This window comes from Coregonus lavaretus, assembly GCF_964263955.1.
Source record: "Coregonus lavaretus genome assembly, contig: HAP1_SCAFFOLD_129, whole genome shotgun sequence".
Taxonomy (NCBI): domain Eukaryota; kingdom Metazoa; phylum Chordata; class Actinopteri; order Salmoniformes; family Salmonidae; genus Coregonus; species Coregonus lavaretus.
Window position 1 is genome coordinate 179,564 of NW_028156273.1, and position 72,089 is coordinate 251,652.

General features: G+C 42.9%; 2 protein-coding genes across 2 annotated transcripts in view; both read left to right on the forward strand.

Moving 5' to 3' along the window:
- Positions 1-6,412: 6,412 nt before the first annotated feature.
- Positions 6,413-34,392, forward strand: LOC311126516 (uncharacterized protein; the record flags this gene model as incomplete). The annotated part of the gene is made up of 6 exons (XM_084200512.1): positions 6,413-6,508; positions 6,611-6,827; positions 7,940-8,037; positions 8,168-8,345; positions 31,724-32,131; positions 34,373-34,392. 6 exons carry the CDS (start codon positions 6,413-6,415, stop codon positions 34,390-34,392), a joined length of 1,017 nt encoding a protein of 338 aa, XP_084056638.1.
- A 37,251-nt stretch (positions 34,393-71,643) lies between these two features.
- LOC311126517 (uncharacterized protein) overlaps positions 71,644-72,089 on the forward strand; it is a gene marked incomplete at its 5' end in the record, with an annotated part of 5,396 nt that continues 4,950 nt past the window's right edge. Inside the window, one exon of the mRNA XM_084200513.1 lies at positions 71,644-72,089. This exon is cut by the window's right edge and continues 212 nt beyond it. Coding sequence (XP_084056639.1) covers positions 71,644-72,089 — 446 coding nt within the window.

A 72,089-nucleotide genomic window follows, 5' to 3' on the forward strand; every position in this document is an offset into this window, starting at 1 on the left:
GTAGAAAGAGTTTTACCAAGTTAGGGAGCCTAAAAATACATGAGAGGACACACACAGGAGAGAAGCCTCATCACTGCTCCCAGTGTAGAAAGAGTTTTAACCGGAAAGAATACCTGAAAGAGCATGAGAGAATACACACAGGGGAGAAGCGAGATAAACCTTTCCAATGCTCCCAGTGTGGAAAGAGTTTTTCACAGTTAGGGAACATGAAACAACACAAGAGGACACACACAGGAGAGAAGCCTCATCACTGCTCCCAGTGTGGAAAGAGTTTTACCCAGTTAGGACACCTGAAAGTGCATGAGAGAATACACACAGGGGAGAAATGCTACCACTGCTCCCAATGTGAAAAGAGTTTTGCCTGGTTAGGGTACCTGAAAATACATGAGAGAATACACACAGGAGAGAAGCCTCATCACTGCTCCCGGTGTGGAAAGAGTTTTACCCAGTTAGGTCACCTGAAACAGCATGAGAGAATACACACAGGGGAGAAGCCGTACCACTGCTCCCAATGTGAAAAGAGTTTTGCCTGGTTAGGTCACATGAGAAGACATGAGAGGACGCACACAGGAGATAAGGATGTAGGCTGCTGAACAGTGGAACATAGGACAGATGTAGGCTGAACAGTAGGACATAGGACAGATGTAGGCTGAACAGTAGGACATAGGACAGATGTAGGCTGAACAGTAGGACATAGGACAGATGTAGGTCCAATACATGGTGGATCAGTAGGCCGTAGAGACTCTGAATGTGTCTTGTGTATTGACTTTCCAGTGTTTTCCGTACTGAAGTAGAGTGATGAAGTAGAGTGATGGAGTGCTGCATCAGATGACCTGGCCTCCACAATCACCCGACCTGAACCTCAATTGAGATGGTTTGGGATGAGTTGGACCGCAGAGTGAAGGAAACAAAGCCAACAAGTGCTCAGCATATGTGGGAACTCCTTCAAGACTGTTGGAAAATAATTCCTCATGAAGCTGGTTGAGAGAATGCCAAGCTGTCATCAAGGCAAAGGGTGGCCATTTTGAAGAATGTAAATATAAAATATATATTGATTTGTTTAACACTTTTTGGTTACTACATGATTCCATATGTGTTTTTTCATAGTTTTGATGTCTTCACCATTATTCAACAATGTATAAAATAGTAAAAATAAAGAAAAACCCTTGAATGAGTAGGTGTGTCCAAACATTTGACTGGTACTGTACATCTACATGATGTATCGTTACACAATGTAGGCGCAGTATAGACCCAACTGCATATCGTGATATTGTTGTAACCTTATGTTTAAAATACTCACTCAATAAAAAATCTGTTCTGATCAACACATGATTCTCTTTGTATTTTTACATATCATTTTATTCTTTAATAAAATACATGAAAAACAAACGTTTTGTTTGAAAATAAAATAAAGATTTTACCTAAAATGTTTACTTTTGGGCAATATACAATATTGATTGAGGAACTATTTGCTGAGGAATGTGACTGTTTTTCTGGATTGTCTGAACTGTATTTTACTTTGTTTTGTACTTTCCGATTTTTATTAGATTTGGTCTATAAATGTTATGTGCAGGAAAGAGACCCTGGTCTCAATGGTGGTTTCCTGTTTAAATAAAGGTAAAAATATTGATTTGTAGAGCTCATGTAAACCATGATTGACCACACACTCCAGCACATTAGGTGGCGGCAAACACCCTGAAGGTTTGTTTGCGGACCACCATTATACCATAGAAGAAGATGCTTCTTCAACAACAACAACAAAGCTACTGCTTGCTAGCTAATATAAAACCGAAACATTGAGGTTCTTTTAGAACATTTTGGATATATTAATCTGAGTGTTTTGAACACAATTCTGTTTACGTATCTACTAGTTAATTTCAACTTAATTTCATTGTTCTATTTGTTGAGATTGATACTCAGCCTAGCACTAATGCTAATCGCTGATGCTAGTCACTAATTAGCTAACATCCCCCAACCATGAACTTAGCTACTCCCCTGCTAAAGAAGAGGAGGATATTACAGTGAAAGAAGAGGAAGAACATTTTAGAGAGGAAGAGGATGCTATCTCAATAAAAGGTGAAGGAGGAAGAGGAAGGAGAGGAGGAGGAGACTGAACACGACACCAGTGAGTATAGCTGCTCTTGTCAAAATAAAAGCATGGCATGTGTGCACAAAAAAAAGGAAGAACTTGTGGGGGACTTTTATTTTGACATGAGGTAAGCAGAGAAAGTGGGTATGGAACAGACTGTTTAATAGATAGATATTCTGTCTCATTCCTCCCGTTTTAAGTACCAACAGTCCAGCCCACCGGTACAGTAGAGTATAGTACAGCACAGCAATGTTTCTGAAACTTACAGAAGGAAAATAACTCATCAGAAACGAAGTGTTGATATTAGTTGTAAAATAACTCATCAGAAACTAAGTGTTGATATCAGTTGTAAAATAACTCATCAGAAACTAAGTGTTGATATCAGTTGTAAAATAACTCATCAGAAACTAAGTGTTGATATTAGTTGTAAAATAACTCATCAGAAACTAAGTGTTGATATCCGTTGTAAAATAACTCATCAGAAACTAAGTGTTGATATTAGTTGTAAAATAACTCATCAGAAACTAAGTGTTGATATCAGTTGTAAAATAACTCATCAGAAACTAAGTGTTGATATCAGTTGTAAAATAACTCATCAGAAACTAAGTGTTGATATTAGTTGTAAAATAACTCATCAGAAACTAAGTGTTGATATCCGTTGTAAAATAACTCATCAGAAACTAAGTGTTGATATTAGTTCTAAAATAACTCATCAGAAACTAAGTGTTGATATCAGTTGTAAAATAAATCATCAGAAACTAAGTGTTGATATTAGTTGTAAAATAACTCATCAGAAACTAAGTGTTGATATCCGTTGTAAAATAACTCATCAGAAACTAAGTGTTGATATCAGTTGTAAAATAACTCATCAGAAATTAAATTGAAGTGTTGATATCAGTTGTCAGGGGTATTTACTTCAACATTATTGTGCTGATGTAGGCCATTTCTAATTCACACAATTTCTGGTAGATGTTTTCTAAGGCCCCTTTTACATCTGTTTGACCAGAAATCAAAGCCTTCACTTATGCCAATTTTTTAGCATATCAACAGTGAAGTTCAATAGTGTTTTAATTAGTGTTTTATTCAGGTCTCTCTGTTTAAATAAACACTCTGTCTTCGGCAGGAGAGAGACCAGACTCAGAGGAACCAGAGCCAGAGACGTCCAAACCAGCGAGACCACACCACTGCTCACCACTGCGGAAAGAGTTTTTTACCCAGTTAGGGAGCCTGAAAGAACATGAGAAAACGTACACAGTGGAGAAGCCATATCACTGCTCTCAATGTGGTTTTGGAGGGAAAGAGGAGGAGGAGATGACCGTCACAGTGAAAGAAGAGGAGGACGGTTTTGGAGTTAAGGAGGATGGAGAGAAAACTGTTACATTAGAAGAAGAAGAAGAAGAAGAAGAAGAAGAAGAAGAAGAAGAAGAAGAAGAAGAAGAAGAAGAAGAGACTGGAGGTCTGATGAACACCAGTGAGTTCTATCTTAAACAGTGGTACAAATTCTGCAGTTGCTGAACCGATGTCTCTGAATATCTCTTTCTGTAGTGCTTTGATCAATCTCAATATTCGACATCACATGAGGGCAAAATTATTATTTCTTAAGACATGATTTGAAGCTCTACATCATTTGTTTTTAAAATCTCAATGGTTTTATTAGGTCCTTAATATTTAGCTATAAGGTATAGGGAGGCGGGGCACGTAGCCCTTTCCTGCAGTCAAATGTCCAAATCGCTCTCTGGTGGCCTCAAGGGTGGAATGTTATTCATATTTTTCAGAATTTCATAATTCATAAAATCTTACGAATGTAACTCTGAAAATCTGGTATTTCTATGTTAAACCGTTTTGTTACACAGTATTTCAGTGTTCTGTGATGTATATGAAGTGTAATATCGGGACGTAAACTCTAAATGTAATACATTTCAACTCTATATCTGACATGGTACAGGTGTCTTTTTTTTTTCTTTTTTTTAAGCCCATAACAATGTGTGTGAGGTGTGTTTCAAAGCAGATTTGTTTAAGACTACCAAGAATGTGTGACCCTGATTTAGCCCACTGCAGTAAAAGGTTAACCCTAATGCAGTGTAGTGTTGCTAGGGCAACAACCAACACGTGCTTTGGGGTCCCGAGGACCGAATCTGGGAAACTCTGCCCTAATGGCTCCTGTAAGTCGCCCTGGATAAGAGCGTCTGCTGATTGACTCAAAGGTACATGTAAAGAGTTACACAGACTAATCTGAAAATCTCTATGATGCCACGTCATACAGTATATGCTATATTATTACAACCCCACTCCTGTCTGATTTCATGACATTTGGGTGAAATCTTGGCTTTCATTTTCTTTTCAAAATGATGAAGGGGACAGAATCAAAGACAGCGAAGGATCATTTGGATCTGGATTAAACAATCTAAAACACTGACCTCAGGTTATTGAGGGATCTAGTTTGGATTAAACCTCAGAGGAAGACAGTTTTACCATGTGGAGGGTTCATTCGGGGTCGTGTTTATTAAGTGCACAACATAGCAAAATGTTTCACAGCTCAAAATGAAAAAATATGTAAACATTTATATGATCCTGGTCTCTGTTTAACTAGATACGCTGTTTGTCTTTGGCAGACTCTCACTCTCACATCGGTAAGAGTCCTTCAGGGGAACCAGAGATGCCCAAACCAGTGAGACCACACCAGTGTTCCCACTGTGGAAAGAGTTTTAAGTGGGTATGTTACCTGAAAGAGCATGAAAGAATACCCACAGGAGAAAAGCCATTCCAATGCTCACAGTGTGGAAAGGGTTTTACCTTGGAAGGGAGCCTGAAAACGCATGAGAGAACACAAACAGGAAAGAAGCCTTTCCAATGCTCTCAGTGTAAAAATAGTTTTAGCAAGTTAGGGAACCTGCAAACGCATTTGAGAACGCACACAGGGGAGAAGCCCTACCACTGCTCAGATTGTGGAAAGAGATTTACCCAGCTAGGGAACCTGAAATCACATGAGAGAACACATTCTTTAGAGAGACCTTTTCAGTGCTCACAGGGTGGAAAGAGATTTATCAAGTCATCAAATCTGAAAGACCATAAGGGAATACACACTGGAGAACGACCATTCCAATGTTCTCACTGTGGAAAGGGTTTTACCTGGGTAGGGAGCCTGAAAACGCATGAGAGGACACACACAGGAAAGAAGCCTTTCCAATGCTCCCAGTGTGTAAAGTGTTTTACCCGGTTAGGGACTCTGAAAATACATCAGAGAATACACTTTGGAGTGAAGCTTTACCACTGCTCCCACTGTGGATTTAAATTGACCTGGTCAAGGCAACTAAAAGAGCATGAAAGAATCCACACCTAAGAGAAACGTTATCAATGCTCCCAGTGTGGAAAGATATTTACCCAGTTAGGGAAAGACCATGTGGTAACACACACATGGAAGATGCCTTACCACTGCTCCCAGTGTGGAAAGAGGTATATCAATAATAATAATATAAGGCAATTAGCAGACGCTTTTATCCAAAGCGACTTACAGTCATGCATGCATACATTGTACATATGGATGGTCCCGGGAATCAAACCCACTACCCTGGCGTTACAAGCGCCAGTATGAAAAATGTATGGACTCACCGAATCTGGGAAACCCTGCCCTAATGGCTCCTGTAAGTTGCCCTGGATAAGAGCGTCTGCTAAATGACTAAAATTTAAATAAATCTGAATAGAAGAAAATTGTAAAAGGAAGCTAACTTGAAGATACTGTGTATCCATGAAAACCGGATGTTTCCGGTTTCTTCCGATAAGAAGTGAGGAAAATCCTTACTTTGAAATGATTTGTTATGACGTTGTTTGACAGAATCTTTTTTTGTTAAACTGCGTTACCCAATTCAGTCAGCAGATGGCGATGTGAGTCATTCAGGTGCTTCTTGCGTGACGTATAATCTAGTGAACGGGATGCTAAGAACAGCAACACGGCTACTTATCCACCTCGATAGCTTGCTAGTCAACATGAAAATGAAACATTGAAGCTCATTCTTGTGTATATTAGTCTCAGCGTTTTAAACACAATTATGTTTACGTATCAACTTCTTAACTTTAACGTCATTTGCTAGATGTTAAATGTGTTAGCTTGTTAAGATTGATATTGAGCCCGGCACTAGGCTAGTCGTTAATGCTAACCAGCTAATGCTAACTAGCTAGCTAACATCCCCGACCATGAGCTCACTAAGCTACTCTCCTCCTGCTAAAGAAGAGGAGGTCTGCTGGACGGAGAAAGAAGCTCTGGGGATGAACATTGTCGTAAAAGAGGAGGATATTACAGTGAAAGGAGAGGAAGAAGCTATCGGAATGAAAAAGGAGGAAGAGGAGGCTATCACATTGAAAGAAGAAGAGGAGCATTTTGGAGTGGAAGAGGGAATAACGGCTGTAACACTGGAAGAGGAGGTAGAAGCTTTCAGAATGAAAGAAGAGGAGGAGGATATCACATTGAAAGAAGAGGAGGATGTTATAGTGAAAGAAGAGAAAGATCCGTTTGGAGTGAAAGAGGAAGAGGGGATAGAGGCTGTCACAGTGGAAGAAGAGGAGGTAGATGCTTTCAAAATAAAAAAGGAGGAAGAGGAGGCTGTTATAGTGAAAGAAGAAGAGGATGTTACAGTGAAAGACGAACCTTTTTGGGAGGAAGAGGAGGCTATCTCAATAAAAGAGAAGGTTGAAGACGTTCTGGGAGTGAAAGAGGAGGAGACAGAATATCTGATTAACACCAGTGAGTAACTGTCTAAAAAAAGTTCTGCACTCGAATAGGTTGTTCAGTACTGTATGAATTGTTAAAGGGGCAATCTGTGATTGGTGCATGCATTTTTTCACTTTTAAATGATTGATACTTTATACTCCATTTACATCGAAAATCATTTTGTGAAGTCAGCGGGTAAATATCTTTCCACACTGGGAGCTGTCTCCCAAGCTGGTCTCACTTGCTCAGAGGAAGAGAGAATTTTTCTGGATAGCCAGAAAATGTGACACGTGACTACCTATGCAAAATGTTGGGTCTGAAACCTGACAGTTCAAGTCAGGTCCGCTGAGAGAATGGAAACAGACAGCAGACAGATGGGGCTTTCTGGCGCTATGAGGCACGGGACCCTATGAAATTCACAAAGTAGTAGTACACAAAATGTAACTGGGATCCAGAACTTCACATCTAAGAGTTTAAAAGCAGAGGAGAAGTCCACATACGAGAGAGTTGTAGCCAGTGATTATTGATGAATATAACTTCTAAATGCCCAACAACTTTAGTTCAACGGTCATCAACCCCATTCAACCCCATCAGAACATGTTTAACTCTATGGAGTGGGATAGAGGAGTTAGTGAGCTGATTTTGGTCAATTCTGAATTCAACTCAGGATAACCGTTGAAGGTTGCTTACCTGTTAGCCTTGTACGTTTCTATGGCAACAAATCCTTCAGCTCCAAACCTGCTGACTCCACTTTATCCTGAATCAAGTGTCTGAGCTGCGAGTTGAGGACCAATCAAATCGTGGGCCTCTGTAGCTCAATTGGTAGAGCACGACGCTTGTAACGCCCAGGGTAGTGGGTTCGATCCCCGGGACCACCCATACGTAAAAATTAATGCACACATGACTGTAAGTCGCTTTGGATAAAAGCGTCTGCTAAATGGCATATTATTATAATATTATTATTAGGCGATTCCTCGACAGCCCAAAAACAACATAGAAACTTCATTTGGAGGAAGGATGTTTGACATGCTTTTTACATTTTACAATATCTATATTTTTTATCAGGATGAAACTAGACATTTTAGGCCCTTTTTAGACCCTGAGGTCACATGTTTACCATCTGTTTGATGTTCTCGTTCACACAGGAGAGAGACATGACTATCATGGATCCTCTGGGGAGCCTCAACAACATCCTGATGCTGGCGAGGCAGAGAAGAGTCTCTCCAGATCAGAACACCAGATGGTACAGCTTGGTCTGGTCTAGCATACAGCTTGCTCTATCGGGGTCTGGGTTTCTGTAAAGCACTTTATGACAACAGTGACATCAGCATCCATAATGATATGTGTCTGTGTCCCCTCTATATGGTTACCAGGACAACGCTAGCCCTTCCGCCCTCCCAGAATCCCCGTGTCGTACCTCTCCCAGTAGCACCTTACTGCTGGGTCTGAAGAGGTTGTCTGTGCGGCTGGTGGACTGCAGGAAAACAACGGGGCTGAGTGGAACTGTGAGAGGAGGAGAAGAGAAGAAAGGAGCAGATTTGACTCATCAAAGTAAGTGCTGTAGTTTAGTTTGAACAAATAAAATAGATCTGCCCACTGGTATCTGTTACCAGGACAACCAGCAGAGTTCTGTTAGTTGACATGAATATATACTGGTATCTGTTACCATGACAACCAGCAGAGTTCTGTTAGTTGACATGAATATATACTGGTATCTGTTACCATGACAACCAGCAGAGTTCTGTTAGTTGACATGAATATATACTGGTATCTGTTACCAGGACAACCAGCAGAGTTCTGTTAGTTGACATGAATGTATACTGGTATCTGTTACCAGGACAACCAGCAGAGTTCTGTTAGTTGACATGAATGTATACTGGTATCTGTTACCAGGACAACCAGCAGAGTTCTGTTAGTTGACATGAATATATACTGGTATCTGTTACCAGGACAACCAGCAGAGTTCTGTTAGTTGACATGAAGATACACTGGTATCTGTTACCAGGACAACCAGCAGAGTTCTGTTAGTTGACATGAATATATACTGGTATCTGTTACCAGGACAACCAGCAGAGTTCTGTTAGTTGACATGAAGATAGACTGGTATCTGTTACCAGGACAACCAGCAGAGTTCTGTTAGTTGACATGAATATATACTGGTATCTGTTACCAGGACAACCAGCAGAGTTCTGTTAGTTGACATGAATATATACTGGTATCTGTTACCAGGACAACCAGCAGAGTTCTGTTAGTTGACATGAAGATAGACTGGTATCTGTTACCAGGACAACCAGCAGAGTTCTGTTAGTTGACATGAATATATACTGGTATCTGTTACCAGGACAACCAGCAGAGTTCTGTTAGTTGACATGAAGATAGACTGGTATCTGTTACCAGGACAACCAGCAGAGTTCTGTTAGTTGACATGAATATATACTGGTATCTGTTACCAGGACAACCAGCAGAGTTCTGTTAGTTGACATGAAGATACACTGGTATCTGTTACCAGGACAACCAGCAGAGTTCTGTTAGTTGACATGAATATATACTGGTATCTGTTACCAGGACAACCAGCAGAGTTCTGTTAGTTGTCAAGAAGATACACTGGTATCTGTTACCAGGACAACCAGCAGAGTTCTGTTAGTTGACATGAAGATAGACTGGTATCTGTTACCAGGACAACCAGCAGAGTTCTGTTAGTTGACATGAATATATACTGGTATCTGTTACCAGGACAACCGGCAGAGTTCTGTTAGTTGACATGAATATATACTGGTATCTGTTAGCAGGACAACCAGCAGAGTAAATCCAGAGAGTGTGGTGAAGGATGGTTATGGTATTACATTGATAACCAACTATTCCGAGACACCAAGACCACTCCATGGCTGTTCTAAATAATTGAAAGTTCCCCTGGAAGGGACGAATAATGAAGCACCCTATACTATTCAGGTCTGGGATTGGCCTTTAAAACGGACCAATAACATCACACTACCGTGCTATACTATTCATAATGTGACGAGATCCTGAGGCCCATTGTCGTGCCATTCATCCACCGCCATCACCTCATGTTTCAGCAGGATAATGCACGGCCCCATGTCGCAAGGATCTGTACTCAATTCCTGGAAGCTGAAACTGTCCCAGTTTTTTTCCATGGCCACCATTTTCACCAGACATGTCACCCCATTGAGCATGTTTGGGATGCTCTGTAATGACGTGTACGACAGCGTGTTCCAGTTCCCCACCAATATGCAGCAGCTCGAGTGGGAGAACATTCCACAGGCCACAATCAACAGCCTGATCAACTCTATGTTAAGGCGTAACGATGCATGAGGCAAATGGTCACAGCAGGTACTGACTGGTTTCCTTATATGAACTGGAACTCAGTCAAATCTTTGAAATTGTTGCATGTTGCGTTTATATTTTTTTGTTCAGTGGTGAAGGATGTATTGCCCGAAGGAAATAGTAAAATTGCATTATACTGGGGAAAGATGGGTTAGTCTGTGGACGTCTAAGGGTTGGAATTAAGATTAGAGTGATTGGTTGATTTGAGGATGCACTTGGAGTCCAGTACAAATAGGAGGAGGCTATAGGAGAACACTACCATAGTGCCAACTGTAAAGTTTGGTGGATGAGGAATAATGGTCTGGGGCTGTTTGTCATGGTTCGGGCTAGGCCCCTTAGTTCCAGTGAAGGGAAATCTTAACGCTACAGCATACAATGACATTCTAAACGATTCTGTGCTCCTAACTTTGTGGCAACAGTTTGGGGAAGGCCCTTTCCTGTTTCAGCATGACAATGCCCCTGTGCACAAAGCGAGGTTCATGAAGAAATTATTTGTTGAGATTGGTGTGGAAGAACTTGACTGGCCTGGACAGAGCCCTGATCTCAACCCCATCGAACACCTTTGGGATGAATTGGAATGCCGACTGCGAGCCAGGCCTAATCGCCCAACATCAGTGCCCGACCTCACTAATGCTCTTGTGGCTGAATGGATGCAAGTCCCCACAGCAATGTTCCAACATCCAGTGGAAAGCCTTCCCAGAAGAGTGGAGGCTGTTATAGCAGCAAAGGGGGGACCAACTCCATATTAATGCCCATGATTTTGGAATGAGATTTTCGATGAGCAGGTGTCCACATAATTTTGATCATGTAGTGTATTTAATGTTCGACCCCATCCCTCAGCTACAGTGGGGAGAACAAATAATTTGATACACTGCCGATTTTGCAGGTTTTCCTACTTATAAAGCATGTAGAGGTCTGTCATTTATTATCATAGGTACACTTCAACTGTGAGAGACGGAATCTAAAACAAAAATCCAGAAAATCACATTGTATGATTTTTAAGTAATTAATTTGCATTTTATTGCATGACATAAGTATTTGATCACCTACCAACCAGTAAGAATTCCGGCTCTCACAGACCTGTTAGTTTTTCTTTAAGAAGCCCTCCTGTTCTCCACTCATTACCTGTATTAACTGCACCTGTTTGAACTCGTTACCTGTATAAAAGACACCTGTCCACACACTCAATCAAACAGAGTCCAACTTCTCCACAATGGCCAAGACCAGACAGCTGTGTAAGGACATCTGGGATAAAATTGTAGACCTGCACAAGGCTGGGATGGGCTACAGGACAATAGGCAAGCAGCTTGGTGAGAAGGCAACAACTGTTGGCGCAATTATTCGAAAATGGAAGAAGTTCAAGATGACGGTCAATCACCCTCGGTCTGGGGCTCCATGCAAGATCTCACCTCGTGGGGCATCAATGATCATGAGGAAGGTGAGGGATCAGCCCAGAACTACACGGCAGGACCTGGTCAATGACCTGAAGAGAGCTGGGACCACAGTCTCAAAGAAAACCATTAGTAACACACTACGCCGTCATGGATTAAAATCCTGCAGCGCACGCAAGGTCCCCCTGCTCAAGCCAGCGCATGTCCAGGCCTGTCTAAAGTTTGCCAATGACCATCTGGATAATCCAGAGGAGGAATGGGAGAAGGTAATGTGGTCTGATGAGACAAAAATATAGCTTTTTGGTCTAAACTCCACTCGCCGTGTTTGGAGGAAGAAGAAGGATGAGTACAACCCCAACAACACCATCCCAACCCGTGAAGCATGGAGGTGGAAACATCATTCTTTGGGGATGCTTTTCTGCAAAGGGGACAGGACGACTGCACCGTATTGAGGGGAGGATGGATGGGGCCATGTATCGCGAGATCTTGGCCAACAACCTCCTTCCCTCAGTAAGAGCATTGAAGATGGGTCGTGGCTTGGTCTTCCAGCATGACAACGACCCGAAACACACAGCCAGGGCAACTAAGGAGTGGCTCCGTAAGAAGCATCTCAAGGTCCTGGAGTGGCCTAGCCAGTCTCCAGACCTGAACCCAATAGAAAATCTTTGGAGGGAGCTGAAAGTCCGTATTGCCCAGCGACAGCCCCGAAACCTGAAGGATCTGGAGAAGGTCTATATGGAGGAGTGGGCCAAAATCCCTGCTGCAGTGTGTGCAAACCTGGTCAAGACCTACAGGAAACATATGATCTCTGTAATTGCAAACAAAGGTTAAGTATTAAGTTCTGCTTTTCTGATGTATCAAATACTTATGTCATGCAATAAAATGCAAATGAATTACTTAAAAATCACAGACCTCTACATGCTTTGTAAGTAGGAAAACCTGCAAAATCGGCAGTGTATCAAATACTTGTTCTCCCCAGTGTATATCTCACTGGTCATCCCCAAAGCCAACACCTCCTTTGGCCGCCATTCCTTCCAGTTCTCTGCTGCAAATGACTGGAACGAACTGCAAAAATCTCTGAAGCTGGAGACACTTATCTCCCTCACTAACTTTAAGCATCAGTTGTCAGAGCACCTTACCGATCACTGCACCTGTACACAGCCCATCTGTAATTAGCCCACCCAACTACCTCATCCCCATATTGTTATTTACATTGTTATTTATTTTGCTCATTTGCACCCCAGTATCTCTATTTGCACATCATCTTCTGCACATCTATCACTCCAGTGTTAATACTAAATTGTAATTATTTTGCACAACGGCCAATTTATTGCCTTACCTCCATAACTTACTACATTTGCACACACTGTATATATATTTTCTGTTGTATTTTTGACTTTCTGTTTTGTTTTACCCCATATGTAACTCTGTGTTGTTGTTGTTTTTATTGCACTGCTTTGCTTTATCTTGGCCAGGTCGCAGTTGTAAATGAGAACTTGTTCTCAACTGGCTTACCTGGTTAAATAAAGGTGAAACAAAATAAAATAAACTAACAGAACTCTGCTGGTTGTCCTGGTAACAGATGCCAGTCTATCTTCATGTCAACTAACAGACCTCTGCTGGTTGTCCTGGTAACAGATACCAGTCTATCTTCATGTCAACTAACAGACCTCTGCTGGTTGTCCTGGTAACAGATATGTATCTACCTGGTTAAATAAAATAATAAAATAAAAATGGCTATTGTAGATGGAAACGGCTGATTTTTAATGGAATATCTACACAGGCGTACAGAGGCCCATTATCAGCAACCACAAGTCCTGTGTTCCAATGGCACGTTGTGTTTGCTAATCCAAGTTTATCATTTTAAAAGGCTAATTGATCATTAGAAAACCCTTTTGCAATTATGTTAGCACAGCTGAAAACTGTTGTGCTGATTAAAGAAGCAATAAAACTGGCCTTCTTGAGACTAGTTGAGTATCTGGAGCATCAGCAATTGTGTGTTCGATTACAGGCTCAAAATGGCCAGAAACAAATAATTGTATTCTGAAACTCGTCAGTCTATTCTTGTTCTGAGAAATGAAGGCTATTCCATGCGAGAAATTGCCAAGAAACTGAAGATCTCGTACAATGCTGTGTACTACTCCCTTCACAGAACAGCGCAAACTGTCTCTAACCAGAATAGAAAGTGGAGTGGGAGGCCCCCGGTGCACAACTGAGCAAGAGGACAAATACATTAGAGTGTCTAGTTTGAGAAACAGACGCCTCACAGGTCCTCAACTGGCAGCTTCATTAAATAGTGCCCGCAAAACACCAGTCTCAATGTCAACAGTGAAGAGGTGACTCCGGGATGCTGACCTTCTAGGCAGAGTTGCAAAGAAAAAGCCATATCTCAGACTGCCCATCTTAATCTTTTCTTTTTATTGGCCAGTCTGAGATATGGCTTTTTCTTTGCAACTCTGCCTAGAAGGTCAGCATCCCGGAGTCGCCTCTTCACTGTTGACATGACATTGAGACTGACTAGTCTATTTATCCATTAGGGCTAATAAATGTATCCTATACTGACTAGTCTATTTATCCATTAGGTCTAATAAATGGATCCTATACTGACTAGTCTATTTATCCATTAGGTCTAATAAATGTATCCTATACTGACTAGTCTATTTATCCATTAGGTCTAATAAATGTATCCTATACTGACTAGTCTATTTATTACATTTACATTTACATTTTATTTATCTATTAGGGCTACTAAAACCATAACAACAGTCAAGTTCAATGGGGTTATTATTAGCCTACCGTTCTCTACAGCCACTCTGCTCTGAGGGATCTAGATTAAACCTCATACACAGACTTCATAGGAAGTTTCATCTTGTGGATTTCATACATGTCTGTCTAACTAAACACTGTCTTTGGCAGGAGAGAGACCAGACTCTCACTCTGACAGCAGGAAGAGCCCTTCAGGGGAACCAGACCCAGAGACGTCCAAACCAGCAAGACAACACCACTGCTCCCAGTGTGGAAAGAGTTTTAACCATTTGGGGAACCTGAAAACGCACGGGAGGACACACACTGGAGAGAAGCCGTACCATTGCTCCCTGTGTGGAAAGAGTTTTACCTATTCAGGGAGCCTGAAAGCACATACGAAAATACACACAGGGGAGAAGCCTTATCACTGCTCTCAGTGCGGAAAGAGATTTATCCAGTTTGGGAACCTGGAATCACATGAGAGAACTCACACAGGAGAAAATAGGCTTTTCCACTGTTCTCATTGTGAAAAGACTTTTAAGAATTTAGGGAACCTGAAAGTGCATGAGAAAAGCCATACAGGGGGGAAGCTTTTCCGCTGCTCCCAGTGTGGAATGATATTTACCGAGTTTAGGCACCTGACAGACCATGAGGTAACGCACACAGGGGAGATGCCATACCACTGCTCCCAGTGTGGAAAGACATATTTCACATCACATGCACTTAAACTCCATGAGAGAACACACATAGTGCTCCCGCCCTTGTCTCATATTTTTGACTGAAAATGTTTTTTTTTTGTTTATGCCACATGAAATCAAATTGTAGAAAGGATACTCAAAAAAATAAATTTAGTATTATTATTTTTAAACACTCTTTTCTTGAAAAAAACATGTTAAAACAATGATCTAACCTTAAATTCCTATTACTACCAACTCAAATAAGAACTTCCAATAATATTTTTCCAGTCAAGTTACAGAGCTCTGCCAGGCCCCTCTACAAGGGCGGTTGAGAAGTCACGAGGGTCTTACCTGCAATGTCGCATTTAGAACGGCATTTCGCATTGCATTTTTACTGATCTAAAAAAAAATATGACATACATTACTTAACATTTACATTTTAGTCATTTAGCAGACGCTCTTATCCAGAGCGACTTACAGTTAGTGAATACATTTTATTTTTTATACTGGCCCCCCGTGGGAATCGAACCCACAACCCTGGCGTTGCAAACGCCATGCTCTATCAACTGAGCTACATCCCTGCCGGCCATTCCCTCCCCTACCCTGGACGACGCTGGGCCAATTGTGCGCCGCCCATGAGTCTCCCGGTCGCGGCCGGCTGCGACAGAGCCTGGATTCGAACCAGGATCTCTAGTGGCACAGTTAGCACTGCGATGCAGTGCCTTAGAACACTGCGCCACTCAGGTCTACTTCAATGGCTTTTATAGGTAGGTAAGCATTGTCAAACGAGGACTGATCTCAATCTTGAACAACGTATGGTAATATTCAATTATATTGAAATTAATGTATTTTTTCAGGTGGTGTATATAGTGTCATGTCCCTCAAAATGTATTTCTTGAATTCCAAATGATCTAGGTTCTTCCACCATGGTTCCCAGATGTTCAGACTACATTTTACGATAATATAATGACAAAGTGCTGTTTTTTATTACTATTATAGGCTTTATTTTATAGTCTGAATATTGATTAATTGACGCCATGGGGCATGAAATGTGGATAAAACCACTTATGTTGTGTAGTAGTGGTATAATGGTAGGTTGTAATGGTTTCTCGCGGTCATCGTACACCAATTTACAATTATAACATCAATTATATATAATTATCAAATAGTAACATCCTAAACTAGCAAAAACACTTTTAATACAAAACAATGACAAGGTTTGGGGTTGGCAGCTTTAGAAAATACTTCTTTAGAGTCCTTAGGAAGGCATTTCTAAGGCCCCTGTGCTATATGGTGTGTGCATTGATCAGTTAAGTATGTGATGGGAGAGTTCTGATAGCGGCCTGTTCGTGTCTTGGGAGTGTTCAGTTTGTGGTTGTTGCGGGTTGTTGCGGGTTGTTGCGGGTTGCCCGTCAAATAATCTGCTCTCTGGTTGGGGGGGGGGGGGAGCCAATCTGCAAACAGAGTTCTGCAGGGATTTAGCAAATGTCAGGCGGATCTGCTCCCGTCTGCTCTCTCTCGAGAGAGAGACATGAGTCCTCGAGTTTTTAGGGTTTTCCGGCAGCGGGTGTAAGACCCGCCCAGAATAATGATACAGGCTGTCTTCTGGACACGCTCCAGCTGAACTGTCAAAGAGTTTGAGTGAGGCCAAGATGTGACCGTAGCATGCTTGGGGTATGAGGCCAAGATGTGACCGTAGCATGCTTGGGTACCAGGCAGGGACAGAAGGCCAAGATGTGACCGTAGCATGCTTGGGTACCAGGCAGGGACAGAAGGCCAAGATGTGACCGTAGCATGCTTGGGTACCAGGCAGGGACAGAAGGCCAAGATGTGACCATAGCATGCTTGGGTACCAGGCAGGGACAGAAGGCCAAGATGTGACCGTAGCATGCTTGGGTACCAGGCAGGGACAGAAGGCCAAGATGTGACCATAGCATGCTTGGGTACCAGGCAGGGACAGAAGGCCAAGATGTGACCGTAGCATGCTTGGGTACCAGGCAGGGACAGAAGGCCAAGATGTGACCGTAGCATGCTTGGGCACCAGGCAGGGACAGAAGGCCAAGATGTGACCGTAGCATGCTTGGGCACCAGGCAGGGACAGAAGGCCAAGATGTGACCGTAGCATGCTTGGGCACCAGGCAGGGACAGAAGGCCAAGATGTGACCGTAGCATGCTCGGGTACCAGGCAGGGACAGAAGGCCAAGATGTGACCGTAGCATGCTTGGGCACCAGGCAGGGACAGAAGGCCAAGATGTGACCGTAGCATGCTTGGGCACCAGGCAGGGACAGAAGGCCAAGATGTGACCGTAGCATGCTTGGGTACCAGGCAGGGACAGAATACTCCAGAACTGGTCTTACGTAGCCCATGTAGATGCCCAGTAGGTCTGGTGTGGTTACAGATAAGCGCTTCCTGCTGACGAGGAACAGCTTCCTGCTGGCATTTGTGGTAATGATGTCAACCTGGCTTATCCAGCGCAGGTCCTGATAATATATGGAGTGGCTGCGGTTCTGACTTTTTAGGGATCTTTAGTCCAAGGATTTATGTGTATTGTTAGATATCACTGTTGGAGCTAGGAACATAAGCATTTTAGTCATTTAGCAGACGCTCTTATCCAGAGCGACTTACATGAGCAATTAGGGTTAAGTGCCTTGCTCAAGGGCACATCGACAGATTTTTCACCTAGTCGGCTCGGGGATTAGAACCAGCAACCTTTCGGTTACTGGCACAACGCTCTTAACCACTAAGCTACCTGCCGCCCATCTGCTAAATATGTGTACGGACCGATTTTGATTTGAAAAGATCCGTAGCTTTCCAAAGCTTCTGCTGTGAAAACTGACGCACTGGCATTTTCCATATTTGAAGCGTGTCCTTAAGAACATGATCCAAAGTGCTAATTTCAGGCAGCGCTGATAGGGATATTTAAGACCAACCAAACGCTGGTTTTAGCGGTAACGCAGTTGGTTATGGCATGAATATTGACAGCGGAAACGCAGCCTATCCAGCCGTGACGCACCCTGCTCATAAACGCACGGAACAAGAGCAGCCTAATATGCTTTTGGTGCCTGTATACTACGTATTTAGAAACATAAACTAATGTTTTTTTCCCCCATTTCGTTGTATTTGATTAAAAACCAAGCCCTCTTCTCAATTAAGGCTTTTATTTTTTGGGGGGACTGCCCAATGCAATCGCGAAGTAGTCAAGACTGCCGATAAAGGGATTGGCTCCTGAGACTTCTTGGAAGTAAATCTTAAACACCAAAGCTTTATTAAAAATATCAAGTTTGAGAGGATTTAAACAGTGAGCTGACATTCACTTTTTATTTTTCACTTTCCCACATTAGCCATGCAGGTCCCGTTTTGGACGTGTGTAAAAAAAAAAACTCCATGATGTAGGCTACGTGTCCATGCCCATCATGACACGAGAGATGAGAACCTCGGTGAATACCGGTGAACCTCGTATTCAGAAGTAACCTGTAAAAATGGGCTTGTTTTCCGTTTCATATGTTCTGAACCCAAGCCCTCCCTAAGGCGTTCTATAACGAAGTCCGGTTCAACTCCTCCAGGAGTCTTTTTTTTTATCCTGGAGGTTTTATGATGTCATTACATTTCACATGTATTTATTGTTGTTTCAAAAAATAAAAAGTGCTTGTTTTTTATTAGATTTTATTACAAGCAAACTTATTAGAATGATTCACCTTCCTAGTTTTATGTTTACGACATGCGTGGCGCGCATTCAATGCAACTTCTGGAGATGTGTAAATGTGATCTGGTTCTGGTTCTGATTATGTTGATAAAACACAGGCCTATTCAGGAGCAGTATAACGGCGAGCGGACGTTCTCCCTTTCTGTTTATATTGGGATCTTTGTCCAGCTGCTGTGAAAAGTTTGGATGAGCGTAAAACCCTCCGTAGTCTGCGTTGTTTTACAACAACCACCCAGCTACCGCCCAGCGCTGACCATTGCGTTAGGTTTGTTAAAATAGAGCCCTACGGGTAAAACATGAATAATTATCATTAAAGATTGAATGCTGTGGTGTTTCTGTCTTACACTTACTTTATGCTATTATATTCGGTTCTGTTATGTAGAATATGGTGTTCATTATGTGAGATCTAGCAGACATTGATTCAGCTTGATCTAACTTTATTAGTTGCCTTACCTCCATAACTTGCTACATTTGCACACACTGTATATATATTTTCTGTTGTATTTTTTGACTTTATGTTTTGTTTTACCCCATATGTAACTCTGTGTTGTTTTTATCGCACTGCTTTGCTTTATCTTGGCCAGGTCGCAGTTGTAAATGAGAACTTGTTCTCAACTGGCTTACCTGGTTAAATAAATGTGAAATAAAATATAAAAAATTAAAGGAGCACCATTCAGCTTTGATCTAACGTTATTAAAGGAGCACCATTCTCCTGAGAAGCCTGTTCTCTACAAGTAAAGTAGAGACTATACACATGCGCTGAATCATCAGGAAGCTCTGGATCTTTTAGTCTTTAATCTGCTGACTAAAGATCCCCAAAAAGTTGGATCTGCAGCCCCGGCCAATAATATAATTTGTTGTAAACAGTTCAATCCGATTTTTCACAAAAACAAAGTATAATGTGGTCCTCTGTAGCTCAGCTGGTAGAGCACTGCGCTTGTAACGCCAAGGTAGTTGGTTCGATCCCCGGGACCACCCATACACAAAAAAAATGTATGCACGCATGACTGTAAGTCGCTTCGCGTCTGCTAAATGGCATATTATATATATATATATATATATATATATATATATATATATATATACAGTTGAAGTCAGAGGTTTACATACACTTAGGTTGGAGTAATTAAAACTGGTTTTTCAACCACTCCACAAATTTCTTGTTAACAAACTATCATTTTGGCAAGTCGGTTAGGACATCTACTTTGACATGCATGACACAAGTAATTTTTCCAACAATTGTTTGCAGACAGATTATTTCACTTATAATTCACTGTATCACAATTCCAAGTTGACTGTGCCTTTAAACAGCTTGGACAATTCCAGAAAATTATGTCATGGCTTTAGAAGCTTCTGATAGGCTAATTGACATCATTTGAGTCAACTGGAGGTGTACCTGTGGATGTATTTCAAGGCCTACCTTTCAACTCAGTGCCTCTTTGCTTGAAATCATGGGAAAATCAAAAGAAATCAGCCAAGACCTCAGGAAAAAAATGTGTAGACCTCCACATGGTTCATACTTGGGAGCAATTTCCAAACGCCTGAAGGTACCACATTCATCTGTACAAATAATAGTACGCAAGTATAAACACCATGGGACCACGCAGCCGTCATACCGCTCAGGAAAGGAGACGTGTTCTGTCTCCTAGAGATGAACGTACTTTGGTCCGAAAAGTGCAAATCAATCAAAGAACAACAGCAAAGGACCTTGTGAAGATGCTGGAGGAAACAGGTACAAAAGTATCTATATCCACAGTAAAATGAGTCCTATATCGACATAACCTGAAAGGCCGCTTAGCAAGGAAGAAGCCACTGCTCCAAAACCGCCATAAAAAAGCCAGACTACGGTTTGCAACTGCACATGGGGACAAAGATCGTACTTTTTGGAGAAATGTCCTCTGGTCTGATGAAACAAAAATATAACTGTTTGGCCATAATGACCATCGTTATGTTTGGAGGAAAAAGGGGGTGGCTTGCAAACCGAAGAACACCATCTCAACTGTGAAGCACGGGGGTGGCAGCATCATGCTGTGGGGGTGCTTTGCTGCAGGAGGGACTGGTGCACCTCACAAAATTGATGGCACCATGAGAAAGGAAAATTTTGTGGATATATAGAAGCAACATCTCAAGACATCAGTCAGGAAGTTAAAGCTTGGTTGCAAATGGGTCTTCCAAATGGACAATGACCCCAAGCATACTTCCAAAGTTGTGGGGAAATGGCTTAAGGACAACAAAGTCAAGGTATTGGAGTGGCCATCACAAAGCCCTGACCTCAATCCTATAGAACATTTGTGGGCAGAACTGAAAAAGTGTGTGCGAGTCAGGAGGAATGAGCCAAAATTCACCCAACTTATTGTGGGAAGCTTGTGGAAGGCTACCCGAAACGTTTGACCCAAGTTAAGCAATTTAAAGGCAATACTACCAAATACTAATTGAGTGTATGTAAACTTCTGACCCACTGGGAATGTGATGAAAGAAATAAAAGCTGAAATAAATCATTCTCTCTACTATTATTCTGACATTTCACATTCTTAAAATAAAGTGGTGATCCTAACTGACATAAGACAGGGAATTTTTACTAGGATTAAATGTCAGGGATTGTGAAAAACTGAGTTTAAATGTATTTGGCTAAGGTGTATGTAAACTTCCGACTTCAACTGTATATACCCCACTTGTAGTCCACTGGTTGAGCCCATTAAAAAATAATATATACAGTGGGGAGAACAAGTATTTGATACACTGCCGATTTTGCAGGTTTTCCTACTTACAAAGCATGTATACTTATGTCATGCAATAAAATGCAAATTAATTACTAAAAAATCATACAATGTGATTTTCTGGATGTTTGTTTTAGATTCCGTCTCTCACAGTTGAAGTGTACCTATGATAAAAATTACAGACCTCTACATGCTTTGTAAGTAGGAAAACCTGCAAAATCGGCAGTGTATCAAATACTTGTTCTCCCCACTGTATGTATATCTTGCATTTTAGCCATTTTATATTTGAACAATTATTGATATATTCCTTCTCTTCAAGGTCTACTAACAGGATACAAATGATGTCCGTTTCATTGTTGTCACGGTTTCGGCCGAGGCTGCCTCTCTTCCTTGCTCGGGCAGGCTTCGGCGTTCGTTGTCTCCGGAATACTAGCTGCCACCGTTGCATGTTTCTATGTTCGTTTGCTTTTGTCTAATTGTTGTCACACCTGTTTTCGTTTAGTGAATTAGTGTCCTATAAGTTCTCCTTGGGTTTGTGTTAGTGTTGTGTGTGATTGTTTTCACTGTCGTGCTTTGTTGCTGGATGTTTTGAAATTTTGCTCGGTAGAGCTGTCCTCCATAGTTTGGAGAGTTTTGTCGCACCTGTCTGTGCGCCCGTTTTGTTTCGCCTGCGCGCGGAGTTTCGCCTTCGGGCTATTTAGTGCTTGCACGGTTTAGAGATTTCACTAAAGTCTTTGGAACTATACTTCTGCGTCCTGCGCCTGATTCCACCACCACACCCACTTACAACATCCTTGACAATTGTGGAGTATGTTCGTTTCAATGTACACGCTATGTGATTAAAATTATCATTTTCAAAACTCTGACATGGTGCAATTTTTGTGTGTGAATTATCTGTGTGTGATTACTACTGATTGTCAAGTGCAATTTGCATGTGATGCATTTGCTCCATTGTTGACATGACGATTGGTATCTTACAGAGTGTGGCTTTAAGGGTCAGAGACTGGTTTAAATCCCATCAATAAACCAAGCAGCCCAGACCCAGCTGCTATCGCGTTGATTAAGAAAAAAAAGCCACCCCTTAAGACTAACGTTTTAAAACGTCTAGGCATGTTTTGTATTACTGGTTAATACAGGAGTTCCCAAACTTTTTTGGCCCACGACCCGCAAAACACCATTTTCAACGTCAACAGTTTAGAGGCGACTCCGGGATGCTGACCTTCTAGGCAGAGTTGCAAAAAAAAAGCCATATCTCAGACTGCCCATCTTAATCTTTTCTTTTTATTGGCCAGTCTGATATATAACTTTTTCTTTGCAACTCTGCCTAGAAGGTCAGCATCCCGGAGTCGCCTCTTCACTGTTGACGTTGAGACTGGTGTTTTGCGGGTACTATTTAATGAAGCTGCCAGTTGAGGACCTGTGAGTTGTCTGTTTCTCAAACTAGACACTAATGTATTTATCCTCTTGCTCAGTTGTGCACCGGGGCCTCCCACTCCTCTTTCTATTCTGGTTAGAGCCAGCAATTTCTCGCATTGGAATAGCCTTCATTTCTCAGAACAAGAATAGACACGAGTTTCAGAAGAAAGTTATTTGTTTCTGGCCATATTGAGCCTGTAATCGAACCCACAATTGCTGATGCTCCAGATACTCAACTAGTCTCGAGAGGGACAGTTTTATTGCTTCTTTAATCAGCACAACAGTTTTCAGCTGTGCTAACATAATTGCTAAAGGGTTTTCTAATGATCAATATGCCTTTTAAAATGATAAACTTGGATTAGCAAACACAACGTGCCATTGGAACACAGGACTGATGGTTGCTGATAATGGGCCTCTGTACGCCTGTGTAGATATTCCATTAAAAATCAGCCGTTTCCAGCTACACTAGCCATTTACAAAAATGTCTACACTGTATTTCTTATCAATTTGATGTTATTTTAATGGGCAAAAAAATTGCTTTTCTTTCAAAAACCAGGACATTTCTAAGTGACCATCAAAAAACATTTAATTGATGGTTAAAGTAATTGACCCATTGTCAAATGCTCTGTTAAATGATTTAACAATTTAAAGTATTTTAAGATGTGAACCTTTTGTGAACCAGTTTTTGCCATTGGGTTTGGGCATCAGACTCCAGAGCCCCTTTATTGCAGAGTTGTCAATGAGGTGTCTGGTTTTCAATTGGCTAACACATGCTTTGTACAGGCCGAAAGATGGTGTGTTGGGATGCTATCGGAAACATTTAATTACAGACATTAATTACCACCAGTTAGATGTTGTTATTACAGTGTAACTATGAATTATTGCAATGACTTACAATATTTGTTGCAGTGTAATTACATATGTAATTACACTACAAAAAACACCTTCAAATTAAGTGTTACCGAATATTACAGTGACAGGAGAGGAAGCTTTCATAATGAAAAAGGAGGAAGAGGGGGCTGTCACATTGAAAGAAGAAGAGGAGGATGTTATAGTGAAAGAGGAGGAAGAGGAGGCTATCACATTGAAAGAAGAAGAGGATGTTATAGTGAAAAAGGAGAGGAAGCTTTCATAATGAAAAAGGAGGAAGAGGAGGATATTACACTGAAAGAAGAGAATGTAGTGAAAGAAGAGGAAGACCATTTTAGAGTGAAAGAGGAAGAGCGTGCTATCTCAATAAAATAGAAGGAGGAAGACGTTTTGGGAGTGAAAGAGGAGGAGGTAGAAGAGGAAGAATAACACCAGTGAGTACTGTCATAAAAACAGGGGCACAAACTATGCACTTGTTGAACTAATGTGTGGTTCAGTACTGTAGGAATTGTTAAAGGGGCAATCTGTGATTGGTACATGCATTTTTTAAATGCACAAAACATACAAATAAATGACAGTTTACATAACAGTTATAGACAAGAACAACATAAGATAATATTACATAAAATTACAAATAAAATACAATAATAATTTCATTGCATAGAGAAAAGTACTGGTAAGAAGTAAAAGAAAACATGAGATCTGTTTGTTTTGCAATGATTTCTGACAGAATAAACATAGTAGTGAATATTTTACTAAACTGCGTTACCCACTCCAGTCAGCAGATGGAGATGTGAGTCTTTCAGGTGATTCTTCTTGCGTGACGTATAATCTAGTGGACGGGACGCTTCTTCATCAACAACACTGTTACTGATTCAACCACCTCGCTAGCCAACATAAAACCGAAATATTGACGTTTCTTTGGCAACTTTTGTGTATATTAATCTCGGTGTTTTAAACACTATTCTGTTTAAGTATCTACTGGTTAAATTAACATAATTTGCTTGTTACATTTGCAAACGTGTTAAGGTTTTTGCTGAGCTTAGCACTAGGCTAGTCGCTAGCTAACATCCCCTGACCATGAGCTCACTAAACTACTCCTCCCCTGCTAAAGAAGAGGAGGTCTGGTGTATGGAGAAAGAAGCTCTGGGGCTGAACATTGTCGTGAAACAAGAAGAGGAGGATATTACAGTGAAAGGAGAGGAAGAAGCTTTCAGAATTAAACAGGAGGAAGAGGATACTATAACATTGAAAGAGGAGGAGGATGTTACACTGAAAGCAGATAAAGAACCTTTTGGAGTGAAAGAGAAAGAGGAGTATATTACAATGAAAGGAGAGGAAGAAGCTTTCAGAATTAAACAGGAGGAAGAGGAGGCTATAACACTGAAAGAAGAAGAGGATGTTACAGTGAAAGAAGAGAAAGATCCGTATGGAGTGAAAGAGGAAGAGGGGGTAGAGGCTGTCACAGTGGAAGAGGAGGAGGTAGAAGCTTTCAGAATCAAAAAGGAGGAAGAGGAGGCTATCACATTGAAAGAAGAAGATGAGGATGTTACAGTAAAAGAAGAGGAAGAACCTTTTAGAGAGGAAGAGGGCATCTCAATAAAAGAGGAGGAGGAGACAGAAGATGTGATTAACACCAGTGAGTACTGTATTAAAAACGGGCACAAACTATGCAGTGCTTTAACTAATGTGTGGTTTTTAAGGGGCATTCTACTGAAGTTATATACTTCAATATGTTGTTCAGTACTGTATAAATTGCACATGCATTTTTACTTTTAAATTCATTGTATATAGGCCTACCCCAAACTTAGACCTAATGGCAATTCCATAGCGGGGGGGGGACGACAATTTTTTTTACATTTTAAATTTTTTGTCATTTAGCAGACGCTCTTATCCAGAGCGACTTACAGTTAGTGAGTGCATACATTATTAATGTTTTTTAAATATTTTATTTACTGGCCCCCCGTGGGAATCGAACCCACAACCCTGGCGCTGCAAACGCCATGCTCTACCAACTGAGCTACATCCCTGCCGGCCATTGCCTCCCCTACCCTGGACGACGCTGGGCCAATTGCGCGCCACCCCATGGGTCTCCCGGTCGCGGCCGGCTACGACAGAGCCTGGATTCGAACCAGGATCTCTAGTGGCACAGCTAGCACTGCATGCCTTAGACCACTGCGCCACATCCTTGAGATAACGCAGATGGAATCCAGACATTATATTTAAAACCAGGGTAGTAGTGGAAGGTAAAGAAATGTAAACGCCATTTACTCACCTTTTTAATTTGTGAAATATCGCTTACTAAAACTGTTCATTTTGTTAATTAAGCGTTTACCCACTTATTATTGCGTTCCCAGCATTGATCAAAGATCAGAACGTTTTATATTCTTGATCCGAGCTCTAATTGCACCTCTTTTGCGAATGAGTGGAATCATGAACAGTTGTTTGTTCGTTATGTTTGCCTGCGCCCCCGCGGATTTGCCTTGTTAGCAGCACATTGCGTTTTCTTTTACACCCGCTACGTTAGTTTAGATTTTGATAGCGAAAACCTGAAAAAAAAGAGAAGTCAGAAACCGTTATTATTGTTATTATTACTACTATTATTCCAGAGGACGATGCGGACGAGATTAGTTTTATCCAAACTGCCCCCTGTAATTCTTTCTTTTTTTTTCCAATAAATTGACAGTTATGACAGAAGCCTGGAGGTTTTTTTTTCTAGGCGTGAAGATATTTCAACAAGTCCAGGCGATATCAGGGCCACACTGATAACTCCAGCTTGGTTCCACACGTTTCTAAACCAAACCAAACCATCTTTTGGTATAGTGTCGCCATAATATTTGGAATTGAGGAAGTGTGATCATAATCATCAGGATATTTTTAACGATCCGCAGCACGTCCTAAATGCCCGCCCAGCCTTCAGATGTAAACAGCTTAAACAGGGCACTTGCACTTGAGATGCGTTTTAAGGCCATGGATGAGAAAGTGAACTTATCATTTCCAAACGTTTAGGTCAGTTGTATGCTGCTTTGCGATCTATTAACATAATTAAAGGGTTAACATTAAATAGGCGCTATTTTTTTTTACTGATGCATTTGGCAATATTCAAGTCATACGCACAAAATATATTAACAAAATCATCCACTGTGAAAGTTGATACATGTAGGCCCTTCATATGTAGGCTATGAGCAGCACTTCATATAGAGGCAATGAGCAGCCCTTCATATAGAGGCTATGGGCAGCCCTTCATATAAAGAGTATATGGGCAGCCCTTCATATAGAGGCTATGAGCAGCACTTCATATAGAGGCTATGGGCAGCCCTTCATATAGAGGCTATGAGCAGCACTTCATATATAGGCTATGAGCAGCACTTCATATAGAGGCTATGGGCAGCCCTTCATATAGAGGCTATGGGCAGCCCTTCATATAGAGGCTATGAGCAGCACTTCATATAGAGGCTATGGGCAGCCCTTCATATAGAGGCTATGGGCAGCACTTCATATAGAGGCTATGAGCAGCACTTCATATAGAGGCTATGGGCAGCCCTTCATATAGAGGCTATGGGCAGCCCTTCATATAGAGGCTATGAGCAGCCCTTCATATAGAGGCTATGAGCAGCCCTTCATATGTAGGCTATGGGCAGCACTTCATATAGAGGCTATGAGCAGCCCTTCATATAGAGGCTATGAGCAGCCCTTCATATAGAGGCTATGAGCAGCCCTTCATATAGAGGCTATGAGCAGCCCTTCATATAGAGGCTATGAGCAGCCCTTCATATAGAGGCTATGAGCAGCCCTTCATATGTAGGCTATGGGCAGCACTTCATATAGAGGCTATGAGCAGCCCTTCATATAGAGGCTATGAGCAGCCCTTCATATGTAGGCTATGGGCAGCCCTTCATATAGAGGCTATGGGCAGCACTTCATATAGAGGCTATGGGCAGCCCTTCATATAGAGGCTATGGGCAGCCCTTCATATATAGGCTATGAGCAGCACTTCATATAGAGGCTATGAGCAGCACTTCATATAGAGGCTATGGGCAGCCCTTCATATAGAGGCTATGGGCAGCCCTTCATATAGAGGTTATGGGCAGCACTTCATATAGAGGCTATGGGCAGCCCTTCATATAGAGGCTATGAGCAGCACTTCATATAGAGGCTATGGGCAGCCCTTCATATAGAGGCTATGGGCAGCCCTTCATATAGAGGCTATGAGCAGCACTTCGTTACAATTGATCAAATCAGTTATTGTTTTCTTGATCAAACCGTGAGCAACACCTGTCAAACTCATTTCTCTCAAAACACAGGGATGTCGATTCCCACGGGACTAGTATTACCAGAGGACCTTGGAGTTATTCTGGCTTGAATTGTTACTCTCCTGCCATGTAAAAATGACTGACATTGGCAGATTCAGACGGGACTGAAATGACAGATGTGATGCACATAATTAGAGTACCCAGTAAAACTAATCCCGTCCAAATAGGGCTGTTTTCCTCGTCTCTGTCTGCAGCTGCCTCCGCCACATTGTTCTCAATCCCAATATGCTGGTTCATTTTGCTATTATGCACATAGCAACATAGGGAAAAGCGCCAATCATACGGGGCACTGAAGATTGTTTCAGAACCGCGGACAGCGACCATATCCAACGCGGTAGAAAGTGCATTTGTTATAGAATAATATTAGATTTTTTGAGTGTTGGACCATTTATGTTTTACATAATATAACCATAGAGGCCTCCTGTAGCTCAGTTGGTAGAGCATGGCGCTTGCGACGCCAGGGTTGTGGGTTCGATTGCCACGGGAGGACCAGTATGAAAAATGTATGCACTCACTAACTGTAAGTCGCTCTGGATAAGAGCGTCTGCTAAATGAATAAAATGTTAAAATGTAAATAGACAATTTCAGAAGCACATGTCTTAGACTGATGGACTGAGCCATCCCTCTGGCCTCCAATGGATTAGTCCACTGAGACAGGAGCCAATCAGAAGTGTCTTGTGCACCAATGAAGAAGACAAAATTGCTACTGCTCGAATAAAGAAATCTTGACCAAACAACCGACGAGTCGACTAAACGGGCTCAGCCCTGAAAAACACCAACAGCCTATTGACCAAACAACCGACGAGTCGACTAAATGGGGTCAGCCCTGAAAAACACCAACAGCCTATTGACCAAACAACCGACGAGTCGACTAAATGGGGTCAGCCCTAAAAACACCAACAGCCTATTGACCAAACAACCGACGAGTCGACTAAATGGGGTCAGCCCTGAAAAACATAAACAGCCTATTGACCAAACAACCGACGAGTCGACTAAATGGACTCAGCCCTGAAAAACATAAACAGCCTATTGACCAAACAACCGACGAGTCGACTAAATGGGGTCAGCCCTAAAAAACATAAACACGAATATTGAAAATATATTTTTCAACATAATTTGAGAGTAATGACACCATTTGGTAAGCATTACCAACAGAGTGAATGTGAAAATGGATTCAAAAAAGTTTTGCCCTCTGCTGGTGATTTGCAGGATGTGCAATGACACAAGTCAAAGGAGGGCTGTGATTGGTTACATTGCCTACTATGCCAATTTCTCTGTATATAATGGGCCATAACATTAAAACTAGTAGAGACCCCACTCTGAAATTGTGATGCAAAACCCACCACCACAAACAAAAGCTCTTTCTCTGAGAAATTGTATTAGTATAAAATAATATAATCCCCCCCCCCCAAAAAAAATTATGCACATAGCAACATAGGGAAAAGCGCCAATCATACGGGGCACTGAAGATTGTTTCAGAACCGCGGACAGCGACCATATCCAACGCGGTAGAAAGTGCATTTGTTATAGAATAATATTAGATTTTTTGAGTGTTGGACCATTTATGTTTTACATAATATAACCATAGAGGCATCCTGTAGCTCAGTTGGTAGAGCATGGCGCTTGCGACGCCAGGGTTGTGGGTTCGATTGCCACGGGAGGACCAGTATGAAAAATGTATGCACTCACTAACTGTAAGTCGCTCTGGATAAGAGCGTCTGCTAAAGGAATAAAATGTTAAAATGTAAATAGACAATTTCAGAAGCACATGTCTTAGACTGATGGACTGAGCCATCCCTCTGGCCTCCAATGGATTAGTCCACTGAGACAGGAGCCAATCAGAAGTGTCTTGTGCACCAATGAAGAAGACAAAATTGCTACTGCTCGAATAAAGAAATCTTGACCAAACAACCGACGAGTCGACTAAACGGGCTCAGCCCTGAAAAACACCAACAGCCTATTGACCAAACAACCGACGAGTCGACTAAATGGGGTCAGCCCTGAAAAACACCAACAGCCTATTGACCAAACAACCGACGAGTCGACTAAATGGGGTCAGCCCTAAAAAACACCAACAGCCTATTGACCAAACAACCGACGAGTCGACTAAATGGGGTCAGCCCTGAAAAACATAAACACGAATATTGACCAAACAACCGACGAGTCGACTAAATGGGGTCAGCCCTAAAAAACACCAACAGCCTATTGACCAAACAACCGACGAGTCGACTAAATGGACTCAGCCCTGAAAAACATAAACAGCCTATTGACCAAACAACCGACGAGTCGACTAAATGGGCTCAGCCCTGAAAAACACCAACAGCCTATTGACCAAACAACCGACGAGTCGACTAAATGGACTCAGCCCTGAAAAACATAAACAGCCTATTGACCAAACAACCGACGAGTCGACTAAATGGGGTCAGCCCTAAAAACACCAACAGCCTATTGACCAAACAACCGACGAGTCGACTAAATGGGGTCAGCCCTGAAAAACATAAACACGAATATTGAAAATATATTTTTCAACATAATTTGAGAGTAATGACACCATTTGGTAAGCATTACCAACAGAGTGAATGTGAAAATGGATTCAAAAAAGTTTTGCCCTCTGCTGGTGATTTGCAGGATGTGCAATGACACAAGTCAAAGGAGGGCTGTGATTGGTTACATTGCCTACTATGCCAATTTCTCTCTATATAATGGGCCATAACATTAAAACTAGCAGAGACCCCACTCTGAAATTGTGATGCAAAACCCACCACCACAAACAAAAGCTCTTTCTCTGAGAAATTGTATTAGTATAAAATAATATAATCCCCCCCCCCAAAAAAAAAAAATGAGGGATACAATGAGGGATACAAATTACACTGAACCAAAATATAAACGCAACATGTAAAGTGTTTTCATGAGCTGAAATAAAAGAGCCCTGAAATTTTCCAAACACACAAAAAGCTTATTTCTCTCGGTGCTGAGGAGTATTTCTGTCTGTAATAAAGCCCCTTTAGTGGGGGAACAACTCCTTCTGATTGGCTGGGCCTTGGCTCCCCAGTGGGTGGACCTATGGCTGCACCCCTCCCCAGTCATGTGACATCCATAGATTAGGGCCTAATATTTTTTTTTTCAATTGTCTGGTTTCCTTATATGAATTGTTGCATGTTGCGTTTATATTTTTGTTCAGTATATATTGAAAGCAGGTGCTTCCACACAGGTGATTCACTGTGCTAACACTAGGTACCAGAGTCTCCCTTTAAAGCCGCAGTGTAAGACGTTTACCATCAAACAGTGGGCCCCCAACAAAACATTATTAACAATGGATCAAATGCAGCCTATGACTGATTGAAATACTGTGGTCCTCAATATCTGTTATTATAGTGCTCTGCTCAGCATAAAGACATGGCTTTCCATGAGAGCAAGAGTTGGAGCTATATATATACTGTATAATATAAGCCATTTAGCAGACGCTTTTATCCAAAGCGACTTAGTCATGCCTGCATACATTTGTACATATGGGTGGCCCCAATGGGAATCGAACTAAGGACCTGTGGTGTTGCAAGCGCCATGTTCTACCAACTGATCCACACAGATGACCGAGGAGCTCTACATTTGTTTTTAAAATCACACAAATAATTGTTTAAATTAGTAAATGTTTGAAAACTGCTCTGATTTGGACTAAAACCACATAGGAAGTCAGTTTTGTCATGTGGAGGTTTCATTCAGGTCTCTCTTTAAATAAGTACTCTGTCTTTGGCAGGAGAAAGACCAGACTCAGAGGAACCAGAGCCAGGGGCGTATAAATCAGCAAGACGACACGACTGCTCCCACTGCGGGAAGAGTTTTACCGAGTTAGGGCACCTGAAAGCGCATGAGAGAATGCACACAGGGGAGAAGCCTTACCAATGCTCCCTGTGTGGAAAGAGTTTTTCCTTGTCAGCAAGCCTGAAAAGACATGAGAGGACACACACAAGAGATACGCTTTTCCAATGCTCTCAGTGTGAAAATAGTTTTTCCTTGTTAGCAAGCTTGAAAAGACATGAGAGGATACACACAGGTGATAAGACTTTCCACTGCTCCCAGTGTGAAAAGAGTTTTACACGGTTAGGGAACCTGAAAAAACATAAAAGAATACACTCAGGAGAGAAGCCTTTCCAATGCTCCCAGTGTGAAAAGGGTTTTACAGAGTTAGGGAACATGAAAAGACATGAGAGGACACACACAGGAGATAAGCCTCATCGCTGTTCCCAGTGTGGAAAAGGTTTTACCCAGTTAGGACACCTGAAAGTGCATGAGAGAATACACACAGGGGAGAAGCCTTACCACTGCTCAGATTGTGGGAAGACCTATTCCTCATCACGGTCACTTAAAAGTCATGTGAGAATCCACACAGGAGAGAAGAAGCCTTACTTCTCCTAGTGTGTAAATTGATATTTCACATCATATTGACTTAATTACTTCTCCTAGTGTGTAAATTGATATTTCACATCACATTGACTTACAGTGGGGGAAAAAAGTATTTAGTCAGCCACCAATTGTGCAAGTTCTCCCACTTAAAAAGATGAGAGAGGCCTGTAATTTTCATCATAGGTACACGTCAACTATGACAGACAAAATGAGAGAAAAAAATCCAGAAAATCACATTGTAGGATTTTTAATGAATTTATTTGCAAATTATGGTGGAAAATAAGTATTTGGTCAATAACAAAAGTTTCTCAATACTTTGTTATATACCCTTTGTTGGCAATGACACAGGTCAAACGTTTTCTGTAAGTCTTCACAAGGTTTTCACACACTGTTGCTGGTATTTTGGCCCATTCCTCCATGCAGATCTCCTCTAGAGCAGTGATGTTTTGGGGCTGTCGCTGGGCAACACGGACTTTCAACTCCCTCCAAAGATTTTCTATGGGGTTGAGATCTGGAGACTGGCTAGGCCACTCCAGGACCTTGAAATGCTTCTTACGAAGCCACTCCTTCGTTGCCCGGGCGGTGTGTTTGGGATCATTGTCATGCTGAAAGACCCAGCCACGTTTCATCTTCAATGCCCTTGCTGATGGAAGGAGGTTTTCACTCAAAATCTCACGATACATGGCCCCATTCATTCTTTCCTTTACACGGATCAGTCGTCCTGGTCCCTTTGCAGAAAAACAGCCCCAAAGCATGATGTTTCCACCCCCATGCTTCACAGTAGGTATGGTGTTCTTTGGATGCAACTCAGCATTCTTTGTCCTCCAAACACGACGAGTTGAGTTTTTACAATAAAGTTCTATTTTGGTTTCATCTGACCATATGACATTCTCCCAATCCTCTTCTGGATCATCCAAATGCACTCTAGCAAACTTCAGACGGGCCTGGACATGTACTGGCTTAAGCAGGGGGACACGTCTGGCACTGCAGGATTTGAGTCCCTGGCGGCGTAGTGTGTTACTGATGGTAGGCTTTGTTACTTTGGTCCCAGCTCTCTGCAGGTCATTCACTAGGTCCCCCCGTGTGGTACTGGGATTTTTGCTCACCGTTCTTGTGATCATTTTGACCCCACGGGGTGAGATCTTGCGTGGAGCCCCAGATCGAGGGAGATTATCAGTGGTCTTGTATGTCTTCCATTTCCTAATAATTGCTCCCACAGTTGATTTCTTCAAACCAAGCTGCTTACCTATTGCAGATTCAGTCTTCCCAGCCTGGTGCAGGTCTACAATTTTGTTTCTGGTGTCCTTTGACAGCTCTTTGGTCTTGGCCATAGTGGAGTTTGGAGTGTGACTGTTTGAGGTTGTGGACAGGTGTCTTTTATACTGATAACAAGTTCAAACAGGTGCCATTAATACAGGTAACGAGTGGAGGACAGAGGAGCCTCTTAAAGAAGAAGTTACAGGTCTGTGAGAGCCAGAAATCTTGCTTGTTTGTAGGTGACCAAATACTTATTTTCCACCATAATTTGCAAATAAATTCATTCAAAATCCTACAATGTGATTTTCTGGATTTTATTTCTCAATTTGTCTGTCATAGTTGACGTGTACCTATGATGAAAATTACAGACCTCTCTCATCTTTTTAAGTGGGAGAACTTGCACAATTGGTGGTTGACTAAACACTTTTTTTTCCCCCACTGTAATTACTTCTCCTAGTGTGTAAATTGATATTTCACATCACATTGACTTAAAGTTCATCAGAGAATATACACAGTGCTCCCATTGTCTTATATTGTTGACTGAGAATGTTTTCTTGTTTATACCATATGAAATGTAATTATACAAAGTATACTCAAAAATCTATTTGTATGTTTTTATTAGAAAACATAAATTGAATATGGAGTGTGTCAGTTTGAATACAGAGTAGATCAGATTCCATGTGTTTAAATTGTCCTTTTTTAAACTCTGACTGTGTGTGTTTATCTGGGTGTGTCATTCCTCCAGCACTACAGGTAATCAAGTGATATTTGGATGTGATGCATTGGCTCCATTGTTTACATTTGCATTGTTGGCCCACTGATGATTTATATCTTACAGAGTGTGGCTTTAAGGCAGGGGTGTCCAACTCAAGCAGCACACGGGCCATATTGATAAAACAACTAATTTGCCAGACATATACTATTATGTTTGTTATTACAAACTGGCTCAAACTGGCCCTTGATGTATTAGACAACATATGGCCCGTTATAATGGCCACCTATGGATGCTGAATATAGCATTTTAACATATTAGAACAGAAGAGATGTGCACAATATGCTGCGACCCTCATCAAAAAGTATTTAATAACTCCAAATAACCAAAAAAAACGTAGCTATAGGTTGTTGTAACATTTAAACTTAAAACATGTTTGACATTTTCTTGCACTGCATGTTTCACCGGTGCGGTTGAATGCAGCATTGCTGTGATGTGCAGTCAAAATGTATTGTAGTTGAATCTAGACTGCTGCTCAAATGTTGCTGTAACAGGCCTACATGTTTCTCCTTTGCACGGTGTTTTGTTGAAAGTTTAGTTTTCTGCTTATTCATTGTCAAGCTTTTTAAAAAAACGAAGGCAGACTTCAACATTTTAGGAGCCTGGGACTGTGTACACTTTCCCTCCGATGAGCCCTGTAAACGGGACACACGAAAGCAGCGCAATGGACGTTGAATTCACAGATGCAAGCGTCACCTCGTTAGTCAGTATGTGTTTCACCCGTGCTGGCTTGTCCATCTCGTTAATCATAAGGTGTTTCACCTGTGCTGGCCCAGGTGATATTTAAGAGTGGCTGGCCCAGCGCTCCAGTGGTCTTGAGCGATGTGGAGGGTTAACGCCTTTAGTTGTCTCGCCCTATTTGATTTGTAAAAAACAATCCTTTATCTGGTTTTCCCTGTTTACGTTTTGCTCCACTTTTTGGTTTGCTTCCTGTCTTGAAGTTTGGTTTTTAGTCTGTTTGCCTCTTCTTGGGTTCAATCTAATGGGCGCTCATGGTGGATGTATTTTAGGTCCCAGTTGTTGTGGCCAGTCAACCTTTAGTGGACGCCCCCATGAGTGTCTTTCAGAACCCCTCCTAAAACTCCACCTGTTTTGGTTGTTGTCAGGTGACTCTTTGTTAGTTCCCCCTTCTGTTTGAGCGACATTATTTGGTTTTCTTGCTGGGAAACTTAACAGTTAAGTAGCTAGCTAGCTACTGTACTCAAAATTTAGCTAGCTTGGGCGTGAACGTTATTTACAGTACCAGTCAAAAGTTTGGACACACCTACTCATTCAAGGGTTTTTCTTTATTTTAACTATTTTCTACATTGTAGAATAATAGTGAATACATCAAAAATATGAAATAACACATGGAATCATGTAGTAACCAAAATAGTGTTAAACAAATCAAAATATATTTTATATTTGAGATTCTTCAAAGTAGACACTCTTTGCCTTGATGACAGCTTGGCACACTCTTGGCATTCTCTCAACCAGCTTCACCTGGATTGCTTTTCCAACAGTCTTGAAAGAGTTCCCACATATGCTGAGCACTTGTTGGCTGCTTTTCCTTCACTCTGCGGTCCAACTCATTCCAAACCATCTCAATTTGGTTTAGGTCGGGGGATTGTGGAGGCCAGGTCATCTGATGCAGCACTCCATCACTCTCCTTCTTGGTCAAATAGCCCTAACACAGCCTGGAGGTGTGTTGGGTCATTGTCCTGTTGAAAAACAAATGATAGTCCCACTAAGCGCAAACCAGATGGGATGACATATCGCTGCAGAATGCTGTGGTAGCCATGCTGGTTAAGTGTGTCTTGAATTCTAAATAAATCACACAGTGTCACCAGCAAAGCACCCCCACGTCATCACACCTCCTCCTCCATGCTTCACGGTGGGAACTAAACATGCAGAGATCATCCATTCACTTACACTGCGTCTCACAAAGACACAGTGGTTTGAACCAAAAATCTCAAATTTGCTCGTGTTTCCTGGCCCAAACAAGTCTCTTCTTCTTATTGGTGTCCTTTAGTAGTGGTTTCTTTGAAGCAAATCGACCATGAAGGCCTGTTTCACGCAGTCTCCTCTGAACAGTTGATGTTGAGATGTGTCTGTTACTTGAACTCTGTGAAGCACTTATTTGGGCTGCAATTTCTGAGGCTGTGTCACACCCTGGCTCTGGGACTCTATATGTTGAGCCAGGGTGTGTTAATTCTGTTGTGTTTATTTCTATGTTGGCTAGAGTGACTCCCAATCAGAGGCAACGAGTGTCAGCTGTCGTTGGTTGTCTCTGATTGGGAGCCATATTTAAACTGTCTGTTTTCCCTTTGTGTTTGTGGGTTCTTGTTCCGTGTTGGTCATTATTACCGAGGACGTTACGAGTCGTTTGTTGTTTTGTTGATTGTTGTTTCTATTATCACTAAAGATAATAAAGTTTAAACATGTTCGTTCATCACGCTGCGCCTTGGTCTATTCAATACGACGATCGTGACAGAAGAACCCACCATACAAGGATCAAGCAGCGTGTCCAGGGGCAGATCTTGGACTGGACATGGGAGGAAGCGCCGGGAAAGGAGATGGAGAGGTTGGCGATGGCCCAGGTGGGCAAAGTGTGGTCCTGGGAGGACATGCTCGGGGGAAAAGGGCCATGGGCTAGGATTAAGGCCCTGGCGAGAGAGGAGCAGCGGCGTCAGCAGTGTCAACGTCGGACAGGCGAGAGGCAACCCCATAAATTTTTTAGGGGGGGGCACACGGCATGGACGACGGGGCTGACGGAGGCAGAAAAGGGGCGGATTCAGAAGGCCACCAGGTTACGGGGGCCACTGGTCAAAGTAGGGGAGGAAGGTGTAGAGGCACGGCGAGTGGTACTGGGGTGTGTTACCAGTCCGGTCCGGCCCGTTCCAGATCCCGAGGTAGAGCCAGTGGTGTGTGTCCCCAGTACGGTCCGGCCTGTTCCGGCCCCTCGCACCAAGTGTACGGTGTGCGTCGCCAGCCCAGACCGGCCTGTCCCTGCTCCACGCACCAAGCCTACGGTGTGCGTCGCCAGCCCGGTCCGGCCTGTCCCTGCTCCACGCACCAAGCCTACGGTGTGCGTCGCCAGCCCGGTCCGGCCTGTCCCTGCTCCACGCACCAAGCCTACGGTGTGCGTCGCCAGCCCGGTCCGGCCTGTCCCTGCTCCACGCACCAAGTCTACGGTGTGCGTCGCCAGCCCGGTCCGGCCTGTTCCTCCTCCACGCACTAAGCCAGGGGTGCGAGTCGTCAGCCTGGTAAGGCCTGTCCCTGCTCCACGCACCAAGCCTACGGTGTGCGTCGCCAGCCCGGTCCGGCCTGTCCCTGCTCCACGCACCAAGCCTACGGTGTGCGTCGCCAGCCCGGTCCGGCCTGTCCCTGCTCCACGCACCAAGCCTACGGTGTGCGTCGTCAGCCTGGTAAGGCCTGTTCCTCCTCCACGCACTAAGCCAGGGGTGCGAGTCGTCAGCCTGGTAAGGCCCGTTCCTCCTCCACGCACCAAGCCAGGGGTGCGCGTCGTCAGCCTGGTAAGGCCCGTTCCTCCTCCACGCACCAAGCCAGGGGTGCGCGTCGTCAGTCCAGCACAACCCGTGCCTGGGTCACCGGTGCCTGGTAAGGTACCGGTCAACTGCTCCACTACGGAGCTGAAGCTAACCGCTCCTGCTAAGTCCAGTTCAGCTCCAGCCAGCGGGGCCAGACTGGACCAGGGGCGCTATGGGGGGTTTATTGGAGGGTGGTGGGCAAGGCCGGAGCCAGAACCGCCGCCGAGGAGGTATGCCCACCCAACCCTCCCCTGTTTTGTTCAAGTTGAGGCGCGGTCGCAGTCCGCGCCTTTAGGGGGGGGTACTGTCACACCCTGGCTCTGGGACTCTATATGTTGAGCCAGGGTGTGTTCATTCTGTTGTGTTTATTTCTATGTTGGCTAGAGTGACTCCCAATCAGAGGCAACGAGTGTCAGCTGTCGTTGGTTGTCTCTGATTGGGAGCCATATTTAAATCTGTTTTCCCTTTGTGTTTGTGGGTTCTTGTTCCGTGTTGGTCATTGTTACCGAGGACGTTACGAGTCGTTTGTTGTTTTGTTGATTGTTGTTTCTATTATCACTAAAGATAATACAGTTTAAACATGTTCGTTCATCACGCTGCGCCTTGGTCTATTCAATACGACGATCGTGACAGGCTGGTAACTCTAATGAACGTATTATTTGAGCTGTTCTTGCCATAAAATGGAATTGGTCTTTTACCAAATAGGGCTATCTTCTGTTAATTAAATGCATTCCAGGTGACTACCTCATGAATCTGGTTGAGAGAATGCCAATAGTGTGCCAAGCTGTCATCAAGTCAAAGGGTGGCTACTTTGAAGAATCTCAAATAATTTATAAAATATATTTTGATTTGTTTAACACTTTTTTTGGTTATTACATGATTCCATATGTGTTATTTCATAGTTTTGATGTCTTCACTATTATTCTACAACGTAAAAATAAAGAAAAACCCTAGAATGAGTAGGTGTGTCCAAACTTTTGACTGGTACTGTATACTGAACAAAAATATACAGTGGGGAGAACAAATATTTGATACACTGCCGATTTTGCAGGTTTTCCTACTTACAAAGCATGTAGAGGTCTGTCATTTTTATCATAGGTACACTTCAACTGTGAGAGACAAAAATCCAGAAAATCACATTGTATGATTTTTAAGTAATTAATTTGCATTTTATTGCATGACATAAGTATTTGATACATCAGAAAAGCAGAACTTAATATTTGGTACAGAAACCTTTGTTTGCAATTACAGAGATCATACGTTTCCTGTAGGTCTTGACCAGGTTTGCACACACTGCAGCAGGGATTTTGGCCCACTCCTCCATACAGACCTTCTCCAGATCCTTCAGGTTTCGGGGCTGTCGCTGGGCAATACGGACTTTCAGCTCCCTCCAAAGATTTTCTATTGGGTTCAGGTCTGGAGACTGGCTAGGCCACTCCAGGACCTTGAGATGCTTCTTACGGAGCCACTCCTTAGTTGCCCTGGCTGTGTGTTTCGGGTCGTTGTCATGCTGGAAGACCCAGCCACGACCCATCTTCAATGCTCTTACTGAGGGAAGGAGGTTGTTGGCCAAGATCTCGCGATACATGGCCCCATCCATCCTCGCCTCAATACGGTGCAGTCGTCCGGTCCCCTTTGCAGAAAAGCATCCCCAAAGAATGATGTTTCCACCTCCATGCTTCACGGTTGGGATGGTGTTCTTGGGGTTGTACTCATCCTTCTTCTTCCTCCAAACACGGCGAGTGGAGTTTAGACCAAAAAGCTCTATTTGTGATTTTCTGGATTTTTGTTTTAGATTCCGTCTCTCACAGTTGAAGTGTACCTATGATAAAAATTACAGACCTCTACATGCTTTGTAAGTAGGAAAACCTGCAAAATCGGCAGTGTATCAAATACTTGTTCTGTCACGGAATCAGCCGAGGCTGCTCCTCCTCCTTGCTCGGGCAGGCTTGGGCGTTCGTCGTTGTCACGGTTTCGGCCGAGGCTGCCTCTCTTCCTTGCTCGGGCAGGCTTCGGCGTTCGTCGTCTCCGGAATACTAGCTGCCACCATTGAATGTTTCTGTGTTCGTTTGCTTTTGTCTGATTGTTGTACACCTGTTTCTCATTTAGTGTAATTAGTGTCCTATAAGTTCTCGTTGTGTTTTGCCTAGTGTTGTGTGTTATTGTTTCCACTGTCTTGGTTGTTGCCAGACGTATTGTGCATTTTGCTCGGTTGAGCTGTTCCTCCATAGTTTGGAGTGTTTTCGTCGCACCTGTTTGTGCGCGCGTATTTGTTTCGCCTGCGTGCGGAGTTTCGCCTTCGGGCTATTTAGTGTTTGTACTGTGAGTATTTTCACTAAAGTCTTTGGAATATACTTCTGCGTCCTGCGCCTGATTCCACCACCACACCCACCTACTACATCCTTGACAGTCGTCCCAGGAGTACTAGCTGCCACCGATCTATGTTTCTGTGTTTGACTTGTTTTGTCTTGATTGTGTACACCTGTTTCCTATTATGTTGTATTGTATTCCCTATTTAACCCTCTGTCGTTCATTGTGTGTTGTGTGTGATTGTTTTTCGTCATTTTCGGCAGTTGCTAGTGTGCGGGTATTTCGCCTCCCTGTTTGGAGGTTGTTTTTGTACTCTGGTTACTTTGTTAGTAAAGTATCGTTTCCAGTAGCTCGGTGTCCTGCGTTTGACTTCGCCTACCGCATTCACGTCGCACTTTGACAGAATCACACACCACTCATGGAGTCAGCAGGAGAGGTGGTGCCAGCTGGATCTATGGAGGCACGCGTTGAACACCAAGCGGCCATGATCCAGGCTCTCGGCACCGCCATGGAATGGGTGGTGAACACCATCGAGCGATGGGAAAGAGGGGGTCTACCTATACCCCCTCCAACGATACCACCACCATCGGCGATGCCCATCGTTTCATCTCCGGGGTCCAGTGGGATTCGGCTCTCGCTCCCGAGGGCTTATGATGGCACAGCGGCCGGGTGCCAGGGTTTCCTCCTCCAGGTTGAACTCTACCTAGCAACCATTCACCCGGCGCCCTCGGGATACGAGAGTGTGTCCGCCCTCATCTCCTGTCTGTCCGGCAAGGTGCTGGAGTGGGCCAACGCCGAGTGGGGTGGGATAGATGCCGCTACGGTCAGCTATGCGGAGTTCACCCGCCGCTTCCGGACAGTATTCGATCATCCACCAGAGGGTAAAGCGGCGGGTGAGCGTCTATTCCACCTTAGACAGGGGAGGAGGAGTGCGCAGGAGTTCGCGCTGGACTTCCGGACGCTGGCTGCCAACGCGGGATGGAATGAGAGGGCCCTCATCGACCACTATAGATGTAGCCTGAGGGAGGACGTGCGTCGGGAATTGGCCTGCAGGGACACCAACTTCAGCTTTGATCAACTGGTGGACATGTCGATTCGCCTGGATACCCTGTTGGCTACCCGCGGACGTCCGGATTCGGGGCCGTCCATTCCATCCCCCAGCACTTCCGAGCCGACCCCTATGGAGCTCAGGGGTGCTGGTGCTAGGGAGACCAGGAGGGAGGCCGTCCCCTGCACCAACTGTAGCTGCAGAGGACACACTGCTGGTCGGTGCTGGGGAGGGTCTCCTAGGAATCGAGGCAGTGGGCGACGCACTGATGATTCATTCCAGGTGAGTAGGCACCCAACTCACCCAGAGCTCTCTGCTGATCATATGTGTATTAAAGTGGTGTTTCCCGAGGTTTCTCCTCACTCCCAGCATAAGGCGCTAGTAGATTCAGGCGCAGCTGGGAATTTTATCGATCGCCAGTTCACCTATAAGTTAGGGATTCCTATCGTACCTGTTGATGTGCCCTTCCCTATTCATGCCCTAGATAGCCGCCCTTTGGGGTCAGGATTGATTAGGGAGGTCACGGCGCCTCTTCGGATGAAAACGCAGGAGGGCCATGAGGAGATATTCCGTTTGTATTTGATTGTTTCTCCTGTGTTTCCCGTGGTGTTGGGGCTTCCCTGGTTAACATCTCATGACCCCAACATTTCATGGCAGCAGAGAGCTCTCAAGGGATGGTCTGATCAGTGTACTGGGCAGTGTGTAGGCGTTTCCGTAGGGGCAACGACGGTGGAAAGCCCGAACCAAGTTCCCACCATGCACATTCCACCTGAGTATGCCGATTTGGCACTCGCCTTCAGTAAGAAGAAGGCGACTCAATTACCACCTCATCGACAGGGGGATTGTGCGATAGACCTCCAAGTAGGCGCTGCGCTTCCACGTAGTCACGTGGATCCTCTGTCTCAGGAGGAGACGGCCGCTATGGAGACCTACATCACCGAATCTCTGAGACAGGGTTACATATGGCCGTCCACTTCCCCTGCGTCCTCGAGTTTCTTTTTTTGTGAAGAAGAAGGATGGGGGTTACGCCTGTGTATTGATTACCGTGGTCTAAATCAGATCACAATCAAATACAGCTATCCTCTCCCTCTGATTGCTAGTATGACGGAGTCATTACACGGGGCGCGATTCTTCACAAAATTGGATCTCAGGAGCGCGTACAACCTGGTGCGCATTAGGAAGGGAGATGAGTGGAAGACAGCATTCAGTACCACCTCGGGTCACTATGAGTACCTCGTCATGCCATACGGTTTAATGAATGCTCCTTCAGTCTTCCAATCATTTGTGGACAAGATTTTCCGGGACTTGCATGGACAGGGTGTCGTGGTATATATTGATGACATTCTAATATACTCCGCTACACGAGCCGAGCATGTGTCCCTGGTGCGCCGAGTGCTTGGTAGACTGTTGGAGCATGACCTGTATGCGAAGGCGGAGAAATGTCTGTTCTTCCAGGAGTCCATCTCCTTCCTGGGACATCGGTTGTCCGCATCAGGGGTAGAGATGGAGATTGACCGCGTTTCTGCCGTGCGTAATTGGCAGACTCCCACCGCGGTAAAGGAGGTGCAGCGCTTCTTGGGTTTTGCCAATTACTACTGGAGGTTTATCCGGGGCTTTGGACAGGTAGCAGCTCCCATTACCTCTCTGCTAAAGGGGGGTCCGGTGCGCCTGCAGTGGTCGGCTGAGGCGGACAGGGTGTTTAAACGTCTGAAGGACCTGTTTACCTCGGCTCCGGTGCTGGCACATCCGGATCCCTCTTTGGCATTCCAGGTGGAGGTGGACGCTTCCGAGGCTGGGATCAGCGCTGTGCTGTCTCAGCGCTCGGGTACGCCACCTAAACTCCGCCCCTGTGCTTTCTATTCTAAGAAGCTCAGTCCGGCGGAGCGCAATTATGACGTGGGGGACAGGGAGCTGCTAGCTGTGGTTCAAGCCCTGAAGTTGTGGAGACATTGGCTTGAGGGGGCTAAACACCCTTTTCTCATTCTGACTGACCATCGTAACCTGGAGTACATTCGGGCAGCGAGGAGGCTGAATCCTCGCCAGGCAAGGTGGGCTATGTTTTTCTCCCGCTTTGTATTTAAGCTCACCTATAGACCAGGGTCCCAAAACGCTAAGGCAGACGCCCTGTCCCGACTATATGACACAGAGGAGAGGTCCATTGAGCCCACTCCCATACTCCCAGAGTCTTGTCTGGTGGCCCCGGTGGTGTGGGAGGTTGATGCGGAAATCGAGCGGCGTTACGTTCCGATCCTACTCCTCCACAGTGTCCAGAGGGTCGGAGGTACGTTCGCGATCGTTTGATATACTGGGCTCACACGTCGCCCTCCTCTGGTCATCCGGGTATTGGTGCACTGCCTTAGTGGGAAGTACTGGTGGCCAACTTTAGCGAAGGACGTGAGGGTTTATGTTTCCTCCTGCTCGGTGTGCGCCCAGTGTAAGGCGCCTAGACACCTGCCAAGGGGGAAGTTACAACCCCTACCTGTTCCACAACGGCCGTGGTCTCACCTATCGGTGGATTTTGTCACGGACCTTCCCCCCTCCCAGGGGAACACTACGATCTTGGTCGTTGTGGATCGGTTTTCTAAAGCCTGCCGTCTCATTCCCCTGCCAGGTCTCCCTACTGCCCTACAAACTGCTGAGGCCCTGTTTACACACGTCTTCCGGCACTACGGGGTGCCTGAGGATATAGTGTCTGATCGGGGTCCCCAGTTCACCTCTAGAGTCTGGAGGGCGTTTATGGAACGTCTGGGGGTCTCGATTAGCCTTACCTCGGGTTTTCACCCCGAGAGTAATGGGCAGGTGGAGAGAGTGAACCAGGATGTGGGTAGGTTTCTGAGGTCGTATTGCCAGGACCGGCAAGAGGAGTGGTCGGGATATATTCCCTGGGCAGAGATAACCCAAAACTCCCTCCGCCATTCGTCCACTAACCTTACGCCTTTCCAGTGTGTGTTAGGTTATCAGCCGGTTCTGGCACCTTGGCATCAGAGCCAGACCGAAGCCCCTGCGGTGGACGAGTGGTTTCGGCGCTCGGAAGAAACTTGGAACGCTGCGCATGTCCATCTGCAGCGGGCTATCAGGCGGCAAAAGGCGAGCGCCGTTCGCCACCGCAGTGAGGCTCCGGTGTATGCACCGGGAGAAAGGGTCTGGCTCTCGACCCGTAACCTGCCCCTTCGCCTGCCCTGCCGGAAGCTGGGTCGGCGGTTTGTGGGGCCATTTAAAGTCTTGAGGAGACTGAACGAGGTATGCTATAGGTTACAACTTCCCATCAATTACCGCGTTAACCCCTCGTTCCATGTATCTCTCCTCAGGCCGGTGGTGGCTGGTCCACTCCAGGAGAGTGAGGTACGAGAGGCTCCTCCGCCCCCGTTGGACATCGAGGGGGCTCCGGCGTACTCAGTCCGTTCCATCTTGGATTTGAGGCGTCGGACGGGGGGCCTGCAGTATCTCGTGGAGTGGGAGGGGTACGGTCCGGAGGAACGGTGCTGGGTCCCCAGGAGGGACATCCTAGTTCCCTCCATGTTGAGGGACTTCCACCGGAGTCATCCGACTCGCCCTGCTCCGCGTCCTCCTGGCCGTCCCCATGGCTTGGGCGGCGCGTCAAGGGGGGGGGGAACTGTCACGGAATCAGCCGAGGCTGCTCCTCCTCCTTGCTCGGGCAGGCTTCGGTGTTCGTCATCCCCGGAGTACTAGCTGCCACCGATCTATGTTTCTGTGTTTGACTTGTTTTGTCTTGATTGTGTACACCTGTTTCCTATTATGTTGTATTGTATTCCCTATTTAAACCCTCTGTCGTTCATTGTGTGTTGTGTGTGATTGTTTCTCGTCATTTTCGGCAGTTGCTAGTGTGCGGGTATTTCGCCTCCCTGTTTGGAGGTTGTTTTTGTACTCTGGTTACTTTGTTAGTAAAGTATCGTTTCCAGTAGCTCGGTGTCCTGCGTTTGACTTCGCCTACCGCATTCACGTTGCACTTTGACATGTTCTCCCCACTGTAAATGCAACATGCAACAATTTCCAAAAGTTACAGTTCAAATAAGGAAAGCAGTCAATTGAAATAAATTAGGCCCTAATATATGGATTTCACATTACTGGGAATACAGATATGCATCTGTTGGTCACAGATACCTTTAAAAAATGGGCCTGACAACGAGCCTCAGGATCTCGTCACGATATTTTTGTGGAGTCAAATTTCAATCGATAAAATGCAATTGTGTTCGTTGTCCGTAGCTTATGCCTTCCAATACCATAACCCCACCGCCACCATGGGGCACTCTGTTCACAACGTTGACATCAGAAAACCGCTCGCCCACATGACGCGGTTTGCGGTTGTGAGGCCAAATTCTCTAAAATGACGTTATGATAGAGAAATGAACATTAAATTATCTGGCAACAGCTCTGGTGGACATTCCTGCAGTCAGCATGCCAGTGCACGCTCCCTCAAAACTTGAGACATCTGTGGCATTGCGTTGTGTGACAAAACTGCACATTTTAGAGTGGCCTTTTATTGTCCCCTGCACAAGGTGCACCTGTGTAATGATCATGCTGTTTGATCATCTTATTGATATGCCACACCTGTCAGGTGGATGGATTATCTTAGCAAATAAGAAATGCTCTCTAACAGGGATGTAAACAAATTTGTGAACATCATTTGCTAAATTTTTTGTGCGTGTGGAACATTTCTGGGATCTTTTATTTCAGCTCATGAAACATGGGACCAACACTTTACATGTTGCGTTCATATTGTCATTGAGTATAGATGTATATAATGAACAGACTAGGTCTATACTGCTCCTACATGGTGTAACAATAAATCATGTAGATGTACACTACCAGTCAAAAGTTTGGACACACCTAATCATTCAAGGGTTTTTCTTTATTTTAACTATTTTCTACATTGTAGAATAATAGTGAAGATATCAAAACTATGAAATAACACATATGGAATCATGTAGTAACCAAAAAAAGTGTTAAACAAATCAAAATATATTTTATATTTGAGATTCTTCAAAGTAGCCACGCTTTGCCTTGATACATAAAGTGGTCGTTTTTCAGTGTTAATTAGTTTGCTCCCTCTGTCTGCTGCTAGTGAAGAGACAACATATATTACCAGACCATCAGCTGGACACACACAGTACCCTGTTACCACGGTATCGGCCCACCCCTTAAAGGGACAGCTGAACATTTTGGGTCTCTCCACATGACACCTACTTGAGGGTTACATTGTGCTTCACTGAAAACGGATCACTCCAAAAAAAAAAAAAAAAAAAGACGGTTCATTAAAAGACTCATTATTTAGTTGTGCTCCTAAATTGTGCTCCTGAATATATTTGTGTGCTCCTAACTATAAACTTAGGAGCACATGTCATCCTTTTTAATAAAATGTCAGTGTGGAACTCTAATAATACATCAGCTGTGTCACTCAGCATTTTATCTGGTAGGACAGGCACTTTGAATTTTTGATGTTCACTTGTACAAGTGTTCATCATTACTATTGTATCGAAATAAATTATTTTAACACACGTTGGTTAAAAGACTCATATCACAAAAAAATGAAATGACATTGAGCAACATACCACATTACTTCATACTTACATTTCTTGTTTAACAAACATTACAAAGCATGCTCATTCGTTTTATTGTTTTTTTTTTTTTTTTTTTGTGTAATCATAGCAAAAAAATATTTTGGCTAGTAAAAAACTCTGAGTGGATTGTAGCTTGTTTCATCTACCTGCCACAGTGGCTGGTGGACCAAAAACTAACCCAAAAAAATACTTAGAAGACAATTGTCAAAGTTTTTGTTAAAGCGTTTAAACATTCACTCTATTGACTGTCTTGACGTTGTCATCCACGCAGGAGAGAGATGTGACTATCTTGGATCCTCTGGGGAGCCTCAACAACATCCTGATGCCGAGGAGGCAGAGAAGGGTCTCTACAGATCAGAACACCTCAAGAAACACCAGCGGACACTAACAGGGAAGAAATCTCACTGCTGCTCTGAATGTGGGAAGACTTATTCAAGATCAGATTCACTAAAATTACACCTGAGAATTCACACAGGCGAGAAGCTTTACAACTGTGATCAATGTGGGAAGAGATGCACCTCTTCATCAGAACTTAAAATACACCAGAGAATCCATACAGGAGAGAAACCTTACAGCTGCTCTCAGTGTGGCGTGAGTTTCTCCAGATCACATTCATTGAAATCACACCTGAGAATTCACACAGGAGAGAAAATCTATGGCTGCGATCAATGTGGGAAGAGTTTTGCCACCTCAGCTAACGTGACTGCACACCAAAGAATACACACAGGAGAGAAGCGTTACCACTGCTCCGACTGTGGAATGAGCTTAACCACCTCAAAGGGACTACTACTGCACCAGAGAACACACACAGGAGAGCAGCCTTATAGCTGTTATCAATGTGGGAAGAATTTTGCTCAGTCAAACAACCTGATATCACACCAGAGAACACACACAGGAGAGCAGCCTTATAGCTGTTATCAATGTGGGAAGAGTTTTGCTCAGTCAAACAACCTGATATCACACCAGAGAACACACACAGGACAGAAGCCCTATAACTGTGATCAGTGTGGGAAGAGTTTTACTCAGTCAACCAACCTTAAATCACACCAGAGAACTCACACAGGAGAGAAGCCTTATAGCTGTGATCAATGTGAGAAGAGATACTCTGACTTAAGAGATCTGATTAAACATCAGAAAATACACACAGGAGATCCACAGAGCGTGGAATGATCTCCAACACCAGACCTGGGTAGCAGAACACAGAGCGTGGAATGATCTCCAACACCAGACCTGGGTAGCAGAACACAGAGTGTGGAATGATCTCCAACACCAGACCTGGGTAGCAGAACACAGAGCGTGGAATGATCTCCAACACCAGACCTGGGTAGCAGAACACAGAGTGTGGAATGATCTCCAACACCAGACCTGGGTAGCAGAACACAGAGCGTGGAATGACTTCCAACACCAGACCTGGGTAGCAGAACACAGAGCGTGGAATGACTTCCAACACCAGACCTGGGTAGCAGAACACAGAGCGTGGAATGATCTCCAACACCAGACCTGGGTAGCAGAACACAGAGCGTAGAATGATCTCCAACACCAGACCTGGGTAGTAGAACACAGAGTGTGAAATGATCTCCAACACCAGACCTGGGTAGCAGAACACAGAGTGTGAAACATATCCTGCCATTGGGGGGCGTTGGCTGGAGTTAGTTGAGAAGTGTGTGTTAGTGTGTTAGGGGGAGGGGGTTGGTACCAATGGTTTATATATACACTAGATGACTGGCAGGGGGCACTGTTTTGAAGCCACTGCGCCTCCATCTTGGTACTCAATCAGTCCACTATGTGTGTTACTGGGGTAACAGAATCAGTCCACTATGTGTGTTACTGGGGTAACAGAATCAGTCCACTATGTGTGTTACTGGGGTAACAGAATCAGTCCACTATGTGTGTTACTGGGGTAACAGAATCAGTCCACTATGTGTGTTACTGGGGTAACAGAATCAGTCCACTATGTGTGTTACTGGGGTAACAGAATCAGTCCACTATGTGTGTTACCGGGGTAACAGAATCAGTCCACTATGTGTGTTACCGGGGTAACAGAATCAGTCCACTATGTGTGTTACCGGGGTAACAGAATCAGTCCACTATGTGTGTTACCGGGGTAACAGAATCAGTCCACTATGTGTGTTACCGGGGTAACAGAATCAGTCCACTATGTGTGTTACCGGGGTAACGGGGTAATAGAATGTGTGTACATGTTGCATTAGTCATTAATCCTTTTACAATCATCAACGTAGTGGACTGGTGTGTGATGTATCTGTGCCTGTGTTCTTGTGTAATAGATGTGTAAACTTTAAATGTTTCAAATGAATTTGCATGAATCAAATCATTGTTCCCTATCTGTATGTTTCATATGTTACAACATATTATTATTGAAAATAAAATAAAATAAAAATTTGAATGCACCAAAAAATTGTCAACGACTCCAGTCACCCAAGTAATAGACTGTTCTCTCTGCTACCGCACGGCAAGCGGTACCACAGCACAAAGTCTAGGTCCAAAATGCTCCTTTACAGCTTCTACCCCCATGCCATAAGACTGCTGAACAATTAATAAAATGGCCACCCGGACTGTTTACATTGACCCCCCCCCCCCCCCTTTGTTTTTACACTGCTGCTACTCGCTGTTTATTATCAATGCATAGTCACTTTACCCCCACCTACATATACAAATTACCTCGACTAACATGTACAAATTACCTGGACTAACCTGTACCCCAGCTCATTGACTCGGTACCCCCTGTATATAGCCTTGGTATTGTTATTTTATTGTGTTACTTTTTATTTAATTTTTTACTTTAGTTTATTATTATTATTTCTTAACTCTATTTCTTGAACTGCATTGTTGGTTAAGGGCTTGTAAGTAAGCATTTCACGGTAAGGTTTTTGTGCACCTGTTGTATTCGGGCATGTGACAAATCAAATTTGATTTGAAAAATGTGATTTTTTTAAAGAAAAACAATAATTGAAAGTGATTAACTTTTTGTCTGAAAATAAAACTAACTTTTTTCTCAACTACGTTTCTCACTCCAGTCAGCAGATGGCGATGTGCGTCTTTCAGGCGATGCTGCCAGTTTGACATATAATCTAGTGGACGGGACTCTTCTAACAACACTGCTTCTAATTCGACCCCACGGTAGCTTGCTAGCCAACATAAAACCGAAACATTGAAGTGCTTTAGACCGTTCCTGTGTATATTAGCCGCTGTGTTTTAAACAAACTGTGTCACATATAACGTTACTGGTTACCCCATTTAATGTAATATTTGCGTTGTTGTTAGCAAGCTGGCTCATTAAGTTAGCACTAGCCTAGTCTCTAATGCTAGCTAGCTACCTAACATCTCCGACCTTCAGCTCACTAAGCTACTCCCCCTGCTAGCAGCAGCGTGTGTGATGAGTCAAAAAGTTAGTGCAGAAAGGGTCAATGCAGATAGTCCGGGTAACTATTTAACTAACTATTTAGCAGTCTTATAGCTTGGGGATGGAAGCTCTTCAGGGTCCTGTTGGTTCCGGACTTGGTACATCAGTATCATTTGCCATGCGGTAGCAGAGAGAACAGTCTGTGACTTGGGTGGATGGAGTCTTCGACCAAAACTATAGTTTGTTAACAAGAAATGTGTGGAGTGGTTGAAAAAAACGAGTTTTAATGACTCCAACCTTCAACTGTACTTAGCTAGAACAAGAGAGTCAGTGCAACATTTTTGGGGGATAAAGAAATAAAAAATAAAGGGTGTCAATGTAAATACGTACGGTCACCGTGGGGACGATGTCGTCGATGCACTTATTAATGAAGCTGTTGACTGATGTGGTAAACTCCTCAATACCATCAGATGAATCCCAGAACATATTTCAGCCTGTGCTAAACAGTCCTGTAGCTTTAGCATCCGCTTCATCGCACCACTTCCATATTGAGTGTGTCACTGGTACTTCCTGTTTTGAGTTTTTGCTTGTAAGAATCAGTAGGATTTTGTTATGGTCGGATTTGACAAAGGGATGGCGGGGAAGGGCTTTGTATGCGTTTCTGTGTGTGGAATAAAGGTGGTCTAAAGTTTGTTTTGCTGCTGGTTGCACAGGAGACATGCTGGTAAAAATGGGGTAAAAAGGGATTTCAGTTTCATTCGAATTTCCAAAAATGTTCCATACGCACAATAAAGCTTATTTCGCTAATTTTGTGCACAAATGTGTTTACATTCCTGTTAGTGAGCATTTCTTCTTTGCCAAGATAACCCATCCACCTGACAGGTGTGGCATATCAAGAAGCTGATTCAACAGCATGATCATTACACAGGGACAATAAAAGGCCATTCTAAAATGTGCAGTTTTGTCACACAACACAATGCCACAGATGTATCAAGTTGAGGGAGCTTGCAACTGGCATGCTGACGGTAGGAATGCCCACAAGAGCTGTCGCCAGAGAATTTCATGTTAATTTCTCTACCATAAGCCGCCTCAAACGTCATTTTAGAGAATTTGGCAGTACGTCCAACCGGCCTCACAACCGCAGACCACATGTATGGCACCGTGTGGGCGAGCGGTTTGCTGATGTCAACGTTGTGAACAGAGTGCCCCATGATGGCGGTGGAGTTATGGTATGAGCAGGCATAAGCTACGGACAACGAACACAAGTGCATTTTATTGATGTAAATGTGAATGCACAGAGATACCGTGACAAGATCCTGAGGCCCATTGTGAGGTCCATTTATTTTAAGGTATCTGTGACCAACAGATGCACATCTATATTCCCAGTCGTGTGAAATCCATAGATTAGGGCCTAATTTATTTATTTCAATTGACTGATTTCCTTATGTGAACTGTAACTCAATAAAATCTTTGTTGTGTCGAGTCAAATGTCGCTAGTTATTGCTGTAACAAAGGAGTCCGCTCATACTGAACTTTGAACATAAGGTTTATTCATATCACAAGTTTTCAGCATGAGTGTACGGGTGTCAGATCACCCGGAGAGCAGTGTCCTCGAATTGTAATGTCTGCTCTAACCTCTTCTTCGTTTTTACCCAGTATATATAATCTTCCCAAGATATGGGTGGCTCCCTCTACTGTCCAATCCCCTGTCTACAACACACACTTCCTGTCTGTTGTATGTGGCGTCACACTAAAACAATTCCCTCTGACACTAAAATAAACATCCTCTCAGGTTCCACTGAAAACATTAACAAAGTCATAATCTTCATATACTACATGTTTGAAATTGCGTTTATATTTTTTGTTCAGTATAGATGAAAACTCTCTAGGTAAATTGTGTAGTCTTCAGCTTATCGAGAGGCATCCTAACTCAGGTGAGCAGAACCTCAAGACTTCTTTAACATTAGAGATCGCACCAGCTGTTGTTAACAAAGAGACACCCCCACCCCCTTAATCTTACCTGACGCTGCCATACGGTCAGAAAAAAACCAGCTAGATGTACACTACATGGCCAAAAGTATGTGGACACCCCGGGTTTATTTTAGGCTGAGGCTGCTGTTCTGTATTTTCTGGACTAAAGATACAGAGCATTAGTCACACATTCTCTACTTTACGCACAGTCTCTGCTCTACTCGTTCTGCTGGCCAGTGATCAAGGGAGAATGGTACTGAATCAATGTCTGCAGGATCACACAATGATATCATTCTACATAAGAGAACCTAATATAATAGCATAGTATAATGTTACCGTAAGTCAAAAAAAAAAAACCTACCTTATTTCTCATGAGATTTTAGGATGATTTTACGAATGGTATTATTTTCCTCCCATACCGTCATAACTCAACAGCTCGTCGCTAGGCAATAGGCTATTAACAGCATCTGCTCTAAAATATGCTTACTGTACATCATAAAACAACAACAACAACACAGTACTTTGAAATAACACGGTACATAATTCAAGAAGATCTAAATGCATACTGGACGTTTCACTGGTAAGACTTGAAGAATTATCTTTCACGATTGACTGTGAGAATGTGAAGGGAGGGTGACCACAAATGTAGGATACTATTATTAAATGTAGTTCTATTATTATGAACATTGATTCAGCTTTGATCTTTATTACTATTGTATTATTATTTGTATTATTTGTATTTATTTACTCTTTCTTATTGGTCTGAGTGGGGAGGGGGAAACTGAAAACTAGCTGTTATTGGCAGAGAGGTTTGGAACTCTTTCTTATTGGTCCGAGTGGGGAAGGGAAAACGGAAAACTAGCTGTTATTGGCAGAGAGGTTTGGAACTCTTTCTTATTGGTCTGAGTGGGGAAGGGAAAACGGAAAACTAGCTGTTATTGGCAGAGAGGTTTGGAACTCTTTCTTATTGGTCTATTAACTCATATTTGTTCTTATTGAACTTTTATTCATAAAGGGTGGGTCACCATTGAGACCAGGGTCTCATTTAAAACAGGTTTTAAAACAGAGGCTGCCGCATGCATGTAGATTATATCACCATATTCAAGTCCTGGGAGAAGCGTTGACTCGGGACCGGTACCCCCTGTATCAATGCTTGAACAATCTTTCTTTTACGTTCCAAAGTGAGGCAGGATTTATTTCTATAAAATAAATAATTAACAATTAAGAATTAATGCAAATAGTCCGGGTAGCCATTTGATTAGATGTTCAGGATTCTAATGGCTTGGGGGTAGAAGCTGTTTAGAAGCCTCTTGGACCTAGACTTGGCGCTCCTGTACCGCTTGCCATGTGGTAGCAGAGAGAACAGTCTATGACTAGGGTAGCTGGAGTCTTTGACAATTTTTAGGGCCTTCCTCTGACACCACCTGGTATGGAGGTCCTGGATGGCAGGAAGCTTGGCCCCAGTGATGTACTGGGCCGTACGCACTACCCTCTGTAGTGCCTTGCGGATGGAGGCCGATCAGTTGCCATACCAGGCAGTGATGCAACCAGTCAGGATGCTCTCGATGGTGCAGCTGTAGAACCTTTTGAGGATCTGAGGACCCATGCCAAATTAGGGGGAATAGGTTTTGTCGTGCCCTCTTCACGACTGTCTTGGTGTGCTTGGACCATGTTAGTTTGTTGTTGATGTGGACACCAAGGAACTTGAAGCTCTCAACCTGGTCCACTACAGCCCCCACTACTGCACTGTTGGAGCTAGGAACACAAGGATTTACTGCACTGTTGGAGCTAGGAACACAAGCATTTACTGCACTGTTGGAGCTAGGAACACAAGGATTTACTGCACTGTTGGAGCTAGGAACACAAGCATTTACTGTACTGTTGGTGCTAGGAACACAAGGATTTACTGTCCTGTTGGAGCTAGGAACACAAGGATTTACTGCACTGTTGGAGCTAGGAACACAAGCATTTACTGCACTGTTGGAGCTAGGAACACAAGGATTTACTGCACTGTTGGAGCTAGGAACACAAGCATTTACTGTACTGTTGGTGCTAGGAACACAAGGATTTACTGTCCTGTTGGAGCTAGGAACACAAGGATTTACTACACTGTTGGAGCTAGGAACACAAGCATTTACTACACTGTTGGAGCTAGGAACACACGCATTTACTGCACTGTTGGAGCTAGGAACACAAGCATTTACTGCACTGTTGGAGCTAGGAACACAAGCATTTACTGCACTGTTGGAGCTAGGAACACAATGATTTACTGCACTGTTGGAGCTAGGAACACAAGCATTTACTGCACTGTTGGAGCTAGGAACACAAGCATCTACTGCACTGTTGGAGCTAGGAACACAAGCATTTACTGCACTGTTGGAGCTAGGAACACAAGGATTTACTGCACTGTTGGAGCTAGGAACACAAGCATTTACTGTACTGTTGGTGCTAGGAACACAAGGATTTACTGTCCTGTTGGAGCTAGGAACACAAGGATTTACTACACTGTTGGAGCTAGGAACACAAGGATTTACTGCACTGTTGGAGCTAGGAACACAAGGATTTACTGTCCTGTTGGAGCTAGGAACACAAGGATTTACTGTACTGTTGGAGCTAGGAACACAAGGATTTACTGCACTGTTGGAGCTAGGAACACAAGCATTTACTGTACTGTTGGAGCTAGGAACACAAGCATTTACTGCCCTGTTGGTGCTAGGAACACAAGCATTTACTGCACTGTTGGAGCTAGGAACACAAGCATTTACTGTACTGTTGGAGCTAGGAACACAAGCATTTACTGCACTGTTGGAGCTAGGAACACAAGCATTTACTGCACTGTTGGAGCTAGGAACACAAGGATTTACTGCACTGTTGGAGCTAGGAACACAAGCATTTACTGTACTGTTGGTGCTAGGAACACAAGGATTTACTGTCCTGTTGGAGCTAGGAACACAAGTATTTACTACACTGTTGGAGCTAGGAACACAAGGATTTACTGCACTGTTGGAGCTAGGAACACAAGGATTTACTGTCCTGTTGGAGCTAGGAACACAAGCATTTACTGCACTGTTGGAGCTAGGAACACAAGCATTTACTACACTGTTGGAGCTAGGAACACAAGCATTTACTGCACTGTTGGAGCTAGGAACACAAGCATTTACTGCACTGTTGGAGCTAGGAACACAAGCATTTACTGCACTGTTGGAGCTAGGAACACAAGCATTTACTACACTGTTGGAGCTAGGAACACAAGCATTTACTACACTGTTGGAGCTAGGAACACACGCATTTACTGCACTGTTGGAGCTAGGAACACAAGCATTTACTGCACTGTTGGAGCTAGGAACACAAGCATTTACTGCACTGTTGGAGCTAGGAACACAAGCATTTACTGCACTGTTGGAGCTAGGAACACAAGCATTTACTGTACTGTTGGAGCTAGGAACACAAGCATTTACTGCACTCTTGGAGCTAGGAACACAAGCATCTACTGCACTGTTGGAGCTAGGAACTAAAGCATGGCTTTAGAAGCTTCTGATAGGCTAATTGACATCATTTGAGTCAATTGGAGGTGTACCTGTGGATTTATTTCAAGGCCTACCTTCAAACTCAGTGCCTCTTTGCTTGACATCATGGGAAAATCAAAAGAAATCAGCCAAGACCTCATAAAAAAATGTGTAGACCTCCACAAGTCTGGTTCATCCTTGGGAGCAATTTCCAAACGGCTGACGGTACCACGTTCATCTGTACAAACAATAGTACGCAAGAATAAACACCATGGGACCACGCAGCCGTCATACCGCTCAGGAAGGAGACTCGTTCCGTCCTAGAGATGAACATACTTTGGTGCAAAAACTGCAAATCAATCCCAGAATAACAGCAAAGGACTTTGTGAATATGCTGGAGGAAACAGGTACAAAAGTATCTACAGTGGGGGAGAAAAGATAGCATCATGAGGAAGGAAAAGTATGTGGATATATTGAAGCAACATCTCAAGACATCAGTAAGGAAGTTTAAGCTTGGTCGCAAATGTGTCTTCCAAATGGACAATGACCTCAAGCATACTTCCAAAGTTGTGACAAAATGGCTTAAGGAAAACAAAATCAAGGTATTGGAGTGGCCATCACAAAGCCCTGACCTCAATCCTATAGAAAATGTGTGGGCAGAACTGAAAAAGTGTGTGCAATCAAGGAGGCCTACAAACCTGACTCAGTTACACCAGCTCTGTCAGGAAGAATGGGCCAAAATTCACCCATCTTATTGTGGGAAGCTTTTGGAAGCACCCCGAAACGTTTGACCCAAGTTAAACAATTTAAAGGCAATGCTACCAAATACTAATGATGTGTATGTAAACTTCTGACCCACTGGGAATGTGATGAAAGAAATAAAACACAAGGATTTACTGCACTGTTGGTGCTAGGAACACAAGCATTTACTGCACTGTTGGAGCTAGGAACACAAGCATTTACTGCACTGTTGGAGCTAGGAACACAAGCATTTACTGCACTGTTGGAGCTAGGAACACAATAATTTCCTAGACCCGCAATAACATCTGCTAAATATGTGTATGTGGCCAATACAATTTGATTTGAATTGAATTATGTGAGGTGTTATTATGTGTTGTTGCCAGAGCGCCTTGGTCAGTTTACCTCGGAAAATGCTGCCTTCGTCATTCTGTCGCCTAATCCTGCCTAATGGGCAGGTCAGCCCTGGAGGAAAGTATTGGAGAAAACATAAAAACTGGTTGTTTTTAAGTGACTTTCTATTACATTGTTTGCACGAATATATTATGTAATGAATATTTTTCCAGTCTGTGTTACCCACTCCAGTCAGCAGATGGCGATGTGAGTCTTTCTGGTGATGCTGCTTGCGTGACGTATAATGTAGTGGACGGAACGGGAAGCTTCTTCAACAGCGACAACAGGCTACTGATTCAACCAGGAGGTAGTTTGCTAGCCAACATAAAACCGAAACATTTAAGTTCTTTAGACCGATCTTGTGTATATTAATCTCAGTGTTTTAAACATAAAACGAGTTAAATTGAAGTTAATTTGCTAGCTAAATTAAATTAGCAGATGTGTTAAATTGATACTGAGGTTAGGCTAGTCGCTAGCTAGCTAGCTAACATCCCGACCATGAGCTCACTAAACTACTCCCCCCCTGCTAAAGAAGAGGAGGTCTGGTGTATGGAGAAAGAGGGTCTGGGGCTGAACATTATCGCAAAAGAAGAGGAAGAGGATTATATTACAGGGAAAGGAGAGGAATTCGTTTTTAGAATGAAAAACGAGTTAGAGGAGGCTGTTATAGTGAAAGAGGAGAAAGAACCTTTTGTAGTGAAGGAGGAAGAGGAGAAAGAAGCTTTCAGAATTAAGAAGGAGGAAGAGGAGGCTATCACATTCAAAGAAGAGGATGTTAAAGAGGAAGAGGGGGTAGAGGCTGTAACAGTGGAAGAGGAGGAGGTAGAAGCTTTCAGAATGAAAAAGGAGGACGAGGAGGCTGTCACATTCAAAGAAGAGGATGTTATAGTGAAAGAGGAAGAGGGGGTAGAGGCTGTAACAGTGGAAGAGGAGGAGGTAGAAGCTTTCAGAATTAAGAAGGGGGAAGAGGAGGCTGTCACATTGAAAGAAGAAGAGGATGTTATAGTGGAAGAGGAAGAGGGGATAGAGGCTGTAACAGTGGAAGAGGAGGTAGAAGCTTTCAGAATTAAGAAGGGGGAAGAGGAGGCTGTCACATTGAAAGAAGAAGAGGATGTTATAGAGGAAGAGGGGATTGAGGCTGTAACAGTGGAAGAGGAGGAGGTAGAAGTTTTCAGAATGAAAAAGGAGGAAGATGAGGATGTTATAGTGAAAGAAGAGGAAGAACATTCTGGAGCGAAAGAGGCAGTGGAGGCTATTTCAATAAAAGAAAAGGAGGAAGATGTTTTGGGAGTTAAAGAGGGTGAGGAGGAAGAAATGGAGGAGGAGACTGGAGATCTGATTAACACCAGTAAGTATTGTCTTTAAAACAGGCGTTCAAACTATGCAGTTTTTGAAATGTGTGGTTTTTAAGGGGCGTTCTACTGAAGTTCTACACTCAAATATGTTGTTCAGCGCTGTATGAATTGTTAAAAGGGAAACTGCGATTGGTGCATGCAGCTTTTAAACATTTAAATGAATAATATCCTAGCCATTGATTCATTGAGAATAACTTATACAGTGCCTTCAGACAATATTATTATTTTTTACCTTCATCAATATCAAATGGAATTTGTCAATGCTTACCTGGATACAGCGCCTTCAGAAATTATTCACACCCCTCGACTTTTTCCACATTTTGATGTGTTACAGCCTGAATTGAAAATTGATTCAAGTGAGATTTTGTTTCACTGGCGTACACACAATACCCCATATTGTCAATGTGGAATTACACTTTCAGACATTTTTACAAATTCATTAAGAAATGAATAGCTGAAATGTCAGCTGAATTCAATACCCTAGTACTTTGTTTGTGATTCCATAACCCCAAATATGCTGATTTCACAACTGATTGGCACCAAAAATGTTATTAATTCACTTCGTCTCTTGCCACCAAATAATCAATCACTTCTTCGTCTTCCTTTGCCTCCAGTCTGGTTTCCACCAGATTCCACAGCCACAAAGTCAGATTCCACAGCCACAAAGTCAGAATCCACAGCCACAAAGTCAGATTCCACAGCCACAAAGTCAGATTCCTACATTTTGTTTTCATCCAAATTAGTTTTGGGCAGAAATGCCTTCTGGAACATGGGAACTTTTATGTGCCTTAATAACAAACTTGTATTCCATCTGTAAATAAGAATAAAATGGTTAAATTACGAGCCTAGTTGGTTTAGCCCATGAAAAAAGACAGGAACCTTCCCGCTAGCCGTGATTGGCTGAGATAATGGATGGACTGGACATGCCGAGAGATGAGTTTCGGATTGGTCTGCCATGTAGCATGCTTCTGTCTATAACATGAGCCGCTCAGTATGTGTAGATAGTCCTTAAAATGCATTTATTTTATTTTTAAGATATCATAGAGAACTGCAAAAGTGTTGCTACTGGTCTCAACAACATGGCTGCCCTGAATTTAGCAGGCGCTATCGACAAAGATCAGTGGGAAAAAGTTGTGATGGACTACTTTCTGCAGGACGACTTCTGTCTAGTCTGTGTTTTTATAAATGTGCAATAATCACAAAACACAATTATATAAGGAATTGGCAACTGGTTCTCATTCTGAGAAATAAGGTAGGCCACTTGATTTCAACATCTGTTAAATAGAGACAGGCTAGCGTGCTGTTCAAACAGTGGCAGACAGACAGGAAGGTGTGTTCATAACAATTCAACTGTTCTGCCTTGTTAGTTAGCAAATAGATCCACGTTTGGTTGTCGTCTTTAAGATCTGTGTTCCATACCGTAACTATTCCCATTGGTTTACGGAGGGCTTCTAGGAGGTAAACAATTATATATAATGAACAAAAATATAAACGCAACAATTTCAACGATTTTACTGAGTTACAGTTCATATAAGGAAATCAGTCAATTGAAATAAATAAATTAGGCCCAAATCTATAGATTTCACATGACTGGGCAGGGGCACAGCCATGGGTGGGCTTGGGAGGCCATAGGCCCACCCACTTGGGATCCAGGCCCGCCCAGCCAGTCAGAATTAGTTTTTTCCGCACAAAAGGGCTTTATTACAGACAGAAATACTCCTCAGTGAACTTTTTTTGTCCCCAGCACAAGGTGCACCTGTGTAATGATCAGCTTCTTGATATGCCACACCTGTCAGGTGGATGGATTATCTTGGCAAAGGAGAACTGCTCACTAACAGGGATGTATCCTTAACTGATATTTGCCCTATATCTTTGGATTGACGTATTTGTTTTAGCTAAAGGCTCCAGTGATGGGGCAAACAGGGGACTGGAAGCTGGACAGCCTTGACATTTTAAAGTTGTAAATGATTGATGGTGAATCATGCAAGAGAACACCATCATCAGACTGAATGGAAACAATGTCAGCAAGACTATCATTATTGCATAATTTTCTAGCTAAGAGGAAGCTACGTCTATTACCACCCAGATAATCCATTTGTCTGACTATGAAAAAATATTCCAAAACATGCATCCACAATACTAACCTAAATGACAGAGTGAAAATATTCCAAAACATGCATCCTGTTGGCAATAAGGCACTAAAGAAAAGAGAGAAATGTAGTTTGTCCTGAATACGAAGTGTTATTTTTGGGGCAAATCCAACACATCACTGAGTACCACTGTTCATATGTTCAAGCATGGTGGTGGCTGCATCATGTTATGGGTATGCTTGTCACCTGCAAGGACTAGGGATGATATTTTTTTTTGTTGATAAAAATAAACCGAATAGAGCTAAGCACAGGCAAAATCCTAGAGGAAAACCAGGTTCAGTCTGCTTTCCAACAGACACTAGGAGACAAATTCACCTTTCAGCAGGACAATAACCCAATACACAAGGCCAGATATACAGTGCATTCGGAAAGTATTCAGACCCCTTGACTTTTTCCACATTTTTGTTACATTACTTACTGCCTTATCGTAAAATTGATTCTATAGTTTTTTTTAATTGCTCTTAACTAGGCTACCTACTGCCTATTAAACCACATAGGAAGATAGTTTTATCACATGGAGGTTTCAATCAGGTCTTTGTTTAGTATTTAACTAAATACTTTGTTTGTCTTTAGCAGGAGGGAGACCAGACTCTCACTCTGACAGCAGGAAGAGTCCTTCAGGGGAACCAGACCCAGAGACATCCAAACCAGCAAGACCACACCACTGCTCTCAGTGTGGAATGACTTTTACACGGTTAGCGAGCCTGAAAACTCATGAGAGAATACACACAGTTGAGAAGGCTTACCCCTGTTCCCATTGTGGAAAGAGTTTTAGGGGGTTAGTAAGCCTGAAACTGCATGAGAAAATACACAAACAAAAAAAGGAAAAGCTCTACCCCTGTTCCCATTGTGGAAAGAGTTTTAGGGGGTTAGTAAGCCTGAAACTGCATGAGAAAATACACAAACAAAAAAAGGAAAAGCTCTACCCCTGTTCCCATTGTGGAAAGAGTTTTATGTTGTTAGGGAGCCTGAAACTGCATGAGAAAGCACACACACGAGAGAAGTCTTACCCCTGTTCCCATTGTGGAATGAGTTTTAGGTGGTTAGGGACCCTGAAAAGGCATGAGCGAATACACACACACAAAAAAAAGGAAAAATTCTACCAATGTTCCCTGTGTGGAAAGAATTTTACCCAGTTAGAAGCCCTGTATACGCATGACAGGACACACAAAGGAGAGGATAAGCCCTACCACTGCTCCCAGTGTGGAAAGAGATTTAACTGGTTAAGCCATCTGAAGAAGCATGAAAGAATACATACACAGGAGAAGACATACCACTGCTCTCTTTGTGGAAAGACATTTTCACGGTCAGAGGACCTGAAATCACATGAGAGAATAGAGAGGCTGTGTTCTGACTTGTGTTTTTAACTGAGAATTTGTGTTTTGTTAATGCCACATTAAATCAAATTGTATGTATGAAAGTTTACTCACAAATAGGCCTACCTTACTGTTTGTTTATTGTTCTTAAGACATGATCACATCTAAAATCAGAATATATATTTTTTTATGTGTTTTTTGATGAATAATTTTCATTGATTGAATACAAGTATAGATTTGGATATTGGTATTTAAAAATGTGAATGATTAAATAGATTAATAGAATGTGCTATTCTTGGGTCTAACCTTGAAACCTCTTGAATTGTATATATGATTTGGATATTGCTAAATGAATTTGAATGGATAGACAGTTGAAGTTGGAAGTTTACATACACTTAGGTTGGAGTCATTAAAACTTGTTTTTTCAAATGCTCCACAAATGTTTTTTTAACAAACTATAGTTTTGGCAAGTCGGTTAGGACATCTACTTTGTGCATGACACATGTAATTTTTCCAACAATTGTTTACAGACAGATTATTTCACTTATAATTCACTGTATCACAATTCCAGTGGGTCAGAAGTGTACATACACTAAGTTGACTGCCTTTAAACAGCTTGGAAAATTCCAGAAAAGTATGTCATGGCTTTAGAAGCTTCTGATAGGCTAATTGACATCATTTGAGTCAATTGGAGGTGTACCTGTGGATGTATTTCAAGGCCTACCTTCAAACTCAGTGCCTCTTTGCTTGACATCATGGGAAAATCAAAAGAAATCAGCCAAGACCTCAGAAAAAAATGTGTAGACCTCCACAAGTCTGGTTCATCCTTGGGAGCAATTTCCAAATGGCTGACGGTACCACGTTCATCTGTACAAACAATAGTACGCAAGAATAAACACCATGGGACCACGCAGCCGTCATACCGCTCAGGAAGGAGACGCGTTCTGTCTCCTAGAGATGAACATACTTTGGTGCAAAAACTGCAAATCAATCCCAGAACAACAGCAAAGGACCTTGTGAATATGCTGGAGAAAACAGGTACAAAAGTATCTACAGTGGGGTAAAAAAGATAGCATCATGAGGAAGGAAAAGTATGTGGATATATTGAAGCAACATCTCAAGACATCAGTAAGGAAGTTTAAGCTTGGTCGCAAATGGGTCTTCCAAATGGACAATGACCTCAAGCATACTTCCAAATTAGTGACAAAATGGCTTAAGGAAAACAAAATCAAGGTGTTGGAGTGGCCATCACAAAGCCCTGACCTCAATCCTATAGAAAATGTGTGGGCAGAACTGAAAAAGTGTGTGCAATCAAGGAGGCCTACAAACCTGACTCAGTTACACCAGCTCTGTCAGGAAGAATGGGCCAAAATTCACCCATCTTATTGTGGGAAGCTTTTGGAAGCACCCCGAAACGTTTGACCCAAGTTAAACAATTTAAAGGCAATGCTACCAAATACTAATTGTGTGTATGTAAACTTCTGACCCACTGGGAATGTGATGAAATAAATAAAACACAAGTATTTACTGCACTGTTGGAGCTAGGAACACAAGGGTTTACTGCACTGTTGGAGCTAGGAACACAAGGGTTTACTGCACTGTTGGAGCTAGGAACAGAATCATTTCCTAGACCCGCAATAACATCTGCTAAATATGTGTATGTGGCCAATACAATTTGATTTGAATTGAATTATGTGAGGTGTTATCATGTGTTGTTGCCAGAGCGCCTTGGTCAGTTTACCTCAGAAAATGCTGCCTTCGTCATTCTGTCGCCTAATCCTGCCTAATGGGCAGGTCAGCCCTGGAGGAAAGTATTGGAGAAAACATAAAAACGGGTAGTTTTTAAGTGACTTTCTATTACATTGTTTGCCAGAATATATTATGTATTGAATATTTCTCCAGTCTGTGTTACCCACTCCAGTCAGCAGATGGCGATGTGAGTCTTTCTGGTGATGCTGCTTGCGTGACGTATAATGTAGTGGACGGGACGGGAAGCTTCTTCAACAGCGACAACAGGCTACTGATTCAACCAGGAGGTAGTTTGCTAGCCAACATAAAACCGAAACATTTAAGTTCTTTAGACCGATCTTGTGTATATTAATCTCAGTGCTTTAAACATAAAACTAGTTAAATTTAAGTTAATTTGCTAGCTAAATTAAATTAGCAAATGTGTTAAATTGATACTGAGGTTAGGCTAGTCGCTAGCTAGCTAGCTAACATCCCGACCATGAGCTCACTTAGATACTCCCCTCCTGCTAAAGAAGAGGAGGTCTGGTGTATGGAGAAAGAAGCTCTGGGGATGAACATTATCGCAAAAGAAGAGGAAGAGAAGTATATTACAGTGAAAGGAGAGGAATTAGTTTTTAGAATGAAAAAGGATGAAGAGGAGGCTGTTATAGTGAAAGAACCTTTTGGCGTGAAAGAGGAAGAGGAGGAAGAAGCTTTCAGAATTAAGAAGGAGGAAGAGGAGGCTATCACATTCAAAGAAGAGGATGTTATAGTGAAAGAGGAAGAGGGGGTAGAGGCTGTAACAGTGGAAGAGGAGGTGGTAGAAGTTTTCAGAATTAAGAAGGAGGAAGAGGAGGCTGTTATAGTGGAAGAGGAAGAGGGGATAGAGGCTGTAACAGTGGAAGAGGAGGAGGTAGAAGCTTTCAGAATTAAGGAGGAAGAGGAGGCTGTCACATTCAAAGAAGAGGATGTTATAGTGGAAGAGGGGATAGAGGCTGTAACAGTGGAAGAGGAGGAGGTAGAAGCTTTCAGAATGAAAAAGGAGGAAGATGAGGCTGTCACATTGAAAGAAGAGGATGTTATAATGAAAGAAGAGGAAGAACCTTCTAGAGTGAAAGAGGCAGAGGAGGCTATTTCAATAAAAGAAAAGGAGGAAGATGTTTTGGGAGTTAAAGAGGGTGAGGAGGAAGGAATGGAGGAGGAGACTGGAGATCTGATTAACACCAGTAAGTATTGTCTTTAAAACAGGCGTTCAAACTATGCAGTTGTTGAAATGTGTGGTTTTTAAGGGGCGTTCTACTGAAGTTCTACACTCAAATATGTTGTTCAGCGCTGTATGAATTGTTAAAAGGGAAACTGCGATTGGTGCATGCAGCTTTTAAACATTTAAATGAATAATATCCTAGCCATTGATTCATTGAGAATAACTTATACAGTGCCTTCAGACAATTTTATTATTTTTTACCTTCATCAATATCAAATGGAATTTGTCAATGCTTACCTGGATACAGCGCCTTCAGAAATTATTCACACCCCTCGACTTTTTCCACATTTTGATGTGTTACAGCCTGAATTGAAAATTGATTCAATTGAGATTTTGTTTCACTGGCGTACACACAATACCCCATATTGTCAATGTGGAATTACACTTTCAGACATTTTTACAAATTAATTAAGAAATGAATAGCTGAAATGTCAGCTCAATTCAATACCCTAGTACTTTGTTTGTGATACCATAACCCAAAATATGCTGATTTCACAACTGATTGGCACCAAAAATGTTATTAATTCACTTCGTCTCTTGCCACCAAATAATCAATCACTTCTTCGTCTTCCTTTTCCTCCAGTCTGGTTTCCACAAGATTCCACAGCCACAAAGTCAGATTCCACAGCCACAAAGTCAGAATTCACAGCCACAAAGTCAGATTCCACAGCCACAAAGTCAGATTCCACAGCCACAAAGTCAGATTCCAACAGCCACAAAGTCAGATTCCACAGCCACAAAGTCAGATTCCACAGCCACAAAGTCAGATTCCCCAGCCACAAAGTCAGATTCCAACAGCCACAAAGTCAGATTCCACAGCCACAAAGTCAGATTCCACAGCCACAAAGTCAGATATCCACAGCCACAAAGTCAGATTCCACAGCCACAAAGTCAGATATCCACAGCCACATTCTGCCTCAAGAATGACGTCATTCATTACTTAAAGAGACAGCCACCCTTTTAGATGCTTCTAGTCCAATAAAATACCATGTGACCCGTTCCAGGAAGCTGGGCGTATGGCGCACAGCACTACTGTACAGGAGAGCCATTTGAACGGAAAACATTTAGTTTTCATCCAAATTAGTTTTGGGCAGAAATGCCTTCTGGAACATGGGAACTTTTATGTGCCTTAATAACAAACTTGTATTCCATCTGTAAATAAGAATAAAAATGGTTAAATTACGAGCGTAGTTGGGTTTAGCCCATGAAAAAAGACAGGAACCTTCCCGCTAGCCGTGATTGGCTGAGATAATGGATGGGCTGGACATGCCGAGAGATGAGTTTCGGATTGGTCTGCCATGTAGCATGCTTCTGTCTATAACATGAGCTGCTCAGTATGTGTAGATAGTCCTTAAAATGCATTTATTTTTATTTTTAAGATATCATTGAGAACTGCAAAAGTGTTGCTACTGGTCTCAACAACATGGCTGCCCTGAATTTAGCAGGCGCTATCGACAAAGATCAGTGGGAAAAAGTTGTGATGGACTACTTTCTGGAGGACGACTTCTGTCTAGTCTGTGTTTTTATAAATGTGCAATAATCACAAAACACAATTATATAAGGAATTGGCAACTGGTTCTCATTCTGAGAAATAAGGTAGGCCAGTTGATTTCAACATCTGTTAAATAGAGACAGGCTAGCGTGCTGTTCAAACACTGGCAGACAGACAGGAAGGTGTGTTCATAACAATTCAACTGTTCTGCCTTGTTAGTTAGCAAATAGATCCACGTTTGGTTGTCGTCTTTAAGATCTGTGTTCCATACCGTAACTATTCCCATTGGTTTACGGAGGGCTTCTAGGAGGTAAACAATTATATATATAATGAACAAAAATATAAACGCAACAATTTCAACGATTTTACTGAGTTACAGTTCATATAAGGAAATCAGTCAATTGAAATAAATAAATTAGGCCCAAATCTATAGATTTCACATGACTGGGCAGGGGCACAGCCATGGGTGGGCTTGGGAGGCCATAGGCCCACCCACTTGGGATCCAGGCCCGCCCGCCCAGGCATTCAGAATTAGTTATTTCCCCACAAAAGGGCTTTATTACAGACAGAAATACTCCTCAGTGACCTTTTATTGTCCCCAGCACAAGGTGCACCTGTGTAATGATCAGCTTCTTGATATGCCACACCTGTCAGGTGGATGGATTATCTTGGCAAAGGAGAAAATGCTCACTAACAGGGATGTATCCTTAACTGATATTTGCCCTATATCTTTGGATTGACGTATTTGTTTTAGCTAAAGGCTCCAGTGATGGGGCAAACAGGGGACTGGAAGCTGGACAGCCTTGACATTTTTAAGTTGTAAGTGATTGATGGTGAATCATGCAAGAGAACACCATCATCAGACTGAATGGAAACAATGTCAGCAAGACTATCATTATTGCGTCATTTTCTAGCTAAGAGGAAGCTACGTCTATTACCATCCAGATAATCCATTTGTCTGACTATGAATTAGAAATTCTGCTCTCAATCTGAGTAATGAATTTAACTCCGATTCGATGATTGATAATTCTCTGCCACAGACAGTCAGGAGTGAAATAATGTCTCACTTGGTTCTGTTTGTATCCGTATAGATTTGTCTATATGAGAACGGACAAGGTGCAATCAGAAAGATGTGATTATGCCCAGCCACGTAACCGAGGGTGGGGAAAATAACATTGGAGTCACTCCACAATACTAACCTAAATGACAGAGTGAAAAGGAAGCCAGTACAGAATACAAAATATTCCAAAACATGCATCCTGTTGGCAATAAGGCACTAAAGAAAAGAGAGAAATGTAGTTTATGTCCTGAATACAAAGTGTTATGTTTGGGGCAAATCCAACACATCACTGAGTACCACTGTTCATATGTTCAAGCATGGTGGTGGCTGCATCATGTTATGGGTATGCTTGTCACCTGCAAGGACTAGGGAGTTTTTTTGTTTGTTGTTAAAAATAAACCGAATAGAGCTTAGCACAGGCAAAATCCTAGAGGGAAACCTGGTGCAGTCTGCTTTCCAACAGACACTAGGAGACAAATTCACCTTTCAGCAGGACAATAACCCAATACACAAGGCCAGATATACAGTGCATTCGGAAAGTATTCAGACCCCTTGACTTTTTCCACATTTTTGTTACATTACTGCCTTATCGTAAAATTGATTCAATCGTTTTTTTTAAAAATTGCTCTTAACTAGGCTACCTACTGCCTATTAAACCACATAGGAAGATAGTTTTATCACATGGAGGTTTCATTCAGGTCTTTGTTTAGTATTTAACTAAATACTTTGTTTGTCTTTAGCAGGAGGGAGACCAGACTCTCACTCTGACAGCAGGAAGAGTCCTTCAGGGGAACCAGACCCAGAGACATCCAAACCAGCAAGACCACACTGCTGCTCTCAGTGTGGAAAGACATTTATCCGGTTAGGACACCTGAAAGAACATAAGAAAACACACACGGGAGAGAAGCCTTACCACTGCTCCCAGTGTGGAATGACTTTTACACGGTTAGCGAGCCTGGAAAGACATAAGCGAATACACTCTGGAGAGAAGCCTTACCACTGCTCCAAATGTGGCATGACTGTTACACGGTTAGTGAGCCTGAAAACGCATGAGAGAATACACACAGGTGAGAAGCCTTACAACTGTTCCCACTGTGGAAAGAGTTTTAGGGGGTTAGTGAGCCTGAAACTACATGAGAAAATACACACAGGTGAGAAGCCTTACAAATGTTCTCTATGTGGAAACAATTTTAGGTGGTTAGGGACCCTGAAAAGGCATGAGAGAATACACACACAAAAAAAGGAAAAGCTCTACCAATGTTACCATTGTGGAAAAAGTTTTATGTGGTTAGGGAGCCTGAAACTGCATGAGAAAGCACACACACGAGAGAAGTCTTACCCCTGTTCCCATTGTGGAATGAGTTTTAGGTGGTTAGGGACCCTGAAAAGGCATGAGCGAATACACACACACAAAAAAAATGAAAAACTCTACCAATGTTCCCTGTGTGGTAAGAATTTTACCCAGTTAGAAGCCCTGAATACACATGACAGGACACACAAAGGAGAGGATAAGCCCTACCACTGCTCCCAGTGTGGAAAGAGATTTAACTGGTTAAGTCATCTGAAGAAGCATGAAAGAATACATACACAGGAGGAGAAGACATACAACTGCTCTTTTTGTGGAAAGACATTTTCCCGGTCAGAGGACCTGAAAACACACGAGAGAATAGAGAGGCTGTGTTCTGACTTGTGTTTTTGACTGAGAATTTGTGTTTTGGTTAATGCCACATTAAATCATATTGTATGTATGAATGTTTACTCACAAATAGGCCTACCTTAGTTTTTGTTTATTGTTCTTAAGACATGATCACATCTAAAATCAGAATATATATTTTTTTATGTGTTTTTTGATGATTCATTTTCATTGATTGAATACAAGTATAGATTTGGATATTGGTATTTAAAAATGTGAATGATTAAATAGATTAATAGAATGTGCTATTCTTGGGTCTAACCTTGAAACCTCTTGAAATGTATATATGATTTGGATATTGCTAAATGAATTTGATTGGATATACAGTTGAAGTTGGAAGTTTACAGACACTTAGGTTGGAGTCATTAAAACTCGTTTTTCAAACGCTCCACAAATGTCTTTTTTTTTTAACTATAGTGTTGGCAAGTCGGTTAGGACATCTACTTTGTGCATGACACACGTAAATTTTCCAACAATTGTTTACAGACAGATTATTTCACTTATAATTCACTGTATCACAATTCCAGTGGGTCAGAAGTGTACATACACTAAGTTGACTGCCTTTAAACAGCTTGGAAAATTCCAGAAAAATTATGTCATGGCTTTAGAAGCTTCTGATAGACTAATTGACATAATTTGAGTCAATTGGAGGTGTACCTGTGGATGTATTTCAAGGCCTACCTTCAAACTCAGTGCCTCTTTGCTTGACATCATGGGAAAATCAAAAGAAATCAGCCAAGACCTCAGAAAAGAAATGTGTAGACCTCCACAAGTCTGGTTCATCCTTGGGAGCAATTTCCAAACGGCTGACGGTACCACGTTCATCTGTACAAACAATAATACGCAATAATAAACACCATGGGACCACGCAGCCATCATACCGCTCAGGAAGGAGACGCATTCTGTCCTAGAGATGAACGTACTTTGGTGCGAAAAGTGCAAATCAATCCCAGAACAACAGCAAAGGACCTTGTGAAGATGCTGGAGGAAACAGGTACAAAAGTATCTACAGTGGGGGGGAAAAGATAGCATCATGAGGAAGGAAAAGTATGTGGATATATTGAAGCAACATCTCAAGACATCAGTAAGGAAGTTTAAGCTTGGTCGCAAATGGGTCTTCCAAATGGACAATGACCTCCAGCATACTTCCAAAGTTGTGACAAAATGGCTTAAGGAAAACAAAATCAAGGTATTGGAGTGGCCATCACAAAGCCCTGACCTCAATCTATAGAAAATGTGTGGGCAGAACTGAAAAAGTGTGTGCAATCAAGGAGGCCTACAAACCTGACTCAGTTACACCAACTCTGTCAGGAAGAATGGGCCAAAATTCACCCATCTTATTGTGGGAAGCTTTTGGAAGCACCCCGAAACGTTTGACCCAAGTTAAACAATTTAAAGGCAATGCTACCAAATACTAATTATGTGTATGTAACCTTCTGACCCACTGGGAATGTGATGAAATAAATAAAACACAAGGATTTACTGCACTGTTGGAGCTAGGAACACATGTATTTACTGCCCTGTTGGAGCTAGGAACACAAGTATTTACTGCCCTGTTGGTGCTAGGAACACAAGGATTTACTGCACTGTTGGAGCTAGGAACACAAGGATTTACTGCCCTGTTGGTGCTAGGAACACAAGGATTTACTGCACTGTTGGAGCTAGGAACACAAGCATTTACTGCACTGTTGGAGCTAGGAACAGAAGGATTTACTGTACTGTTGGAGCTAGGAACACAAGGATTTACTGCACTGTTGGAGCTAGGAACAGAAGGATTTACTGCACTGTTGGAGCTAGGAACTCAATGATTTACTGCCCTGTTGGTGCTAGGAACACAAGGATTTACTGCACTGTTGGAGCTAGGAACACAAGGATTTACTGCACTGTTGGTGCTAGGAACACAAGGATTTACTGCACTGTTGGAGCTAGGAACACAAGGATTTACTGCACTGTTGGTGCTAGGAACACAAGTATTTACTGCCCTGTTGGAGCTAGGAACAGAATAACTTCCTAGACCCGCAATAACATCTGCTAAATATGTATATGTGGCCAATACAATTTGATTTGAATTGAATTATGTGAGGTGTTATGTGTTGTTGCCAGAGTACCTTGGTCAGTTTACCTCGGAAAATGCTGCCTTCGTCATTCTGTCGCCTAATCCTGCCTAATGGGCAGGTCAGCCCTGGAGGAAAGTATTGGAGAAAACATAAAAACGGGTAGTTTTTAAGTGACTTTATATTTCATTGTTTGCCAGAATATATTATGTATTGAATATTTCTCCAGTCTGTGTTACCCACTCCAGTCAGCAGATGGCGATGTGAGTCTTTCTGGTGATGCTGCTTGCGTGACGTATAATGTAGTGGACGGGACGGGAAGCTTCTTCAACAGCGACAACAGGCTGCTGATTCAACCAGGAGGTAGTTTGCTAGCCAACATAAAACCGAAACATTTAAGTTCTTTAGACCGATCTTGTGTATATTAATCTCAGTGCTTTAAACATAAAACTAGTTAAATTTAAGTTAATTTGCTAGCTAAATTAAATTAGCAAATGTGTTAAATTGATACTGAGGTTAGGCTAGTCGCTAGCTAGCTAGCTAACATCCCCGACCATGAGCTCACTAAGCTACTCCCCTCCTGCTAAAGAAGAGGAGGTCTGCTGGACGGAGAAAGAAGCTCTGGGGATGAACATTATCGCAAAAGAAGAGGAAGAGAAGTTTATTACAGGGAAAGGAGAGGAATTAGTTTTTAGAATGAAAAAGGAGGAAGAGGAGGCTATCACATTCAAAGACGAGGCTGTTATAGTGAAAGAAGAGGAGGATGTTACAGTGAAAGAAGAAAAAGAACCTTTTGGAGTTGAAGAGGAGGAGGAAGCTTTCAGAATTAAGAAGGAGGAAGAGGAGGCTATCTCATTCAAAGAAGAGGATGTTATAGTGAAAGAGGAAGACGGGATAGAGGCTGTAACAGTGGAAGAGGAGGAGGTAGAAGCTTTCAGAATGAAAAAGGAGGAAGAGGAGGCTGTCACATTCAAAGAAGAGGATGTTATAGTGAAAGAGGAAGAGGGGGTAGAGGCTGTAACATTGGAAGAGGAGGAGGTAGAAGCTTTCAGAATGAAAAAGGAGGAAGAGGAGGCTGTCACATTCAAAGAAGAGGATGTTATAGTGGAAGAGGGGATAGAGGCTGTAACAGTGGAAGAGGA